This window comes from Aegilops tauschii, chromosome 3 (assembly GCF_002575655.3).
Source record: "Aegilops tauschii subsp. strangulata cultivar AL8/78 chromosome 3, Aet v6.0, whole genome shotgun sequence".
NCBI lineage: Eukaryota > Viridiplantae > Streptophyta > Magnoliopsida > Poales > Poaceae > Aegilops > Aegilops tauschii.
In genome coordinates, this window is record NC_053037.3 from 605,329,219 (window position 1) to 605,401,307 (window position 72,089).

The window sequence follows — 72,089 nt, forward strand, 5'->3', positions numbered from 1 at the left end:
AAGACAAAGATATATGTAGAGTCAATGTAGAGGGATGAGCTCCTACGTGATTACAGCTCCACTTTGATTACATAAGTAGGGAACAACAACTATCTAGAGAAAATATATGACACAATTATACATGAAACAGAAAAAAGGATAACATCCGCACCAATTGTTGTGCTATTTTGTTTTCTCTTTTCAGCATGAAATTCCTTGAGGAATATAAGTAGTGAACGGTGTGCATACCCAGTATACCAAGAGGATGGACATCAAAGTGATCACATCTTTTTTTTAAAGGCACATGCAACCTGTTAAAAAATGAGTGCTGAATTTACTTATCGTAGTTAGGTACAAATGAAGTAAATAGAACAAAAATGTATAAGAATTTACCATATTATTTTCAGATCGAACATATATGTACACTAGCTAGCTAAATAAAAATAGAACAGGTGAGTGAGGAAAACATCATCAAGGAGATTGACCACGAGAAGCTGATCTTATATGCATATACACTAATTAAGATCAGAAAAAAAAGATCAATAAACCGACACAGCGTGCACACTAATAACATCAGGAAAAAATATCAATATTTTCCTTCACAAAAACGTCATAAGAGTCGCAATCTCAAAAGAAAAAACTAACAACGTTATAAGAGACCTTTTCTCACAAGAAACGGGGACCATCAGCACTTTTCCTATAAAAAAAAGACCATCACCACGGTCCTCTCCTATCATCTATTTATTAAAAAAAACATGCTTCCATAACCAGAATACATGGTAGCTCCTCCTCTTTTCTTTCATGAATAAAACCACGATCCAAGTCTCATCCAAGAAAACAGGTAGCAGCTGAGGCCGTTGATGCTGTATATGGGCGTGCAATGTGGGAGCTGCACAGAGTCGCCGGTGGCCAGGTTCCACGAGAGCAGGGAGACCGTGTTGCATATGCATGTTGATATGTATATAGTGCCCAGGGTTGGAGATTGATCAGCGGATGCTAGCTATCTAATATCCGTATCCCTGAGTGTTTGACGATGGAGGCGGTGGCGTGCATCAGCTTGGCAACAACGACGGGATGCAAGTGGGCGGCTTGCCTCCGTGGGCTGTGTGGCAAACTCGACTGTGCAGCCATCCATTCTCCTCAGAAGCTAAGCGATGCAGGTTCCTTTGCCGCGAAAACGCCCTATATTTCCGACGAGATGTATGATCCTGTACTTTTTGGCACAGTATCATTAACACCCACTAGTAGAAAAGGAGGCTTCCATACGCCCCCATTAGTCTTCAAAATAATCGAACCACGACCAAAGGGGTCTTTAGTCGCGGTTCGGGAGGAGACCCGCGCCCAACTATCTGGGCCCAGCGCGCTCGGTCGACAGCTGGCGGACGGGAGGGGCTTTAGTCCCGGTTGGCCTGGCCAACCGGGACTAAAGGTCCTCAGGCTGGCCCGAAGGCCTTTAGTCGCGGTTGGCCAGACCAACCGGGACTAAAGGTCGCGACTAATGGCCCGAAGGCCATTAGTCGCGGTTGGCCAGACCAACCGGGACTAAAGGTCTAACCTTTAGTCCCGGTTGCCTTTAGTCCCGGTTGGTCTGGCCAACCGCGACTAATGGGATTTGAGGCTTCATTTTCAAACTCTACCACCCCCCTGATCGCCTTTTTAGTTTTAGAAAAAACAAAAGAAAATGATGGAAATGTCAAAAAAAAGTTTCCCATGTGATATGTGGTCTAGTTGTTGGGAAAATTAACAAATATGAATTTCGACTTTATTTGCAAAATCTCTCTGGAATTTCTTAAAATGGGCATAACTTTTGCATACGAACACGGATGAAAAAGTTTTTTATATGAAAACTCATCTACTCGAAAAGTTACATCCGAATTTAACCGGGGAAACCCCGTTAAACATTTTCAAAATCCTCAAAAACCTAACAGAAAAAAAGATACGGGGCTTTTAAGATCTGGAGAGGCAAAAAAATTCAAAAAATTTCAAATTGTGGTCAAACTGTGGTCAAACAATGGTCAAACTAATTATTCTAGAATATTAGTGTTACTAAATAATTATTTCAGATTTTTTTAAACTTTGGTCAAATCTGGTCAAACTGTGGTCAAACAGTGGTCAAACAATGGTCCAACTAATTATTCCAGAAATATTAGTGTTACTAAATAATTATTGTTTTTTAAAACAATAGTTTCAAACTCAAACAGTGAAATGTGTCACTTCGTGCTCAAGCTAAATTCCTGAGGGTTAATAGAATTGACATCCTACTATTGTCAGGAAAACAACAAGTGCAGACTTGGAAACGAGGGAGAATAGAACCCGGAAGTTAAGCGTGCTCAGGCTGGAGTAGTGAGAGGATGGGTGACCGTCCGGGAAGTTAGATGATTTGGAATGATGAGGGTGATTAGAGATTAGAGGATAAATTGAGCAGTGATGAGGGGTGGTGATTAGAGATTAGAGGTTAAAATAATTCAGAAATTTGAAAGTAAAAAAATTAAAAAAATTCGCAAAGAAACCAGGTTTAGGGGGGCTAAAACCCTAAACCTGCGGAGGAGGCCTTTAGTCCCGGTTAGCCACGAGAACCGGGACTAAAGGTCCTCCGCCCCGACGGACCCCTGGCGCCCACGTGGACGGGCCTTTAGTCCCGGTTAGCCACGAGAACCGGGACTAAAGCCTTTCGTCGCGGTTCGTAAGAGGCGCGACTAAAGGGGGGGGGTCTTTAGTCGCGCATATTTAGTCCCGGTTGCACAGCCGGGACTAAAGGCCTTTGCGAACCGGGACTAAAGGCCCATTTTCTACCAGTGACCCACGCACAGATAGATTGATAGATTGGTTACCCTGAGAAGCACGGGTACACGAGGATAGCTAGCTAAAGCTAGCGATTCTATTATGAGAGAAGATGCACGCTGACGTACGTACAAGAAATACCCTCATCCATTGTTTCCCATGGCTGCACAACAGACGTGAGGACGTACTGGCCATATGAGCTTCTCATCACGTCGGGGCTGCATCACGCGTTTCCTGGTGCAGGTGCAGCCCACTAATTATTGGATTGAACCCCTACTGTATTCTACAAGCCATTAAATTCGTCACCAAATATCTGATAAATGAGGTTGATTCGTACCATCTGAACAAAAATATTGAAGCCGTCCTTCCATGTCACCCTCACTTATATCTAGGAGCATTCCGCTCGTTCCAAATGGTCCGAAGCAAGAGCACTGCACCACCAATCTTGCTAAACAACATCATCCGCGAGGCAAACCATTGGATCACCGCCAGAGCTATGAAATTAGGGAACATTATTTTATGTGACTATTCCTGCATGCCGTGTAGAAGTGTGCCCTTGTAACAAACTATATTCTCTTCTTATTTAATAGATGATGCAAATCTTTTGCCTCTGTTTCGAAAAAAACTTATATCTAGGAGCAGTAGTTGCCTCTCCTCCACATGCACATCCTCTAAGCCACCACACAGGTAGTTCGCATGTCAGAAAGAAAATATTCCTTCTTTCCCTGACCAGTTCACAAGATTACTTCTGTTTATTTTTTAATTGGTAGCACACTAGGATACCTTGGATGGTTAAAGATGATGGCTTCATACTACCATGTTATTACCCTGCACGTGAAACATCAATAGTGCATTAGAAGTTGAGTCATGGGAATTGCTGATGCTTTACTCCACAGATTGCATGCAGATATGCATTTTCTTACCACGTAAAGTGGCTATTATTTACTCATACTGATTCCATTGATATTTATATACTCCAGATGAGAGTTAACTCCTAGATCTGACCCAATGATTGCTTTGTCCATTATCGAAGTTGCTTATTTTTTAAACCTTTTGGACATTGTATGTTTGCTTGAGTTAGTGTTCATATAGTATATCTATTAAATGAAGCATGCACGTGATTTCTTTCTATTTGAATTTCTATCTCGATTATATGAGTCATGCATATACATCTCCCTATACAACCACTTAATTTCCAGTTCTCTTCCTCTGATTTTTATTTCCCTCTTAAGTGAAGACGTCCATGATTTTGAATTTCAATCATATTTTTGTCCAAAGTCGGTTGTCCTCCAATGAAGCCATTAGCTATTGTCTCTATGATGAAACCATCAACTATTGTTACCAAATAGCAAGTATATTTCTTCAGGAAATTCTTCTTAGTTCAGACATAAATATGCCATGCATGCTTAATTATTTCATCATGTTCTGCATTTAATCGTTGTTTCCATCTACCATTTCATCTTTTTGGTTGTAGTGTATGTTTGAGAAAAAGGGGAGATGCCTATAGTTGGAAGCCTCGGATGGAATCCTAATCACCTTTTTCATGATATATGCTTCCTTTAAATTACTTTATTTACTATGATCTTTCGGATTTGTTATTTATTCACTATTTAATCGATACAAATAACAAAGATTCATGACACATAAGCAACATCCAGTTGACAAGGCTATACTGACTTTTACTTTTGTATGATTTCTCCAAAACTTTCACTTATTATGGAAGATGAGGAGCAGTTTATGTTCGTTCTAAGATTGCAATAACTAATGTTCTGAAACAGATATAGCTTAAAATCTGAGACCAGAGTAGAGAAATAACCAGTTTATGAATTATTAGTAATTTTTGTAATAGCAGAATTATTATTTTATTATTGGTAGCAGGATTTGATTAGTTGATGGAAGCAACAAGAAATTAAATCTAAAATTATCCTTTTGGGGCATGTTCGGTGATGACCAAGGAGTTCCTTTTCTCAAGATATAGTACATTGGTGCAGCAAAAAGTCACTTTGGAGCACGGGTGCATTGGAGCCCTATATTTTGAATAATGCCAAAATGCTATTTTGAAGTTTCAAAAAATTATGAAAATAAATCAACATGTTTATATGGATGTATATTACACATGTGCAAAATTTGATGCTGGTATAAGTGACCATGTGAGTCACACGAAAATGACAAAATCAGGACTCTGGAAAGATGAATAGTGCATGTATTATTCACTATTTGGAAATCATCATTTTGTCATTTTTGTATAGCTCACATGTTTACTTATTTCATCGCCAAACTTTACACATATGTAATATACATCCATATGATCATGTAGAATTCTTTTCGGAATTTTTTTAAAAAATGAATGTGATTATTAAAGTATTTAAAATAAGGTCCTCCAATACGCCCGCGTTCCAAAAATCCACTCTCGCTGGTGCAGGCTATTCTTATAGGTTATTTTTGCATAATGAGTTGCATGCATGCTCCCTTTGCCAAGGTTAGCTCACCACAATGAACAGGGATGTATAGGATCTCAACTACTAATGTGTCATGATACAATTGCACTTATATTCTCTTAGTGCATCTTATTCTTGAGAACCGCTTAAGAAGAATGACAAGCATGATCCAAAAATCAGTTTGGTTTCATGCCTGAGAGATCGACGATGGAAGCCATTTGCTTGGTTCGACAACTTATGGAGAGATACAGGGAGCAAAAGAAGGACTTGCATATGGTGTTCATTGACTTGGAGAAGGCCTACGATAAGATACCGTGGAATGTCATGTGATGGGCCTTGGAGAAACACAAAGTCCCAGCAAAGTACATTACCCGCATCAAGGACATGTACGATAATGTTGTGACAAGTGTTCGAACAAGTGATGTCGACACTGATGACTTCCCGATTAAGATAGGACTACATCAGGGGTCAACTTTGAGCCCTTATCTTTTTGCCATGGTGATGGACGAGGTCACAAGGGATATACAAGGAGATATCCCATGGTGTATGCTCTTTGCGGACGATGTGGTGCTAGTTGACGATAGTCAGACGGGGGTAAATAGGAAGTTAGAGTTATGGAGACAAACCTTGGAATCGAAAGGGTTTAAGCTTAGTAGAACTAAAACTGAGTACATGATGTGCGGTTGCAGTACTACTAGGTGTGAGGAGGTGGAGGTTAGCCTTGGTGGGCAGGTGGTGCCCCGGAAGTACACCTTTCGATATTTGGGGCCAATGCTACAGGAGGATGGGGGTATTGATGAAGATGTGAACTGACGGCGGTTCGACCCGCAATGCTGTATGGCCTGAGTGTTGGCCGACTAAAAGGTGACATGTTCAACAGTTAGCGTAGCACCAATTGAAGAGAAGCTTGTCCAACATCGTCTGAGATGGTTTGGGCATATTCAACACAGGCCTCCAAAAGATCCAGTGCATAGCGAACGGATAAAACGTACGGAGAATGTCAAGAGAGGTCGGGGTAGACCGAAGTTGACATGGGAGGAGTCCGTTAAGAGAGACATGAAGGATTGGGGTATCACCAAAAAACTATCTATGGATAGGGGTGCGTGGAAGCTTGCAATCCATGTGTCGGAGCCATCAGTTGGTCACGAGATCTTAGGGGTTTCACCTCTAGCCTACCCCAACTTGTTTGATACTAAAGGCTTTGTTGTTGTTGTTGTTACTAAGGTTTAATATAACTTTTTTAATCTTTCAATGAAGTAACTTCATTTTTTTTCAAACTATAACTGGCTTAGTATAACGTAGGTTTGTACTTTCCAAGGAGTTCCATGGAAATGATTGGAATATGAGTTCAATATATACTGATATAGAATTTTATTAGTTTGTGTGAGTTTCCTATGTTGATGCACCCATGCTACTTGATTTTGAATACGAGGATTTTTATACCGAGAACTTATGTCATTTCTCTTCTCTATATATATTACTCATCATTGATGCATAAATAAAAAAAATCACATCTGTATGATATTATCTGTAAATTAAATTGCTTTCCCGTGGAAGTGCATGGGTTGATGACTAATCTTGTAGTGATTGAAAGCACATAACTTCAGCTTTGAAGAATAGGAAAAAATGTCGATAATAATTATGTTCCACGCAAAATTATAAAACATTTTTTTACATGAATTGAAATAACTGACAGCAAATTATTCAACAACAAGCTGATAAAAGGATACAGCAATGTCTTGACACTAGACGTCTTGATGGAACATATCGCTGGAACATGGTACTAGTCATCAGATTCAGACTCATCACTGCCGATGCCTAGCGCCAACATGTAATCACCACGCCGATCATCGCCATCGGCCAAGTCCTGTTGCTGCACAAGTGTAAGGCTCCCCTCTGTGACGTCCACCCAGAACAACTCGACAACCATGTCCACGTGTTCGCTAGGGAACACGACAAGGACGTCACGCACGAGCTGCATTCTCATCACCCCGTCGCGGTGGCGGGCCAGTTGCAGGAAGGATCTGATGAACGAGTTGTTACTAAGCCTGTGGCGAGCGTGCTGCCTAGCCACGCACACGAAGTGAGGCTGCGGTCGGAGCGCATATCTGAGCAAATCCCCTTCTAGAGTTGGCAGGAAGAACTGGCCGCGCACGAAGAGCCCGGACTCTGACAGCGCCGGCGAAGGATCCATGATCTGCCACCTGACGTCGCCGGGCTTTGCGTGCATGATTACTTCCCTGAACGACCCCACCGTCACATACAGCACCACGGTGGGATCAGCCTCGCCGTCGTTGTAGACCATTCCTGCCGCGTTCCACTCGATCGCCCAGGGTGGGCTCTCGAGGAAGACGTTGGGCAGGTCAGCGACGGCCCCGGTCACCGGGTTGAACAGCCGCATATCCCACCCTAAGGCTAAGAGCACCAGGAGGCCCTCGGCGCTGGCGACGACGTCCCCGTACTCCCGAGGGATGTTGAGCTCGATGGAGGCGCTGGTGAGATGGTTTACGAACCTGGCCTTGTGATCGGTGCGCTCATCCCCTTTCGTCATCTCCCATTGCCATGGGTAGAAGCGCGGGTCCATGCCCACTAGCTTCGGGTCGGCAGTGGCGGCCCTCCACGGCTTGCACACACCTCAAAGCGCCATGTAGTCCTTTACGTCGGAGGCCAATACCATCTCCGCCACCTTGGGTAGCAGCAGGTCGGCGAAGACGATTTCCCTGTCTAGGCTGTCCAGCTCATCCGTTGAGGTGCATACGCTGCAAATCAAGAGATTGGAGTACATTAATCTAACAAATCAGGAGAATACCCCACTAGAGTTTAGAGATTCATTTCCTGGATGCATGCTTTTGAAACTTGGAAATCAAGAGATTAGAGATTCATTCCGTCGATGCATATGCTTTTGATCTAGCAACAAGAAAAAAATATAAAATAGATCTAATCCGTAAAAGATATAGCTATATGCATGCGTAATTTCATATAGTGTACCCACCGTTTTTGGCCGGAATCCTCGGGGCAGGCGATGAACGACCGGCCAATCTCCGGCGCGGCTGCAGGAGCGTTGGTGGCGGCGGCTGCAACAGGGAGCTGGGGTTCCATTTTGCGGCTAGGGTTGTTGGGAGGGCAGGCTAGCTTGCGGAGGCCGGGATGGGTTGGCTTTAAATGGCGGCCGGGCAGCTACAAGTGAAAGGGAACGCTGTGTGGATTGAACGAAAATGGAAGGTAGTAGGCAGACATGAGGTCACAGCTAGGCTAGGCGACGAGATTAATTATACGACCAGCTGGTGTATTTTTCGTCATAAATTAATATGCTTCGATCCTGTACCCTTGGATGCCAATCAAACGGCGCCCATTTGGAGACCATTAGCTGTTCAGGTGATTATATCAGAGGAAGAAAGGAGTTGCACGTGCGTACATGCAGTGCAATTCAAACGTACAAATGAACGCAAAATGGATGTAGTTTAGCATACATCGTGTGCATGCAAAAAAACTATAAAAAAAATATGACAACTTGTGGTCTGCACAAAAAACATATATGTGAATGACACATTAAACTATAAACTTATAATCTCGTATATTTTGCATAGTTAAAAAGTGCTCATATTTTAAATGAAATTTTGCAGGGCATAAGATACAACATAACCTATTTTAATAGATACAAAAAATAAACCCATCTCAACGAATTTGTTCATTACGTCTGAACTTCTTTTATTCTTGGCGGTTTCTGTTGTAGAATTTTAGAACCACATATATGCAATGCAATTCACACATACACATATGCCCTGGAAGTTTTTGTATGCCAAGACACTATATTATTTTTGATAAAACACAAAAGCTTTTGTCTCGATGCATTGATAAAATGAGAGAACAAATATTTTTACATGCCTAGTGACGGGCCACACCCCAATGTACAATACTACACTTCTAAGTAGCAACCATTGGGAGGAGTGCCGTCACAGTACACGTCTAAGTATAACCATTGTTTCTTGTCAAAAATAATATAGTGTCTTAACATACAAAAACTTTGAGGGCATATGTGTATGTGTGAATTGCACTGCATATATGTGGTTCTAGAATTCTACAGCAGGAATAAAGAGTAAATTCATTGACTTTGCGTGTTTACGTGAAGGGAACAATCCACGAGTGCATGGTGCGTCCCTGCTCTCTCGCTAGCAATAGCATGCAGGCTGGCTCTTATATGGATAGAATTTAGCTTTTATGCACGTAAATATGGAGGAAAGAACAAATAATGATTTGCTGATAGAAAATGTGTATTACAATAGTCCATCCGACGAAAACAAAAATAAATTGAAAAATTACATTTAGTGGTAAGAGCAAGAAACTAAAAGGCATCCTATATGTATCTACTACAATAGTTCTCTACTTGCGCTTAACAACGCCGACATAAGGAAGCTCTACCGAACCCAAGTAGATTTTGCCATTTGCTCTCTCCATAATCTCGGTGGGCCTCACCTTCTTTGGCCCTCTCATCTCCTCGACTATCTTCCCATCGTTACCGACCCTGACAGCGAGACGATGACTATCACGACCAAAGGGTAACTCATTCTTCTCGCGGTGTAACGCCACCCAATAGCCTCCTTTGGTGTCGGGCCTCACGTTATCTGGATAGCCGGGCAGGTCGGCAAAAGGCTCCGATGTGCCTGCGTTGACCCCTTTGATCCAATGCCTCAGCAGCTTGCATGGTCCGGTAGATGCGACCACGAGGTGAGTGCGGTCGGCGCTGAGCGCGACGCCGTTGGGGTACGTCATGCCCGCCTGGAGCACCGTGACATCGGATGTCCGTGGGTCGTACCTCATGAGGCGGCCCGTCGAGTCCCCAGTGCGAGTGACCATCTCATGCTGCGACCTTTGATAGTTCATCGAGCTGTCGGTGAAGTAGACCTGACCCGTAACTTGATCGACGTCAACACCGTTGGTGAAGCGCAGAGGAAAACCGTCAACCTGGTTGACCAACACGGTGGCCTCCCCGCCGCCCGGCGCAACCCGCATCAGCCCCTTGTATGCGTCGGCCACGTAGAGGTCACCCGATTTCTGGTTGAACCGTAGGCCGAGCGGACGGCCGCAGCGGCAATCCCTGGCAGTCTCAGTCTCCGGGCTGAACTTGGACGGCGTGCACGTCCTGCTATCGTAGCCGGGTCCATATGCATAGGTAGTCCATCCTAGCTTTTCGCCGTTCCACTTGAGGATCCGGCCGTCAGAGATGCCGCTGTAGGGGCCCTGGCCTTGACCGTCGAAGGCGACGCTCTCCGGCCCGTGGACCGTCCCACGCGGCAGCGGCAGCTGTTGGCTTCGTGAGGCATCGAAGCTAGTGGCGGCTAAGGCCCCGGGCATGAGGAGAAGGACGAGGATGATCAGCGTGACGGTGGTCTTGAGGAGGCGGCTCATGCTGCACCCCATGTTGTTGTCGATCTGCTGGTTGTCTCCTTGGCTCTTGGACTCTTGGTTAATAAGCACCTGCGCTGGATGGCTTGGTTTGATGGAGAGATCCAAGCTGGAGGCTGCTCTTATATAGCAGCAGCATTGATCCATCGAGAACTAGCAGTAGTCCGAGTCGGCGTGTGGTACAGCCGGAGGCCGAGTGGGTTTCGATCCTACGTTTTTTTTTTAGGAAAACCGTTTCTGCTACGTAACGGACGGAATCAAACCAAACGAGGAAGAGCAAAAAAAAGGGTGGCCGGTGTACGTGCGTGATCGTACAAGCCAGCTTCACGTGTATTGTGTACGGGAGCAGAAGAATCGATCCACCTGCTAGCCTGCTTGCTTCGGAGCTCGTACAGCTTGTTCCTTCGGAAAGCACTCCATCGTCATCGTCTCGCCGTCGCCGGAAGTACTCGTCGTCGGCACTCGGCCAACAACCGTTCCGACCAAAACCCCTCTCTTTCCTTGTTTTCACCAACGTACCTTAGGACATGTACAATGGTGCTATCTTAAGAATGCCACGTAGGATAAAAGATAAGGTGAAGGAGAGAGAACTCATAAGAAAAGGCTAGTCTTTTCTTATTTAAGAGAAGACAAGAGATGATCTCTTAGCACAATATGTCTCACCATGTTTTTAGAAATAACTAGTTATTGAGGATAAGGCTAAGAGATGACCCATTGTAGACAAATATTTCTATCATCTCTAAATTACATGCAAAACTTAAGATAAGACCATTTTATCAACCATTGTACATGCCATCTTATCAACCAACTAGTACTACGAATGGTACACGTACACAGGACAGGAGCACGTACGCCATCCATACTCCATAAATTAAAAGAATCTAAAAATATTACTCCATTAAGGAGCAATACCGCCGTCTTCCCCGCCTAAGGTTTTGGATTTCGGAAAATATACCGCCCCAGAATGAAATTGACGCAATTCGGCTTTAATGGAAATTCCGGACGAAGAGCACCATCCATATTTTGTGTTCTTGAACGAAAATGAGCCGATTTTGAACAAAAATAAACGAAATTACCCTCGCAAGAAAAATATATCATAAAGGGTTTCTTATTTTTTTTGGCACGGATGCACAGAAGTAGGCGGACTACACTGAGCTCGGCCGGCCAAACCTTAGATCATGGCCTGGGTGTTCCGGCGTGACGGCGCCCACTAAACCAGAGGCCGCCACCGCAGCGGTGATCCCAACAAGTGTGTATCATTGCAGGACAAAATTTAAAGAAGAGCTCAAGTGGATCATCTACAGAGCGAAAAGGCATGAATACAGTGGCTTTCATGACTAGGTGAAAGATTTTCGTTAAGCCAGACTGTAATTGTTGTAATCTAGTAAACTAGATATATTATTTATTTATTTGTATTTATATGTTTTTATTTCTTTCTTTTCTTTCCTGAAGACTTTCTATTACTTTTTAAAAATTAATAAAAATACGCAGCAGAGTCCTGCTGTTTCCCTAAAATAAGGGAACTTAACCCTTCCCCAGAACTGATACAAATAATCAGAGTTAGCATAGTACTTCCCATCAGGAGTCCATTTCCAGCTTAGAACATCCTCCCTTTCAGATAGCAAAATTACTTGAGTGTGGTGCCAAAGGCTGATAAATTTAGGAAGAACATCAACGTCCGGGTTGTGCTTTATCGAAGAAATCCATTTACTGTTGGTGAGGCCCTCATTAACAATGATCTTCCTCTTCTTGCTGTGTTTATAAAGATTTGGGAAGACAAATGCAGGAGCCTCCCCATTCAATCAGTGGTCATGCCAAAAGGAAACTGATTTGCCATAACCCAAGATGAAACAAGTACTAGCAACAAACAGAGCCTTGACTTCCTTATCGACAGGAATCGGAAGATCATGCCATAGCTTGTCAGTTCCTCTATGATTGAGCCACAACCACCTCGCTTTTAGAGCAATACCTTGTTTGTGAACACAAGGGATACCGAGCCCACCAAACTGCACTGGCGAGCAAACCTGCGACCATCGCACCAAGCACTTACCGCCAGTGATAGCATGAACTCCTGCCCAAAGGAAAGCACACTGCAGTTTGTCAATCTGCTTGATAACCCACTATGGTTGCTCCATGGCAAGAAGCAAAAATATGAGCATGGCCGATAATACGAAGCGAACAAGAACCAACCCCCAGAGGAGGAGATCCAACAAGCCTTCCATGCAACAATTTTCTTGATGAGCTTATCCAGGAACTACCACACGGCGTACGTGGAGAGCACTTCCAAGCAAAAAAAAAAACTTATCCAGGAGCTCTTGGACATCAGTCAATTTCAGACGCTTATCCAAGAGGGGCATCCCCGAATAAGGACAAGGGAAGCTAGCAATCTGACAACCAATAGCAACTTGCAGAGAGGTGAGATCAATACCATCACATCTGATTGGAAGAATTTTACTTTTGGCCATATTGGTGCATAGGCCTGTAGCTTTACCAAAGAGATCCATGATCTGCGAAACAGCATTGATGTCCAGCAATAAAGGTTTGATGAAGATGATAACATCGTCTGCGTAAATGCAGGCCCTATGCTTGATGGTCATCTTGCTGAGGGGCGAGAGGACGTTGAGCTGCTGAGCGAGGTCCATCAGGCGACCAAGACAATCAACGACCAAGACAATCAACGACCAAGACAAAGATATATGTAGAGTCAATGTAGAGGGATGAGCTCCTACGTGATTACAGCTCCACTTTGATTACATAAGTAGGGAACAACAACTATCTAGAGAAAATATATGACACAATTATACATGAAACAGAAAAAAGGATAACATCCGCACCAATTGTTGTGCTATTTTGTTTTCTCTTTTCAGCATGAAATTCCTTGAGGAATATAAGTAGTGAACGGTGTGCATACCCAGTATACCAAGAGGATGGACATCAAAGTGATCACATCTTTTTTTTCAAGGCACATGCAACCTGTTAAAAAATGAGTGCTGAATTTACTTATCGTAGTTAGGTACAAATGAAGTAAATAGAACAAAAATGTATAAGAATTTACCATATTATTTTCAGATCGAACTTATATGTACACTAGCTAGCTAAATAAAAATAGAACAGGTGAGTGAGGAAAACATCATCAAGGAGATTGACCACGAGAAGCTGATCTTATACGCATATACACTAATTAAGATCAGAAAAAAAAGATCAATAAACCGACACAGCGTGCACACTAATAACATCAGGAAAAAATATCAATATTTTCCTTCACAAAAACGTCATAAGAGTCGCAATCTCAAAAGAAAAAACTAACAACGTTATAAGAGACCTTTTCTCACAAGAAACGGGGACCATCAGCACTTTTCCAATAAAAAAAGACCATCACCACGGTCCTCTCCTATCATCTATTTATTAAAAAAAACATGCTTCCATAACCAGAATACATGGTAGCTCCTCCTCTTTTCTTTCATGAATAAAACCACGATCCAAGTCTCATCCAAGAAAACAGGTAGCAGCTGAGGCCGTTGATGCTGTATATGGGCGTGCAATGTGGGAGCTGCACAGAGTCGCCGGTGGCCAGGTTCCACGAGAGCAGGGAGACCGTGTTGCATATGCATGTTGATATGTATATAGTGCCCAGGGTTGGAGATTGATCAGCGGATGCTAGCTATCTAATATCCGTATCCCTGAGTGTTTGACGATGGAGGCGGTGGCGTGCATCAGCTTGGCAACAACGACGGGATGCAAGTGGGCGGCTTGCCTCCGTGGGCTGTGTGGCAAACTCGACTGTGCAGCCATCCATTCTCCTCAGATGCTAAGCGATGCAGGTTCCTTTGCCGCGAAAACGCCCTATATTTCCGACGAGATGTATGATCCTGTACTTTTTGGCACAGTATCATTAACACCCACTAGTAGAAAAAGAGGCTTCCATACGCCCCCATTAGTCTTCAAAATAATCGAACCGCGACCAAAGGGGTCTTTAGTCGCGGTTCGGGAGGAGACACGCGACCAACTATCTGGGCCCAGCGCGCTCGGTCGACAGCTGGCGGATGGGAGGGGCTTTAGTCCCGGTTGGCCTGGCCAACCGGGACTAAAGGTCCTCAGGCTGGCCCGAAGGCCTTTAGTCGCGGTTGGCCAGACCAACCGGGACTAAAGGTCGCGACTAATGGCCTTCGGGATTTGAGGCTTCATTTTCAAACTCTACCACCCCCCGGATCGCCTTTTCAGTTTTAGAAAAAACAAAAGAAAATGATGGAAATGTCAAAAAAAAAGTTTCCCATGTTATATGTGGTCTAGTTGTTGGGAAAATTAACAAATATGAATTTCGACTTTATTTGCAAAATCTCTCTGGAATTTCTTAAAATGGGCATAACTTTTGCATACGAACTCGGATGAAAAAGTTTTTTATATGAAAAATCATCTACTCGAAAAGTTACATCCGAATTTAACCGGGGGAAAATTGTTAAACATTTTCAAAATCCTCAAAAACCTAACAGAAAAAAAGATACGGGGCTTTTAAGATCTGGAGAGGCAAAAAAATTCAAAAAATTTCAAATTGTGGTCAAACTGTGGTCAAACAATGGTCAAACTAATTATTCTAGAATATTAGTGTTACTAAATAATTATTTCAGATTTTTTTAAACTTTGGTCAAATCTGGTCAAACTGTGGTCAAACAGTGGTCAAACAATGGTCCAACTAATTATTCCAGAAATATTAGTGTTACTAAATAATTATTGTTTTTTAAAACAATAGTTTCAAACTCAAACAGTGAAATGTGTCACTTCGTGCTCAAGCTAAATTCCTGAGGGTTAATAGAATTGACATCCTACTATTGTCAGGAAAACAACAAGTGCAGACTTGGAAACGAGGGAGAATAGAACCCGGAAGTTAAGCGTGCTCAGGCTGGAGTAGTGAGAGGATGGGTGACCGTCCGGGAAGTTAGATGATTTGGAATGATGAGGGGTGATTAGAGATTAGAGGATAAATTGAGCAGTGATGAGGGGTGGTGATTAGAGATTAGAGGTTAAAATAATTCAGAAATTTGAAAATAAATAAAAATTAAAAAAATTCGCAAAGAAACCAGGTATAGGGGGGCTAAAACCCTAAACCTGCGGAGGAGGCCTTTAGTCCCGGTTAGCCACGAGAACCGGGACTAAAGGTCCTCCGCCCCGACGGACCCCTAGCGCCCACGTGGACGGGCCTTTAGTCCCGGTTAGCCACGAGAACCGGGACTAAAGCCTTTAGTCGCGGTTCGTAAGAGGCGCGACTAAGGGGGGGGGGTCTTTAGTCGCGCATATTTAGTCCCGGTTGCACAGCCGGACTAAAGGCCTTTGCGAACCGGGACTAAAGGCCCATTTTCTACCAGTGACCCACGCACAGATAGATTGATAGATTGGTTACCCTGAGAAGCACGGGTACACGAGGATAGCTAGCTAAAGCTAGCGATTCTATTATGAGAGAAGATGCACGCTGACGTACGTACAAGCAATACCCTCATCCATTGTTTCCCATGGCTGCACAACAGACGTGAGGACGTACTGGCCATATGAGCTTCTCATCACGTCGGGGCTGCATCACGCGTTTCCTGGTGCAGGTGCAGCCCACTAATTATTGGATTGAACCCCTACTGTATTCTACAAGCCATTAAATTCGTCACCAAATATCTGATAAATGAGGTTGATCCGTACCATCTGAACAAAAATATTGAAGCCGTCCTTCCATGTCACCCTCACTTATATCTAGGAGCATTCTGCTCGTTCCAAATGGTCCGAAGCAAGAGCACTGCACCACCAATCTTGCTAAACAACATCATCCGCGAGGCAAACCATTGGATCACCGCCAGAGCTATGAAATTAGGGAACATTATTTTGTGTGACTATTCCTGCATGCCGTGTAGAAGTGTGCCCTTGTAACAAACTATATTCTCTTCTTATTTAATAGATGATGCAAATCTTTTGCCTCTGTTTCGAAAAAAAAACTTATATCTAGGAGCAGTAGTTGCCTCTCCTCCACATGCACATCCTCTAAGCCACCACACAGGTAGTTCGCATGTCAGAAAAAAAATATTCCTTCTTTCCCTGACCAGTTCACAAGATTACTTCTGTTTATTTTTTAATTGGTAGCACACTAGGATACCTTGGATGGATGCAAGATGATGGCTTCATACTACCATGTTATTACCCTGCACGTGAAACATCAATAGTGCATTAGAAGTTGAGTCATGGGAATTGCTGATGCTTTACTCCACAGATTGCATGCAGATATGCATTTTCTTACCACGTAAAGTGGCTATTATTTACTCATACTGATTCCATTGATATTTATATACTCTAGATGAGAGTTAACTCCTAGATCTGACCCAATGATTGCTTTGTCCATTATCGAAGTTGCTTATTTTTTAAACCTTTTGGACATTGTATGTTTGCTTGAGTTAGTGTTCATATAGTATATCTATTAAATGAAGCATGCACGTGATTTCTTTCTATTTGAATTTCTATCTCGATTATATGAGTCATGCATATACATCTCCCTATACAACCACTTAATTTCCAGTTCTCTTCCTCTGATTTTTGTTTCCCTCTTAAGTGAAGACGTCCATGATTTTGAATTTCAATCATATTTTTGTCCAAAGTCGGTTGTCCTCCAATGAAGCCATTAGCTATTGTCTCTATGATGAAACCATCAACTATTGTTACCAAATAGCAAGTATATTTCTTCAGGAAATTGTTCTTAGTTCAGACACAAATATGCCATGCAAGCTTAATTATTTCATCATGTTCTGCATTTAATCGTTGTTTCCATCTACCATTTCATCTTTTTGGTTGTAGTTTATGTTTGAGAAAAAGGGGAGATGCCTATAGTTGGAAGCCTCGGATGGAATCCTAATCACCTTTTTCATGATATATGCTTCCTTTAAATTACTTTATTTACTATGATCTTTCGGATTTGTTATTTATTCACTATTTAATCGATACAAATAACAAAGATTCATGACACATAAGCAACATCCAGTTGACAAGGCTATACTGACATTTACTTTTGTATGATTTCTCCAAAAGTTTCACTTATTATGGATGATGAGGAGCAGTTTATGTTCGTTCTAAGATTGCAATAACTAATGTTCTGAAACAGATATAGCTTAAAATCTGAGACGAGAGTAGAGAAATAACCAGTTTATGAATTGTTAGTAATTTTGTAATAGCAGAATTATTATTTTATTATTGGTAGCAGGATTTGATTAGTTGATGGAAGCAACAAGAAATTAAATCTAAAATTATCCTTTTGGGGCATGTTCGGTGATGACCAAGGAGTTCCTTTTCTCAAGATATAGTACATTGGTGCAGCAAAAAGTCACTTTGGAGCACGGGTGCATTGGAGCCCTATATTTTGAATAATGCCAAAATGCTATTTTGAAGTTTCAAAAAATTATGAAAATAAATCAACATGTTTATATGGATGTATATTACACATGTGCAAAATTTGATGCTGGTATAAGTGACCATGTGAGTCACACGAAAATGACAAAATCAGGACTCTGGAAAGATGAATAGTGCATGTATTATTCACTATTTGGAAATCATCATTTTGTCATTTTTGTATAGCTCACATGTTTACTTATTTCATCGCCAAACTTTACACATATGTAATATACATCCATATGATCATGTAGAATTCTTTTCGGAATTTTTTTAAAAAATGAATGTGATTATTAAAGTATTTAAAATAAGGTCCTCCAATACGCCCGCGTTCCAAAAATCCACTCTCGCTGGTGCAGGCTATTCTTATAGGTTATTTTTGCATAATGAGTTGCATGCATGCTCCCTTTGCCAAGGTTAGCTCACCACAATGAACAGGGATGTATAGGATCTCAACTACTAATGTGTCATGATACAATTGCACTTATATTCTCTTAGTGCATCTTATTCTTGAGAACCGCTTAAGAAGAATGACAAGCATGATCCAAAAATCAGTTTGGTTTCATGCCTGGGAGATCGACGATGGAAGCCATTTGCTTGGTTCGACAACTTATGGAGAGATACAGGGAGCAAAAGAAGGACTTGCATATGGTGTTCATTGACTTGGAGAAGGCCTACGATAAGATACCGTGGAATGTCATGTGATGGGCCTTGGAGAAACACAAAGTCCCAGCAAAGTACATTACCCGCATCAAGGACATGTACGATAATGTTGTGACAAGTGTTCGAACAAGTGATGTCGACACTGATGACTTCCCGATTAAGATAGGACTACATCAGGGGTCAACTTTGAGCCCTTATCTTTTTGCCATGGTGATGGACGAGGTCACAAGGGATATACAAGGAGATATCCCATGGTGTATGCTCTTTGCGGACGATGTGGTGCTAGTTGACGATAGTCAGACGGGGGTAAATAGGAAGTTAGAGTTATGGAGACAAACCTTGGAATCGAAAGGGTTTAAGCTTAGTAGAACTAAAACTGAGTACATGATGTGCGGTTGCAGTACTACTAGGTGTGAGGAGGTGGAGGTTAGCCTCGGTGGGCAGGTGGTGCCCCGGAAGTACACCTTTCGATATTTGGGGCCAATGCTACAGGAGGATGGGGGTATTGATGAAGATGTGAACTGACGGCGGTTCGACCCGCAATGCTGTATGGCCTGAGTGTTGGCCGACTAAAAGGTGACATGTTCAACAGTTAGCATAGCACCAATTGAAGAGAAGCTTGTCCAACATCGTCTGAGATGGTTTGGGCATATTCAACACAGGCCTCCAAAAGATCCAGTGCATAGCGGACGGATAAAACGTACGGAGAATGTCAAGAGAGGTCGGGGTAGACCGAAGTTGACATGGGAGGAGTCCGTTAAGAGAGACATGAAGGATTGGGGTATCACCAAAAAACTATCTATGGATAGGGGTGCGTGGAAGCTTGCAATCCATGTGTCGGAGCCATCAGTTGGTCACGAGATCTTAGGGGTTTCACCTCTAGCCTACCCCAACTTGTTTGATACTAAAGGCTTTGTTGTTGTTGTTGTTACTAAGGTTTAATATAACTTTTTTAATCTTTCAATGAAGTAACTTCATTTTTTTTCAAACTATAACTGGCTTAGTATAACGTAGGTTTGTACTTTCCAAGGAGTTCCATGGAAATGATTGGAACATGAGTTCAATATATACTGATATAGAATTTTATTAGTTTGTGTGAGTTTCCTATGTTGATGCACCCATGCTACTTGATTTTGAATACGAGGATTTTTATACCGAGAACTTATGTCATTTCTCTTCTCTATATATATTACTCATCATTGATGCATAAATAAAAAAATCACATCTGTATGATATTATCTGTAACTTAAATTGCTTTCCCGTGGAAGTGCACGGGTTGATGACTAATCTTGTAGTGATTGAAAGCACATAACTTCAGCTTTGAAGAATAGGAAAAAATGTCAATAATAATTATGTTCCACGCAAAATTATAAAACATTTTTTTACATGAATTGAAATAACTGACAGCAAATTATTCAACAACAAGCTGATAAAAGGATACAGCAATGTCTTGACACTAGACGTCTTGATGGAACATATCGCTGGAACATGGTACTAGTCATCAGATTCAGACTCATCACTGCCGATGCCTAGCGCCAACATGTAATCACCACGCCGATCATCGCCATCGGCCAAGTCCTGTTGCTGCACAAGTGTAAGGCTCCCCTCTGTGACGTCCACCCAGAACAACTCGACAACCATGTCCACATGTTCGCTAGGGAACACGACAAGGACGTCACGCACGAGCTGCATTCTCATCACCCCGTCGCGGTGGCGGGCCAGTTGCAGGAAGGATCTGATGAACGAGTTGTTACTAAGCCTGTGGCGAGCGTGCTGCCTAGCCACGCACACGAAGTGAGGCTGCGGTCGGAGCGCATATCTGAGCAAATCCCCTTCTAGAGTTGGCAGGAAGAACTGGCCGCGCACGAAGAGCCCGGACTCTGACAGCGCCGGCGAAGGATCCATGATCTGCCACCTGACGTCGCCGGGCTTTGCGTGCATGATTACTTCCCTGAACGACCCCACCGTCACATACAGCACCACGGTGGGATCAGCCTCGCCGTCGTTGTAGACCATTCCTGACGCGTTCCACTCGATCGCCCAGGGTGGGCTCTCGAGGAAGACGTTGGGCAGGTCAGCGACGGCCCCGGTCACCGGGTTGAACAGCCGCATATCCCACCCTAAGGCTAAGAGCACCAGGAGGCCCTCGGCGCTGGCGACGACGTCCCCGTACTCCCGAGGGATGTTGAGCTCGATGGAGGCGCTGGTGAGATGGTTTACGAACCTGGCCTTGTGATCGGTGCGCTCATCCCCTTTCGTCATCTCCCATTGCCATGGGTAGAAGCGCGGGTCCATGCCCACTAGCTTCGGGTCGGCAGTGGCGGCCCTCCACGGCTTGCACACACCTCAAAGCGCCATGTAGTCCTTTACGTCGGAGGCCAATACCATCTCCGCCACCTTGGGTAGCAGCAGGTCGGCGAAGACGATTTCCCTGTCTAGGCTGTCCAGCTCATCCGTTGAGGTGCATACGCTGCAAATCAAGAGATTGGAGTACATTAATCTAACAAATCAGGAGAATACCCCACTAGAGTTTAGAGATTCATTTCCTGGATGCATGCTTTTGAAACTTGGAAATCAAGAGATTAGAGATTCATTCCGTCGATGCATATGCTTTTGATCTAGCAACAAGAAAAAAATATAAAATAGATCTAATCCGTAAAAGATATAGCTATATGCATGCGTAATTTCATATAGTGTACCCACCGTTTTTGGCCGGAATCCTCGGGGCAGGCGATGAACGACCGGCCAATCTCCGGCGCGGCTGCAGGAGCGTTGGTGGCGGCGGCTGCAACAGGGAGCTGGGGTTCCATTTTGCGGCTAGGGTTGTTGGGAGGGCAGGCTAGCTTGCGGAGGCCGGGATGGGTTGGCTTTAAATGGCGGCCGGGCAGCTACAAGTGAAAGGGAACGCTGTGTGGATTGAACGAAAATGGAAGGTAGTAGGCAGACATGAGGTCACAGCTAGGCTAGGCGACGAGATTAATTATACGACCAGCTGGTGTATTTTTCGTCATAAATTAATATGCTTCGATCCTGTACCCTTGGATGCCAATCAAACGGCGCCCATTTGGAGACCATTAGCTGTTCAGGTGATTATATCAGAGGAAGAAAGGAGTTGCACGTGCGTACATGCAGTGCAATTCAAACGTACAAATGAACGCAAAATGGATGTAGTTTAGCATACATCGTGTGCATGCAAAAAAACTATAAAAAAAATATGACAACTTGTGGTCTGCACAAAAAACATATATGTGAATGACACATTAAACTATAAACTTATAATCTCGTATATTTTGCATAGTTAAAAAGTGCTCATATTTTAAATGAAATTTTGCAGGGCATAAGATACAACATAACCTATTTTAATAGATACAAAAAATAAACCCATCTCAACGAATTTGTTCATTACGTCTGAACTTCTTTTATTCTTGGCGGTTTCTGTTGTAGAATTTTAGAACCACATATATGCAATGCAATTCACACATACACATATGCCCTGGAAGTTTTTGTATGCCAAGACACTATATTATTTTTGATAAAACACAAAAGCTTTTGTCTCGATGCATTGATAAAATGAGAGAACAAATATTTTTACATGCCTAGTGACGGGCCACACCCCAATGTACAATACTACACTTCTAAGTAGCAACCATTGGGAGGAGTGCCGTCACAGTACACGTCTAAGTATAACCATTGTTTCTTGTCAAAAATAATATAGTGTCTTAACATACAAAAACTTTGAGGGCATATGTGTATGTGTGAATTGCACTGCATATATGTGGTTCTAGAATTCTACAGCAGGAATAAAGAGCAAATTCATTGACTTTGCGTGTTTACGTGAAGGGAACAATCCACGAGTGCATGGTGCGTCCCTGCTCTCTCGCTAGCAATAGCATGCAGGCTGGCTCTTATATGGATAGAATTTAGCTTTTATGCACGTAAATATGGAGGAAAGAACAAATAATGATTTGCTGATAGAAAATGTGTATTACAATAGTCCATCCGACGAAAACAAAAATAAATTGAAAAATTACATTTAGTGGTAAGAGCAAGAAACTAAAAGGCATCCTATATGTATCTACTACAATAGTTCTCTACTTGCGCTTAACAACGCCGACATAAGGAAGCTCTACCGAACCCAAGTAGATTTTGCCATTTGCTCTCTCCATAATCTCGGTGGGCCTCACCTTCTTTGGCCCTCTCATCTCCTCGACTATCTTCCCATCGTTACCGACCCTGACAGCGAGACGATGACTATCACGACCAAAGGGTAACTCATTCTTCTCGCGGTGTAACGCCACCCAATAGCCTCCTTTGGTGTCGGGCCTCACGTTATCTGGATAGCCGGGCAGGTCGGCAAAAGGCTCCGATGTGCCTGCGTTGACCCCTTTGATCCAATGCCTCAGCAGCTTGCATGGTCCGGTAGATGCGACCATGAGGTGAGTGCGGTCGGCGCTGAGCGCGACGCCGTTGGGGTACGTCATGCCCGCCTGGAGCACCGTGACATCGGATGTCCGTGGGTCGTACCTCATGAGGCGGCCCGTCGAGTCCCCAGTGCGAGTGACCATCTCATGCTGCGACCTTTGATAGTTCATCGAGCTGTCGGTGAAGTAGACCTGACCCGTAACTTGATCGACGTCAACACCGTTGGTGAAGCGCAGAGGAAAACCGTCAACCTGGTTGACCAACACGGTGGCCTCCCCGCCGCCCGGCGCAACCCGCATCAGCCCCTTGTATGCGTCGGCCACGTAGAGGTCACCCGATTTCTGGTTGAACCGTAGGCCGAGCGGACGGCCGCAGCGGCAATCCCTGGCAGTCTCAGTCTCCGGGCTGAACTTGGACGGCGTGCACGTCCTGCTATCGTAGCCGGGTCCATATGCATAGGTAGTCCATCCTAGCTTTTCGCCGTTCCACTTGAGGATCCGGCCGTCAGAGATGCCGCTGTAGGGGCCCTGGCCTTGACCGTCGAAGGCGACGCTCTCCGGCCCGTGGACCGTCCCACGCGGCAGCGGCAGCTGTTGGCTTCGTGAGGCATCGAAGCTAGTGGCGGCTAAGGCCCCGGGCATGAGGAGAAGGACGAGGATGATCAGCGTGACGGTGGTCTTGAGGAGGCGGCTCATGCTGCACCCCATGTTGTTGTCGATCTGCTGGTTGTCTCCTTGGCTCTTGGACTCTTGGTTAATAAGCACCTGCGCTGGATGGCTTGGTTTGATGGAGAGATCCAAGCTGGAGGCTGCTCTTATATAGCAGCAGCATTGATCCATCGAGAACTAGCAGTAGTCCGAGTCGGCGTGTGGTACAGCCGGAGGCCGAGTGGGTTTCGATCCTACGTTTTTTTTTTAGGAAAACCGTTTCTGCTACGTAACGGACGGAATCAAACCAAACGAGGAAGAGCAAAAAAAAGGGTGGCCGGTGTACGTGCGTGATCGTACAAGCCAGCTTCACGTGTATTGTGTACGGGAGCAGAAGAATCGATCCACCTGCTAGCCTGCTTGCTTCGGAGCTCGTACAGCTTGTTCCTTCGGAAAGCACTCCATCGTCATCGTCTCGCCGTCGCCGGAAGTACTCGTCGTCGGCACTCGGCCAACAACCGTTCCGACCAAAACCCCTCTCTTTCCTTGTTTTCACCAACGTACCTTAGGACATGTACAATGGTGCTATCTTAAGAATGCCACGTAGGATAAAAGATAAGGTGAAGGAGAGAGAACTCATAAGAAAAGGCTAGTCTTTTCTTATTTAAGAGAAGACAAGAGATGATCTCTTAGCACAATATGTCTCACCATGTTTTTAGAAATAACTAGTTATTGAGGATAAGGCTAAGAGATGACCCATTGTAGACAAATATTTCTATCATCTCTAAATTACATGCAAAACTTAAGATAAGACCATTTTATCAACCATTGTACATGCCATCTTATCAACCAACTAGTACTACGAATGGTACACGTACACAGGACAGGAGCACGTACGCCATCCATACTCCATAAATTAAAAGAATCTAAAAATATTACTCCATTAAGGAGCAATACCGCCGTCTTCCCCGCCTAAGGTTTTGGATTTCGGAAAATATACCGCCCCAGAATGAAATTGACGCAATTCGGCTTTAATGGAAATTCCGGACGAAGAGCACCATCCATATTTTGTGTTCTTGAACGAAAATGAGCCGATTTTGAACAAAAATAAACGAAATTACCCTCGCAAGAAAAATATATCATAAAGGGTTTCTTATTTTTTTTGGCACGGATGCACAGAAGTAGGCGGACTACACTGAGCTCGGCCGGCCAAACCTTAGATCATGGCCTGGGTGTTCCGGCGTGACGGCGCCCACTAAACCAGAGGCCGCCACCGCAGCGGTGATCCCAACAAGTGTGTATCATTGCAGGACAAAATTTAAAGAAGAGCTCAAGTGGATCATCTACAGAGCGAAAAGGCATGAATACAGTGGCTTTCATGACTAGGTGAAAGATTTTCGTTAAGCCAGACTGTAATTGTTGTAATCTAGTAAACTAGATATATTATTTATTTATTTGTATTTATATGTTTTTATTTCTTTCTTTTCTTTCCTGAAGACTTTCTATTACTTTTTAAAAATTAATAAAAATACGCAGCAGAGTCCTGCTGTTTCCCTAAAATAAGGGAACTTAACCCTTCCCCAGAACTGATACAAATAATCAGAGTTAGCATAGTACTTCCCATCAGGAGTCCATTTCCAGCTTAGAACATCCTCCCTTTCAGATAGCAAAATTACTTGAGTGTGGTGCCAAAGGCTGATAAATTTAGGAAGAACATCAACGTCCGGGTTGTGCTTTATCGAAGAAATCCATTTACTGTTGGTGAGGCCCTCATTAACAATGATCTTCCTCTTCTTGCTGTGTTTATAAAGATTTGGGAAGACAAATGCAGGAGCCTCCCCATTCAATCAGTGGTCATGCCAAAAGGAAACTGATTTGCCATAACCCAAGATGAAACAAGTACTAGCAACAAACAGAGCCTTGACTTCCTTATCGACAGGAATCGGAAGATCATGCCATAGCTTGTCAGTTCCTCTATGATTGAGCCACAACCACCTCGCTTTTAGAGCAATACCTTGTTTGTGAACACAAGGGATACCGAGCCCACCAAACTGCACTGGCGAGCAAACCTGCGACCATCGCACCAAGCACTTACCGCCAGTGATAGCATGAACTCCTGCCCAAAGGAAAGCACACTGCAGTTTGTCAATCTGCTTGATAACCCACTATGGTTGCTCCATGGCAAGAAGCAAAAATATGAGCATGGCCGATAATACGAAGCGAACAAGAACCAACCCCCAGAGGAGGAGATCCAACAAGCCTTCCATGCAACAATTTTCTTGATGAGCTTATCCAGGAACTACCACACGGCGTACGTGGAGAGCACTTCCAAGCAAAAAAAAAAACTTATCCAGGAGCTCTTGGACATCAGTCAATTTCAGACGCTTATCCAAGAGGGGCATCCCCGAATAAGGACAAGGGAAGCTAGCAATCTGACAACCAATAGCAACTTGCAGAGAGGTGAGATCAATACCATCACATCTGATTGGAAGAATTTTACTTTTGGCCATATTGGTGCATAGGCCTGTAGCTTTACCAAAGAGATCCATGATCTGCGAAACAGCATTGATGTCCAGCAATAAAGGTTTGATGAAGATGATAACATCGTCTGCGTAAATGCAGGCCCTATGCTTGATGGTCATCTTGCTGAGGGGCGAGAGGACGTTGAGCTGCTGAGCGAGGTCCATCAGGCGACCAAGACAATCAACGACCAAGACAATCAACGACCAAGACAAAGATATATGTAGAGTCAATGTAGAGGGATGAGCTCCTACGTGATTACAGCTCCACTTTGATTACATAAGTAGGGAACAACAACTATCTAGAGAAAATATATGACACAATTATACATGAAACAGAAAAAAGGATAACATCCGCACCAATTGTTGTGCTATTTTGTTTTCTCTTTTCAGCATGAAATTCCTTGAGGAATATAAGTAGTGAACGGTGTGCATACCCAGTATACCAAGAGGATGGACATCAAAGTGATCACATCTTTTTTTTCAAGGCACATGCAACCTGTTAAAAAATGAGTGCTGAATTTACTTATCGTAGTTAGGTACAAATGAAGTAAATAGAACAAAAATGTATAAGAATTTACCATATTATTTTCAGATCGAACTTATATGTACACTAGCTAGCTAAATAAAAATAGAACAGGTGAGTGAGGAAAACATCATCAAGGAGATTGACCACGAGAAGCTGATCTTATACGCATATACACTAATTAAGATCAGAAAAAAAAGATCAATAAACCGACACAGCGTGCACACTAATAACATCAGGAAAAAATATCAATATTTTCCTTCACAAAAACGTCATAAGAGTCGCAATCTCAAAAGAAAAAACTAACAACGTTATAAGAGACCTTTTCTCACAAGAAACGGGGACCATCAGCACTTTTCCAATAAAAAAAGACCATCACCACGGTCCTCTCCTATCATCTATTTATTAAAAAAAACATGCTTCCATAACCAGAATACATGGTAGCTCCTCCTCTTTTCTTTCATGAATAAAACCACGATCCAAGTCTCATCCAAGAAAACAGGTAGCAGCTGAGGCCGTTGATGCTGTATATGGGCGTGCAATGTGGGAGCTGCACAGAGTCGCCGGTGGCCAGGTTCCACGAGAGCAGGGAGACCGTGTTGCATATGCATGTTGATATGTATATAGTGCCCAGGGTTGGAGATTGATCAGCGGATGCTAGCTATCTAATATCCGTATCCCTGAGTGTTTGACGATGGAGGCGGTGGCGTGCATCAGCTTGGCAACAACGACGGGATGCAAGTGGGCGGCTTGCCTCCGTGGGCTGTGTGGCAAACTCGACTGTGCAGCCATCCATTCTCCTCAGATGCTAAGCGATGCAGGTTCCTTTGCCGCGAAAACGCCCTATATTTCCGACGAGATGTATGATCCTGTACTTTTTGGCACAGTATCATTAACACCCACTAGTAGAAAAAGAGGCTTCCATACGCCCCCATTAGTCTTCAAAATAATCGAACCGCGACCAAAGGGGTCTTTAGTCGCGGTTCGGGAGGAGACACGCGACCAACTATCTGGGCCCAGCGCGCTCGGTCGACAGCTGGCGGATGGGAGGGGCTTTAGTCCCGGTTGGCCTGGCCAACCGGGACTAAAGGTCCTCAGGCTGGCCCGAAGGCCTTTAGTCGCGGTTGGCCAGACCAACCGGGACTAAAGGTCGCGACTAATGGCCTTCGGGATTTGAGGCTTCATTTTCAAACTCTACCACCCCCCGGATCGCCTTTTCAGTTTTAGAAAAAACAAAAGAAAATGATGGAAATGTCAAAAAAAAAGTTTCCCATGTTATATGTGGTCTAGTTGTTGGGAAAATTAACAAATATGAATTTCGACTTTATTTGCAAAATCTCTCTGGAATTTCTTAAAATGGGCATAACTTTTGCATACGAACTCGGATGAAAAAGTTTTTTATATGAAAAATCATCTACTCGAAAAGTTACATCCGAATTTAACCGGGGGAAAATTGTTAAACATTTTCAAAATCCTCAAAAACCTAACAGAAAAAAAGATACGGGGCTTTTAAGATCTGGAGAGGCAAAAAAATTCAAAAAATTTCAAATTGTGGTCAAACTGTGGTCAAACAATGGTCAAACTAATTATTCTAGAATATTAGTGTTACTAAATAATTATTTCAGATTTTTTTAAACTTTGGTCAAATCTGGTCAAACTGTGGTCAAACAGTGGTCAAACAATGGTCCAACTAATTATTCCAGAAATATTAGTGTTACTAAATAATTATTGTTTTTTAAAACAATAGTTTCAAACTCAAACAGTGAAATGTGTCACTTCGTGCTCAAGCTAAATTCCTGAGGGTTAATAGAATTGACATCCTACTATTGTCAGGAAAACAACAAGTGCAGACTTGGAAACGAGGGAGAATAGAACCCGGAAGTTAAGCGTGCTCAGGCTGGAGTAGTGAGAGGATGGGTGACCGTCCGGGAAGTTAGATGATTTGGAATGATGAGGGGTGATTAGAGATTAGAGGATAAATTGAGCAGTGATGAGGGGTGGTGATTAGAGATTAGAGGTTAAAATAATTCAGAAATTTGAAAATAAATAAAAATTAAAAAAATTCGCAAAGAAACCAGGTATAGGGGGGCTAAAACCCTAAACCTGCGGAGGAGGCCTTTAGTCCCGGTTAGCCACGAGAACCGGGACTAAAGGTCCTCCGCCCCGACGGACCCCTAGCGCCCACGTGGACGGGCCTTTAGTCCCGGTTAGCCACGAGAACCGGGACTAAAGCCTTTAGTCGCGGTTCGTAAGAGGCGCGACTAAGGGGGGGGGGGTCTTTAGTCGCGCATATTTAGTCCCGGTTGCACAGCCGGACTAAAGGCCTTTGCGAACCGGGACTAAAGGCCCATTTTCTACCAGTGACCCACGCACAGATAGATTGATAGATTGGTTACCCTGAGAAGCACGGGTACACGAGGATAGCTAGCTAAAAGCTAGCGATTCTATTATGAGAGAAGATGCACGCTGACGTACGTACAAGCAATACCCTCATCCATTGTTTCCCATGGCTGCACAACAGACGTGAGGACGTACTGGCCATATGAGCTTCTCATCACGTCGGGGCTGCATCACGCGTTTCCTGGTGCAGGTGCAGCCCACTAATTATTGGATTGAACCCCTACTGTATTCTACAAGCCATTAAATTCGTCACCAAATATCTGATAAATGAGGTTGATCCGTACCATCTGAACAAAAATATTGAAGCCGTCCTTCCATGTCACCCTCACTTATATCTAGGAGCATTCTGCTCGTTCCAAATGGTCCGAAGCAAGAGCACTGCACCACCAATCTTGCTAAACAACATCATCCGCGAGGCAAACCATTGGATCACCGCCAGAGCTATGAAATTAGGGAACATTATTTTGTGTGACTATTCCTGCATGCCGTGTAGAAGTGTGCCCTTGTAACAAACTATATTCTCTTCTTATTTAATAGATGATGCAAATCTTTTGCCTCTGTTTCGAAAAAAAAACTTATATCTAGGAGCAGTAGTTGCCTCTCCTCCACATGCACATCCTCTAAGCCACCACACAGGTAGTTCGCATGTCAGAAAAAAAATATTCCTTCTTTCCCTGACCAGTTCACAAGATTACTTCTGTTTATTTTTTAATTGGTAGCACACTAGGATACCTTGGATGGATGCAAGATGATGGCTTCATACTACCATGTTATTACCCTGCACGTGAAACATCAATAGTGCATTAGAAGTTGAGTCATGGGAATTGCTGATGCTTTACTCCACAGATTGCATGCAGATATGCATTTTCTTACCACGTAAAGTGGCTATTATTTACTCATACTGATTCCATTGATATTTATATACTCTAGATGAGAGTTAACTCCTAGATCTGACCCAATGATTGCTTTGTCCATTATCGAAGTTGCTTATTTTTTAAACCTTTTGGACATTGTATGTTTGCTTGAGTTAGTGTTCATATAGTATATCTATTAAATGAAGCATGCACGTGATTTCTTTCTATTTGAATTTCTATCTCGATTATATGAGTCATGCATATACATCTCCCTATACAACCACTTAATTTCCAGTTCTCTTCCTCTGATTTTTGTTTCCCTCTTAAGTGAAGACGTCCATGATTTTGAATTTCAATCATATTTTTGTCCAAAGTCGGTTGTCCTCCAATGAAGCCATTAGCTATTGTCTCTATGATGAAACCATCAACTATTGTTACCAAATAGCAAGTATATTTCTTCAGGAAATTGTTCTTAGTTCAGACACAAATATGCCATGCAAGCTTAATTATTTCATCATGTTCTGCATTTAATCGTTGTTTCCATCTACCATTTCATCTTTTTGGTTGTAGTTTATGTTTGAGAAAAAGGGGAGATGCCTATAGTTGGAAGCCTCGGATGGAATCCTAATCACCTTTTTCATGATATATGCTTCCTTTAAATTACTTTATTTACTATGATCTTTCGGATTTGTTATTTATTCACTATTTAATCGATACAAATAACAAAGATTCATGACACATAAGCAACATCCAGTTGACAAGGCTATACTGACATTTACTTTTGTATGATTTCTCCAAAAGTTTCACTTATTATGGATGATGAGGAGCAGTTTATGTTCGTTCTAAGATTGCAATAACTAATGTTCTGAAACAGATATAGCTTAAAATCTGAGACGAGAGTAGAGAAATAACCAGTTTATGAATTGTTAGTAATTTTGTAATAGCAGAATTATTATTTTATTATTGGTAGCAGGATTTGATTAGTTGATGGAAGCAACAAGAAATTAAATCTAAAATTATCCTTTTGGGGCATGTTCGGTGATGACCAAGGAGTTCCTTTTCTCAAGATATAGTACATTGGTGCAGCAAAAAGTCACTTTGGAGCACGGGTGCATTGGAGCCCTATATTTTGAATAATGCCAAAATGCTATTTTGAAGTTTCAAAAAATTATGAAAATAAATCAACATGTTTATATGGATGTATATTACACATGTGCAAAATTTGATGCTGGTATAAGTGACCATGTGAGTCACACGAAAATGACAAAATCAGGACTCTGGAAAGATGAATAGTGCATGTATTATTCACTATTTGGAAATCATCATTTTGTCATTTTTGTATAGCTCACATGTTTACTTATTTCATCGCCAAACTTTACACATATGTAATATACATCCATATGATCATGTAGAATTCTTTTCGGAATTTTTTTAAAAAATGAATGTGATTATTAAAGTATTTAAAATAAGGTCCTCCAATACGCCCGCGTTCCAAAAATCCACTCTCGCTGGTGCAGGCTATTCTTATAGGTTATTTTTGCATAATGAGTTGCATGCATGCTCCCTTTGCCAAGGTTAGCTCACCACAATGAACAGGGATGTATAGGATCTCAACTACTAATGTGTCATGATACAATTGCACTTATATTCTCTTAGTGCATCTTATTCTTGAGAACCGCTTAAGAAGAATGACAAGCATGATCCAAAAATCAGTTTGGTTTCATGCCTGGGAGATCGACGATGGAAGCCATTTGCTTGGTTCGACAACTTATGGAGAGATACAGGGAGCAAAAGAAGGACTTGCATATGGTGTTCATTGACTTGGAGAAGGCCTACGATAAGATACCGTGGAATGTCATGTGATGGGCCTTGGAGAAACACAAAGTCCCAGCAAAGTACATTACCCGCATCAAGGACATGTACGATAATGTTGTGACAAGTGTTCGAACAAGTGATGTCGACACTGATGACTTCCCGATTAAGATAGGACTACATCAGGGGTCAACTTTGAGCCCTTATCTTTTTGCCATGGTGATGGACGAGGTCACAAGGGATATACAAGGAGATATCCCATGGTGTATGCTCTTTGCGGACGATGTGGTGCTAGTTGACGATAGTCAGACGGGGGTAAATAGGAAGTTAGAGTTATGGAGACAAACCTTGGAATCGAAAGGGTTTAAGCTTAGTAGAACTAAAACTGAGTACATGATGTGCGGTTGCAGTACTACTAGGTGTGAGGAGGTGGAGGTTAGCCTCGGTGGGCAGGTGGTGCCCCGGAAGTACACCTTTCGATATTTGGGGCCAATGCTACAGGAGGATGGGGGTATTGATGAAGATGTGAACTGACGGCGGTTCGACCCGCAATGCTGTATGGCCTGAGTGTTGGCCGACTAAAAGGTGACATGTTCAACAGTTAGCGTAGCACCAATTGAAGAGAAGCTTGTCCAACATCGTCTGAGATGGTTTGGGCATATTCAACACAGGCCTCCAAAAGATCCAGTGCATAGCGGACGGATAAAACGTACGGAGAATGTCAAGAGAGGTCGGGGTAGACCGAAGTTGACATGGGAGGAGTCCGTTAAGAGAGACATGAAGGATTGGGGTATCACCAAAAAACTATCTATGGATAGGGGTGCGTGGAAGCTTGCAATCCATGTGTCGGAGCCATCAGTTGGTCACGAGATCTTAGGGGTTTCACCTCTAGCCTACCCCAACTTGTTTGATACTAAAGGCTTTGTTGTTGTTGTTGTTACTAAGGTTTAATATAACTTTTTTAATCTTTCAATGAAGTAACTTCATTTTTTTTCAAACTATAACTGGCTTAGTATAACGTAGGTTTGTACTTTCCAAGGAGTTCCATGGAAATGATTGGAACATGAGTTCAATATATACTGATATAGAATTTTATTAGTTTGTGTGAGTTTCCTATGTTGATGCACCCATGCTACTTGATTTTGAATACGAGGATTTTTATACCGAGAACTTATGTCATTTCTCTTCTCTATATATATTACTCATCATTGATGCATAAATAAAAAAATCACATCTGTATGATATTATCTGTAACTTAAATTGCTTTCCCGTGGAAGTGCACGGGTTGATGACTAATCTTGTAGTGATTGAAAGCACATAACTTCAGCTTTGAAGAATAGGAAAAAATGTCAATAATAATTATGTTCCACGCAAAATTATAAAACATTTTTTTACATGAATTGAAATAACTGACAGCAAATTATTCAACAACAAGCTGATAAAAGGATACAGCAATGTCTTGACACTAGACGTCTTGATGGAACATATCGCTGGAACATGGTACTAGTCATCAGATTCAGACTCATCACTGCCGATGCCTAGCGCCAACATGTAATCACCACGCCGATCATCGCCATCGGCCAAGTCCTGTTGCTGCACAAGTGTAAGGCTCCCCTCTGTGACGTCCACCCAGAACAACTCGACAACCATGTCCACATGTTCGCTAGGGAACACGACAAGGACGTCACGCACGAGCTGCATTCTCATCACCCCGTCGCGGTGGCGGGCCAGTTGCAGGAAGGATCTGATGAACGAGTTGTTACTAAGCCTGTGGCGAGCGTGCTGCCTAGCCGCGCACACGAAGTGAGGCTGCGGTCGGAGCGCATATCTGAGCAAATCCCCTTCTAGAGTTGGCAGGAAGAACTGGCCGCGCACGAAGAGCCCGGACTCTGACAGCGCCGGCGAAGGATCCATGATCTGCCACCTGACGTCGCCGGGCTTTGCGTGCATGATTACTTCCCTGAACGACCCCACCGTCACATACAGCACCACGGTGGGATCAGCCTCGCCGTCGTTGTAGACCATTCCTGACGCGTTCCACTCGATCGCCCAGGGTGGGCTCTCGAGGAAGACGTTGGGCAGGTCAGCGACGGCCCCGGTCACCGGGTTGAACAGCCGCATATCCCACCCTAAGGCTAAGAGCACCAGGAGGCCCTCGGCGCTGGCGACGACGTCCCCGTACTCCCGAGGGATGTTGAGCTCGATGGAGGCGCTGGTGAGATGGTTTACGAACCTGGCCTTGTGATCGGTGCGCTCATCCCCTTTCGTCATCTCCCATTGCCATGGGTAGAAGCGCGGGTCCATGCCCACTAGCTTCGGGTCGGCAGTGGCGGCCCTCCACGGCTTGCACACACCTCAAAGCGCCATGTAGTCCTTTACGTCGGAGGCCAATACCATCTCCGCCACCTTGGGTAGCAGCAGGTCGGCGAAGACGATTTCCCGGTCTAGGCTGTCCAGCTCATCCATTGAGGTGCATACGCTGCAAATCAAGAGATTGGAGTACATTAATCTAACAAATCAGGAGAATACCCCACTAGAGTTTAGAGATTCATTTCCTGGATGCATGCTTTTGAAACTTGGAAATCAAGAGATTAGAGATTCATTCCGTCGATGCATATGCTTTTGATCTAGCAACAAGAAAAAAATATAAAATAGATCTAATCCGTAAAAGATATAGCTATATGCATGCGTAATTTCATATAGTGTACCCACCGTTTTTGGCCGGAATCCTCGGGGCAGGCGATGAACGACCGGCCAATCTCCGGCGCGGCTGCAGGAGCGTTGGTGGCGGCGGCTGCAACAGGGAGCTGGGGTTCCATTTTGCGGCTAGGGTTGTTGGGAGGGCAGGCTAGCTTGCGGAGGCCGGGATGGGTTGGCTTTAAATGGCGGCCGGGCAGCTACAAGTGAAAGGGAACGCTGTGTGGATTGAACGAAAATGGAAGGTAGTAGGCAGACATGAGGTCACAGCTAGGCTAGGCGACGAGATTAATTATACGACCAGCTGGTGTATTTTTCGTCATAAATTAATATGCTTCGATCCTGTACCCTTGGATGCCAATCAAACGGCGCCCATTTGGAGACCATTAGCTGTTCAGGTGATTATATCAGAGGAAGAAAGGAGTTGCACGTGCGTACATGCAGTGCAATTCAAACGTACAAATGAACACAAAATGGATGTAGTTTAGCATACATCGTGTGCATGCAAAAAAAACTATAAAAAAAATATGACAACTTGTGGTCTGCACAAAAAACATATATGTGAATGACACATTAAACTATAAACTTATAATCTCGTATATTTTGCATAGTTAAAAAGTGCTCATATTTTAAATGAAATTTTGCAGGGCATAAGATACAACATAACCTATTTTAATAGATACAAAAAATAAACCCATCTCAACGAATTTGTTCATTACGTCTGAACTTCTTTTATTCTTGGCGGTTTCTGTTGTAGAATTTTAGAACCACATATATGCAATGCAATTCACACATACACATATGCCCTGGAAGTTTTTGTATGCCAAGACACTATATTATTTTTGATAAAACACAAAAGCTTTTGTCTCGATGCATTGATAAAATGAGAGAACAAATATTTTTACATGCCTAGTGACGGGCCACACCCCAATGTACAATACTACACTTCTAAGTAGCAACCATTGGGAGGAGTGCCGTCACAGTACACGTCTAAGTATAACCATTGTTTCTTGTCAAAAATAATATAGTGTCTTAACATACAAAAACTTTGAGGGCATATGTGTATGTGTGAATTGCACTGCATATATGTGGTTCTAGAATTCTACAGCAGGAATAAAGAGCAAATTCATTGACTTTGCGTGTTTACGTGAAGGGAACAATCCACGAGTGCATGGTGCGTCCCTGCTCTCTCGCTAGCAATAGCATGCAGGCTGGCTCTTATATGGATAGAATTTAGCTTTTATGCACGTAAATATGGAGGAAAGAACAAATAATGATTTGCTGATAGAAAATGTGTATTACAATAGTCCATCCGACGAAAACAAAAATAAATTGAAAAATTACATTTAGTGGTAAGAGCAAGAAACTAAAAGGCATCCTATATGCATCTACTACAATAGTTCTCTACTTGCGCTTAACAACGCCGACATAAGGAAGCTCTACCGAACCCAAGTAGATTTTGCCATTTGCTCTCTCCATAATCTCGGTGGGCCTCACCTTCTTTGGCCCTCTCATCTCCTCGACTATCTTCCCATCGTTACCGACCCTGACAGCGAGACGATGACTATCACGACCAAAGGGTAACTCATTCTTCTCGCGGTGTAACGCCACCCAATAGCCTCCTTTGGTGTCGGGCCTCACGTTATCTGGATAGCCGGGCAGGTCGGCAAAAGGCTCCGATGTGCCTGCGTTGACCCCTTTGATCCAATGCCTCAGCAGCTTGCATGGTCCGGTAGATGCGACCACGAGGTGAGTGCGGTCGGCGCTGAGCGCGACGCCGTTGGGGTACGTCATGCCCGCCTGGAGCACCGTGACATCGGATGTCCATGGGTCGTACCTCATGAGGCGGCCCGTCGAGTCCCCAGTGCGAGTGACCATCTCATGCTGCGACCTTTGATAGTTCATCGAGCTGTCGGTGAAGTAGACCTGACCCGTAACTTGATCGACGTCAACACCGTTGGTGAAGCGCAGAGGAAAACCGTCAACCTGGTTGACCAACACGGTGGCCTCCCCGCCGCCCGGCGCAACCCGCATCAGCCCCTTGTATGCGTCGGCCACGTAGAGGTCACCCGATTTCTGGTTGAACCGTAGGCCGAGCGGACGGCCGCAGCGGCAATCCCTGGCAGTCTCAGTCTCCGGGCTGAACTTGGACGGCGTGCACGTCCTGCTATCGTAGCCGGGTCCATATGCATAGGTAGTCCATCCTAGCTTTTCGCCGTTCCACTTGAGGATACGGCCGTCAGAGACGCCGCTGTAGGGGCCCTGGCCTTGACCGTCGAAGGCGACGCTCTCCGGCCCGTGGACCGTCCCACGCGGCAGCGGCAGCTGTTGGCTTCGTGAGGCATCGAAGCTAGTGGCGGCTAAGGCCCCGGGCATGAGGAGAAGGACGAGGATGATCAGCGTGACGGTGGTCTTGAGGAGGCGGCTCATGCTGCACCCCATGTTGTTGTCGATCTGCTGGTTGTCTCCTTGGCTCTTGGACTCTTGGTTAATAAGCACCTGCGCTGGATGGCTTGGTTTGATGGAGAGATCCAAGCTGGAGGCTGCTCTTATATAGCAGCAGCATTGACCCATTGTAGACAAATATTTCTATCATCTCTAAATTACATGCAAGACTTAAGATAAGACCATTTTATCAACCATTGTACATGCCATCTTATCAACCAACTAGTACTACGAATGGTACACGTACACAGGACAGGAGCACGTACGCCATCCATACTCCATAAATTAAAAGAATCTAAAAATATTACTCCATTAAGGAGCAATACCGCCGTCTTCCCCGCCTAAGGTTTTGGATTTCGGAAAATATACCGCCCCAGAATGAAATTGACGCAATTCGGCTTTAACGGAAATTCCGGACGAAGAGCACCATCCATATTTTGTGTTCTTGAACGAAAATGAGCCGATTTTGAACAAAAATAAACGAAAGTACCCCCGCAAGAAAAATATATCATAAAGGGTTTCTTTTTTTTTTTTGGCACGGATGCACAGGAGTAGGCGGACTACACTGAGCTCGGCCGGCCAAACCTTAGATCAGGGCCTGGGTGTTCCGGCGTGACGGCGCCCACTAAACCAGAGGCCGCCACCGCAGCGGTGATCCCAACAAGTGTGTATCATTGCAGGACAAAATTTAAAGAAGAGCTCAAGTGGATCATCTACAGAGCGAAAAGGCATGAATACAGTGGCTTTCATGACTAGGTGAAAGATTTTCGTTAAGCCAGACTGTAATTGTTGTAATCTAGTAAACTAGATATATTATTTATTTATTTGTATTTGTATGTTTTTATTTCTTTCTTTTCTTTCCTGAAGACTTTCTATTACTTTTTAAAAATAATAAAAATACGCAGCAGAGTCCTGCTGTTTCCCTAAAATAAGGGAACTTAACCCTTCCCCAGAACTGATACAAATAATCAGAGTTAGCATAGTACTTCCCATCAGGAGTCCATTTCCAGCTTAGAACATCCTCCCTTTCAGATAGCAAAATTACTTGAGTGTGGTGCCAAAGGCTGATAAATTTAGGAAGAACATCAACGTCCGGGTTGTGCTTTATCAAAGAAATCAATTTACTGTTGGTGAGGCCCTCATTAACAATGATCTTCCTCTTCTTGCTGTGTTTATAAAGATTTGGGAAGACAAATGCAGGAGCCTCCCCATTCAATCAGTGGTCATGCCAAAAGGAAACTGATTTGCCATAACCCAAGATGAAACAAGTACTAGCAAACAAACAGAGCCTTGACTTCCTTATCGACAGGAATCGGAAGATCATGCCATAGCTTGTCAGTTCCTCTATGATTGAGCCACAACCACCTCGCTTTTAGAGCAATACCTTGTTTGTGAACACAAGGGATACCGAGCCCACCAAACTGCACTGGCGAGCAAACCTGCGACCATCGCACCAAGCACTTACCGCCAGTGATAGCATGAACTCCTGCCCAAAGGTAAGCACACTGCAGTTTGTCAATCTGCTTGATAACCCACTATGGTTGCTCCATGGCAAGAAGCAAAAATATGAGCATGGCCGATAATACGAAGCGAACAAGAACCAACCCCCAGAGGAGGAGATCCAATAAGCCTTCCATGCAACAATTTTCTTGATGAGCTTATCCAGGAACTACCACACGGCGTACGTGGAGAGCACTTCCAAGCAAAAAAAAACTTATCCAGGAGCTCTTGGACATCAGTCAATTTCAGACGCTTATCCAAGAGGGGCATCCCCGAATAAGGACAAGGGAAGCTAGCAATCTGACAACCAATAGCAACTTGCAGAGAGGTGAGATCAATACCATCACATCTGATTGGAAGAATTTTACTTTTGGCCATATTGGTGCATAGGCCTGTAGCTTTACCAAAGAGATCCATGATCTGCGAAACAGCATTGATGTCCAGCAATAAAGGTTTGATGAAGATGATAACATCGTCTGCGTAAATGCATGCCCTATGCTTGATGGTCATCTTGCTGAGGGGCGAGAGGACGTTGAGCTGCTGAGCGAGGTCCATCAGGCGACCAAGACAATCAACGACCAAGACAAAGATATATGTAGAGTCAATGTAGAGGGATGAGCTCCTACGTGATTACAGCTCCACTTTGATTACATAAGTAGGGAACAACAACTATCTAGAGAAAATATATGACACAATTATACATGAAACAGAAAAAAGGATAACATCCGCACCAATTGTTGTGCTATTTTGTTTTCTCTTTTCAGCATGAAATTCCTTGAGGAATATAAGTAGTGAACGGTGTGCATACCCAGTATACCAAGAGGATGGACATCAAAGTGATCACATCTTTTTTTTAAAGGCACATGCAACCTGTTAAAAAATGAGTGCTGAATTTACTTATCGTAGTTAGGTACAAATGAAGTAAATAGAACAAAAATGTATAAGAATTTACCATATTATTTTCAGATCGAACTTATATGTACACTAGCTAGCTAAATAAAAATAGAACAGGTGAGTGAGGAAAACATCATCAAGGAGATTGACCACGAGAAGCTGATCTTATATGCATATACACTAATTAAGATCAGAAAAGAAAGATCAATAAACCGACACAGCGTGCACACTAATAACATCAGGAAAAAATATCAATATTTTCCTTCACAAAAACGTCATAAGAGTCGCAATCTCAAAAGAAAAAACTAACAACGTTATAAGAGACCTTTTCTCACAAGAAACGGGGACCATCAGCACTTCTCCTATAAAAAAAAGACCATCACCACGGTCCTCTCCTATCATCTATTTATTAAAAAAAAACATGCTTCCATAACCAGAATACATGGTAGCTCCTCCTCTTTTCTTTCATGAATAAAACCACGATCCAAGTCTCATCCAAGAAAACAGGTAGCAGCTGAGGCCGTTGATGCTGTATATGGGCGTGCAATGTGGGAGCTGCACAGAGTCGCCGGTGGCCAGGTTCCACGAGAGCAGGGAGACCGTGTTGCATATGCATGTTGATATGTATATAGTGCCCAGGGTTGGAGATTGATCAGCGGATGCTAGCTATCTAATATCCGTATCCCTGAGTGTTTGACGATGGAGGCGGTGGCGTGCATCAGCTTGGCAACAACGACGGGATGCAAGTGGGCGGCTTGCCTCCGTGGGCTGTGTGGCAAACTCGACTGTGCAGCCATCCATTCTCCTCAGAAGCTAAGCGATGCAGGTTCCTTTGCCGCGAAAACGCCCTATATTTCCGACGAGATGTATGATCCTGTACTTTTTGGCACAGTATCATTAACACCCACTAGTAGAAAAAGAGGCTTCCATACGCCCCCATTAGTCTTCAAAATAATCGAACCGCGACCAAAGGGGTCTTTAGTCGCGGTTCGGGAGGAGACCCGCGACCAACTATCTGGGCCCAGCGCGCTCGGTCGACAGCTGGCGGACGGGAGGGGCTTTAGTCCCGGTTGGCCTGGCCAACCGGGACTAAAGGTCCTCAGGCTGGCCCGAAGGCCTTTAGTCGCGGTTGGCCAGACCAACCGGGACTAAAGGTCGCGACTAATGGCCTTCGGGATTTGAGGCTTCATTTTCAAACTCTACCACCCCCCTGCATCGCCTTTTCAGTTTTAGAAAAAACAAAAGAAAATGATGGAAATGTCAAAAAAAAAGTTTCCCATGTTATATGTGGTCTAGTTGTTGGGAAAATTAACAAATATGAATTTCGACTTTATTTGCAAAATCTCTCTAGAATTTCTTAAAATGGGCATAACTTTTGCATACGAACTCGGATGAAAAAGTTTTTTATATGAAAAATCATCTACTCGAAAAGTTACATCCGAATTTAATCGGGGGAACCCCGTTAAACATTTTCAAAATCCTCAAAAACCTAACAGAAAAAAAGATACGGGGCTTTTAAGATCTGGAGAGGCAAAAAAATTCAAAAAATTTCAAATTGTGGTCAAACTGTGGTCAAACAATGGTCAAACTAATTATTCTAGAATATTAGTGTTACTAAATAATTATTTCAGATTTTTTTAAACTTTGGTCAAATCTGGTCAAACTGTGGTCAAACAATGGTCAAACTAATTGTTCCAGAAATATTAGTGTTACTAAATAATTATTGTTTTTTAAAACAATAGTTTCAAACTCAAACAGTGAAATGTGTCACTTCGTGCTCAAGCTAAATTCCTGAGGGTTAATAGAATTGGCATCCTACTATTGTCAGGAAAACAACAAGTGCAGACTTGGAAACGAGGGAGAATAGAACCCGGAAGTTAAGCGTGCTCAGGCTGGAGTAGTGAGAGGATGGGTGACCGTCCGGGAAAGTTAGATGATTTGGAATGATGAGGGGTGATTAGAGATTAGAGGATAAATTGAGCAGTGATGAGGGGTGGTGATTAGAGATTAGAGGTTAAAATAATTCAGAAATTTGAAAATAAAAAAAATTAAAAAAATTCGCAAAGAAACCAGGTTTAGGGGGGCTAAAACCCTAAACCTGCGGAGGAGGCCTTTAGTCCCGGTTAGCCACGAGAACCGGGACTAAAGGTCCTCCGCCCCGACGGACCCCTGGCGCCCACGTGGACGGGCCTTTAGTCCCGGTTAGCCACGAGAACCGGGACTAAAGCCTTTAGTCGCGGTTCGTAAGAGGCGCGACTAAGGGGGGGGGGGTCTTTAGTCGCGCATATTTAGTCCCGGTTGCACAGCCGGACTAAAGGCCTTTGCGAACCGGGACTAAAGGCCCATTTTCTACCAGTGACCCACGCACAGATAGATTGATAGATTGGTTACCCTGAGAAGCACGGGTACACGAGGATAGCTAGCTAAAAGCTAGCGATTCTATTATGAGAGAAGATGCACGCTGACGTACGTACAAGCAATACCCTCATCCATTGTTTCCCATGGCTGCACAACAGACGTGAGGACGTACTGGCCATATGAGCTTCTCATCACGTCGGGGCTGCATCACGCGTTTCCTGGTGCAGGTGCAGCCCACTAATTATTGGATTGAACCCCTACTGTATTCTACAAGCCATTAAATTCGTCACCAAATATCTGATAAATGAGGTTGATCCGTACCATCTGAACAAAAATATTGAAGCCGTCCTTCCATGTCACCCTCACTTATATCTAGGAGCATTCTGCTCGTTCCAAATGGTCCGAAGCAAGAGCACTGCACCACCAATCTTGCTAAACAACATCATCCGCGAGGCAAACCATTGGATCACCGCCAGAGCTATGAAATTAGGGAACATTATTTTGTGTGACTATTCCTGCATGCCGTGTAGAAGTGTGCCCTTGTAACAAACTATATTCTCTTCTTATTTAATAGATGATGCAAATCTTTTGCCTCTGTTTCGAAAAAAAACTTATATCTAGGAGCAGTAGTTGCCTCTCCTCCACATGCACATCCTCTAAGCCACCACACAGGTAGTTCGCATGTCAGAAAAAAAAATATTCCTTCTTTCCCTGACCAGTTCACAAGATTACTTCTGTTTATTTTTTAATTGGTAGCACACTAGGATACCTTGGATGGATGAAAGATGATGGCTTCATACTACCATGTTATTACCCTGCACGGGAATTGCTGATGCTTTACTCCACAGATTGCATGCAGATATGCATTTTCTTACCACGTAAAGTGGCTATTATTTACTCATACTGATTCCATTGATATTTATATACTCTAGATGAGAGTTAACTCCTAGATCTGACCCAATGATTGCTTTGTCCATTATCGAAGTTGCTTATTTTTTAAACCTTTTGGACATTGTATGTTTGCTTGAGTTAGTGTTCATATAGTATATCTATTAAATGAAGCATGCACGTGATTTCTTTCTATTTGAATTTCTATCTCGATTATATGAGTCATGCATATACATCTCCCTATACAACCACTTAATTTCCAGTTCTCTTCCTCTGATTTTTGTTTCCCTCTTAAGTGAAGACGTCCATGATTTTGAATTTCAATCATATTTTTGTCCAAAGTCGGTTGTCCTCCAATGAAGCCATTAGCTATTGTCTCTATGATGAAACCATCAACTATTGTTACCAAATAGCAAGTATATTTCTTCAGGAATTCCATCTACCATTTCATCTTTTTGGTTGTAGTGTATGTTTGAGAAAAAGGGGAGATGCCTATAGTTGGAAGCCATCAGCTACACATAAACAGACGGCAAAGAAAAGGCTGACGGCAAAGAAGCTCTTTGCCATCTGCCAGGTCTTTGCCGTCTGCCAGCGGACGGCAAAGAATCTTTGCCGTCCGCTGGCGGACGGCAAAGAGTGTGGTGGCCCCCACCCCCCGCTCGTTTGAAAAAATCCTAACGGCCCACCTCTTTGCCGTCCGCTAGCGGACGGCAAAGAGGCAGAAAGGCGGACGGCAAAGGCTGGCGGACAGCAAAGAGGGCACTTGCCTAACGGCAGGTACCCCCGCCCGTTACTCACTTCGTCCTCGCCTCGCCCTTCTCCTCCCACCCCGCCGCCACCGCCGCCGCCCGCCGCGCGCCGCCGCCCCGTCGCCCCCGCCGCCCCGGCTCCCCGCCGCCCCACCGCCCCGTCGCCCCCCCCCCCCCCGCCCCGGCCCCCCGCCGCCGCCCCGCGCCGCACCGCCGCCACGGCCCCCCGCCGTCCCGGCCCCCCCGCCGCCTCCTCCACTGCCCCGCCCCGGCCCCCCCGCCCCCCATCCCCCCCCGCCGCCCGGCCCCCCGCCGGCCGGGCCCCCGCCGCCCCGCCTCCTCCACCACCCCGCCCCGGCCCCCCGCCGGCCGGGCCCCCGCCGCCCCGCCCCGGCCCTCCGTCGCCGGCCCCGCCCCGGCCGTACCCCACAGTGAGCCCCTCCTCCCTTTTTTCTGTTTTTTTGTTTTTTTTTTTTCTGTTTTTTTGTTTTTTTTCTGTTTAAGTTTAGGTTTAATTAGTTTAAATAGTTTAGTTTTAATTAGTTTAGGTTTTTAGTTTAGGTTAGTTTAGGTTTAGGTTAAGTAGAAGGGGGAAGAAGAAGAAGAAGAAGAAGAAGAAGACGAAGAGGAGGAGGAGGAGGAGGAGGAGGAGAAGGAGAAGGAGAAGGAGAAGGAGAAGAAGAAGAAGAAGAAGAAGAAGAAGAAGAAGAAGAAGAAGAAGAAGAAGAAGAAGAAGAAGAAGAAGAAGAAGAAGAAGAAGAAGAAGAAGAAGAAGAAGAAGAAGAAGAAGAAGAAGAAGAAGAAGAAGAGGAGGAGGAGGAGGAGGAGGAGGAGCAAAAAGAAGAAGAAGAAGAAGAAGAAGAAGAAGAAGAAGAAGAGGAAGAAAAAGAAGAAGAAGAAGAAGAAGAAGAAGAAGAAGAAGAAGAAGAGGAGGAGGAGGAGGAGGAGGAGGAGGAGGAGGAGAAGGAGAAGAAGAAGAAGAAGAAGAAGAAGAAGAAGAAGAAGAAGAGGAGGAGGAGGAGGAGGAGGAGGAGGAGGAGGAGAAAGAAGAAGAAGAAGAAGAAGAAGAAGAAGAAGAAGAAGAAGAAGAAGAAGAAGAGGAGGAGGAGGAGACACCCCGAAGCCCCGACCCCGAAACAGCACCCCGACCCCGACACGGCACCCCGACACCGACACGGCACCCCGACACCTACACGACACCCCGACCCCCGACACGACACCCCCGACACCCCGACCCCGAGAACCCGACCCCGACCCCGACCCCGACCCCCGACACCCCGACCCCGAGCCTGACCCGACACCCCGACCCCGACACCGACACGGCACCCCGACCCCGACCCGGCACCCCGACCCCCGACACCGACACGACACCCCGACCCCCGACACGACACCCCCGACACCCCGACCCCGAGACCCCGACCCCGACCCCGACCCCGACACCCCGACCCCGAGCCTGACCCGACACCCCGACCCCGACCCCGACCCCGACACCCCGACCCCGAGCCTGACCCGACACCCCGACCCCGACACCGACACGGCACCCCGACCCCGACCCGGCACCCCGACCCGACACCCCGACCCCGAGACCCCGACCCCGACACGGCACCCCGAGACCGACACGACACCCCGACCCCGACACGGCACCCCGAGACCGACACGACACCCCGACCCCCGACACGACACCCCCGACACCCCGACACCCCGACCCCGAGACCCCGACCCCGACCTCGACCCCGACCCCGACACCCCGACCCCGAGCCTGACCCGACACCCCGACCCCGACACCGACACGGCACCCCGACCCCGACCCGGCACCCCGACCCGACACCCCGACCCCGAGACCCCGACCCTGAAAAGGTGTTCTTTGGCCTTCCAGAAGCCGACGGGGTCATATATTTGTGAATTATTAGTTAGGTCATATATCTTTTGATTTTGTTATGAAAAACATCATATATAATTGTGTTGATCGGGTAGTTTTAAATGTGCAGTTGTTTCATCGCTGCGAGGTTTGGTGTTCGACGACCTCGCCGTGCGTTTGACGAGCTCTGCCCCTTCGTTCGTGGGTGAGCACAAATGACATGTCCTCCTCCCCCATTAATTATTTGATCTATTCCGATGAAACTTGATAGCTAGATATATATGTGTCTTGAATCATCAGTATGCGTAACCAATATGTGTCTCCCGTTCGAAAGCGTCATAGTTATAAATATGCATGCATTTGCATATTTATAACCTTGATTCTTTCGAATTGTCCAACGCTATCCATGGACAGCCCGAGTATGTTTAGATTGGGTTCGTTTTCCCATATGCTTTGGTCCGGATCCGACGCATAAATTTCGTCAGTGCCTCCCCTGTTGTTCTCCGGGTACACATCCTCTCTGTTTATTGCAGAGACGTGTATCAGGAGAACAGCGGGGAGGTGCTGCTGAAATTTTGCGTAGGATCCGGGGCATAGCATGGGAAAATGAACCCAATCTAAACATACTCGGGTGGGATTAGGACCTATCATTACCTATTAGAGTGTAGGTTGCATGGACGTAATAAAATTGACAAAGTAGATCAACTGATGAATACATACATGGTGAATTATATATATATATTTGTTGTGTGTCTAGTAGCTCTGAAAGTCAAGATGAGTGATCATGCATGGATGTACACCGGTCACACTGGTCAAAACAAATGGAGCACTGAATGGTTCACAAAAACCAAGGGGTTTGTGCGAGCCGCATTTGCAAATGGCCAGAGGAAAACCTGGTGCCCCTGTTTACGGTGTGGCAATTGGGAAAAGAGGACAGAGGCTGAAATGGGCAAACACCTGCAGAAGAGTGGTTTTACGCCCGTTTATACGGTGTGGACATTTCATGGTGAGTTTGCCCAACGTGACCGAGCTGAGGTGGATCGTCGTCGCACCGACGAGCATGGTACCGGTATGGAAAACATGGTGCAAGACTTTGATGATGCTCGGGATTCGGACGAGGAGATGGAGGAATCTGCAAAGGCCTTCAATGAAATGTTGGAGTCTTCAAAACGTCCGCTCCATGAGCACACTGAGCTTTGTCAGTTGGATGCCATCTCACAAGTAATGGCTCTGAAGGCTTAGTTCAACTTGGGCAGAGAATGCTACGATGCAATGATGACAGTATTTGGACGCTTTCCACCCAAAGGCCATGTAATGCCTGCAAACCTGTACCAGTCGGACAAAATCCTCCGTGCACTGAAGATGCCCTATGATAAGATACATGCCTGTGAGAAAGGATGTGTCTTGTTTAGGCTTGACTATGCGGACTTGAATTGTTGTCCCATTTGCAAGTCTTCCAGGTATGTTGTGGTAGACAACGGTATGGGTGAGAAGACACAGACCAAAATCCCCGTTAGTGTTCTTCGGTATATGCCAATCGTACCAAGACTTCAACGTCTTTTCATGGTCGAAGAGACGGCCAGACAGATGACATGGCACAAAACGGGCAAAAGAACCGAACTAGATGCAGATGGGAATCTGATGATTGTACACACATCGGATGGTGTTGCGTGGAAAAAGTTTGATGAATTACATGGTGACAAAGCGGCAGATCCGAGGCATCCTCGAGTCGGCATCAGCACGGATGGGTTCAGTGTGTTTGGTATGACGGCAGCCCAATACAGTTGTTGGCCCGTATTTTTCTTTCCACTCAATCTCCCCCCCGGACAGATTATGCAAAGAAAGAACATTTTCCTGACGTTGATAATTCCAGGGCCCAACTATCCGGGGAAAAATATGAATGTGTACATGCAACCGCTTAAGGACGAATTGCAAGAAGCCTGGGATAATGGGTTCAAGACATACGATGCCTATAGCAAACGGAACTTCATAATGCGTGTCTGGTACATGTACTCGACGCATGACTTGCCGGCGTATGCGCTATTCGTTGGCTGGTGTGTGCATGGAAGGTTCCCGTGCCCCACATGCAAGGGAGCTCTTGAGTTTCGTTGGCTTCAGGCCGGTCGCAAGTTTTCTTGCTTCGACATGCATAGAGAGTTCCTGAATCCTCGCCATAAGTTCAGGAAAGACAAGAAGAACTTCATCAGAGGTAGAGTTGTCAAAAACTCTGCACCACATGCATTGACAGGCCAACAGACCCTGGATCAGTTAAACGCTCTCGAGCCAGATCCCGAGCATCCAGGGTACTTCAAGGGGTATAATTCTAAGCACGCCTGGACTCACAAAACATGCTTATGGGATCTGCCTTACTTCAAAGACCTCCTTTGCCCACACAACATCGACGTGATGCACACTGAGAAGAATATCGCCGAGGCACTTTTTGGTACATTGTTCGGCATAGATGGGAAGTCAAAGGATAATACTAAGGCTAGAGTCGATCTGGAGGCGCTATGTGATAGGCCGTTACAAAACATGAAAGAACCGAAAGGAAAGCAGAACTGGACGAAGCCAAAGGCATGGTTCAATCTTGGAAGGCCGGCTATGAGGGAAATTATCTTGTGGGTGAAAATGCAGTTGATGTTCCCCGATGGGTATGCAGCGAATCTACAGAGGGGAGCCAGTCTTGATAAATTGAAGATATTTGGTCTCAAGAGTCATGATTGGCACATATGGATTGAGCGGGTAATGCCGGTGATGTTGCGTGGCTTCATCCCTGAGGATGAATGGCTAGTACTGGCAGAACTCAGCTATTTCTTCCGTGTTCTTTGTGCGAAAGAACTATCGCCTAGCGTGCTAGAAGAAATGGAAGAGTTGGCGCCGGAGTTGATCTGCAAGTTAGAGAAGATCTTTCCACCGGGCTTCTTTAATCCAATGCAACATTTGATTTTGCATCTCCCGACCGAGGCAAGATTGGGGGGGGCCGTGCAAAATCGTTGGTGCTACCCAACTGAGAGGATGCAGAAGACGCTTCGACAAAAATGTAAAAATAAACGTAAAATTGAAGCATCGATGGCTGAGGCATTCATCACTGAGGAGGCGGCAAACTTCGTGACAGCACACTACGAAGCCAAAAATCGTCATTTGCATAATCCGAAGCCTCGGTACAATGCTGACGACCCTAAAAAGGGTGGATCCAACCTCAGCCTATTCAAAGGGAATCTCGCACCAGCCAGTGTTTCAAATCCAGTATCTTTGGATAACGAACAATGGCGGACCATTTCGTTGTATATCTTCAACAACCTGATAGAAGTGCGGCCGTACATCGAGTAAGTTCTCGGTACATAGTTTCGCAACTTCTATTTCCTTTGAACTGCTCTTATTCCTGGATATTTCATACAGTCGATACGTCGCCTTATTCTCGTATGGAGCGGTGATCCAAAAGGATTCTGTCGAAGAGTATGAGCTTCTCGCAAAGCAAGGTGGCGGCTATCCCGGTTTCATCTCTTGGTTCAAACAAACGGTAATTTCTATTAGACTTGTAGGCTAATTTGTAGGCGGCTATCCCGGTTTCATTCGCTAATTTGTGCGTAATGCAACAATCCTTTCATATTAAACTTGTAGGCTAATTCAGAGTCTATGGACGCCGAATTGAGACAAGTCGCTAATGGTTTTGACTATAAGGTCCGTTCATTTGACAAATACGACATCAACGGGTATCGCTTTCGTACCTATGGCAAAGAGCTATCTATGGCCGACCGAAAGTCTACAAATTGTTGTGTATCTGCTATCGGCGAAGGAGGTACCGAGTATTATGGGAGAGTTGAAGCAATTTATGAACTTCTATTCTATGGTGAAAACCCACCGAATGTCGTAGTCTTCAAATGTTATTGGTTTCAGCCGAAGGAGACTAGAAGAACTCATGAACATATAGGGCTAGTTGAAATCAACCAAAGCACCCATTTAGATGTTCCTGATGTCTATATTACGGCTCAACAGGCGACCCAAGTATTCTATCTACCGTGGGCCTGCCAAACTAATCCAAATCTGAAAGGTTGGGATGTCATTTATGAAGTGCCGCCACGTGCTAGACTATCTCCCCCAAAGGAAGAGGATTATGAACCTCACATTAACCCAGACACATATGAAGGAGAATTCTTCCAAGAGACACGTCTTTCCAAAAAGCGTTTCAAGAACCACTATACTTCCCCCCAAAACATTGAAGTAGACAGTGACAGTGAATCCGACATCACCCCAGAGGAGGAACAAGAATAGCTCATAAATGACATATACTTCTTGTTCTAGTCTTCTTCTTGTTCTAGTCACCTATTTCTAACTTTCTTATTTACCATTTTGCAGATTTCATTCACTTGATGGAAGCTAGCTTGCTATGATGGAGTGCTTGCTTTTCCTTTGATGAAACTTTGCATTGTATCTAGCTTGCTATCTTCATGACACTTTGCATTGTAATATATATATATGGATGGAACAATGTGTATGGATGGAACTTCCTTATGTATGAACAATGTGTATGGATGAAACTGATGTGATATGTGATATGAAACTTATGTGCTAGATATGTGTTGGATATGTGCTGGATATGAAACTTATATATGTGATATGTGCTGCAAATTGTGGGATTTAATAAAAAACAGAAAAAACAGACAATATGCAGGCTCTTTGCCGTCTGCCACCGATGGCAAAGAGCCTTTGCCGTCTGCCGCGGACGGCAAAGAAGCCACGTGGCAGCCAACTGTGCTTCCTGGGAGCTGACCCATTTGGTCAGTTTGCCTACAGTGGCAGACGGCAAAGACTTTGCCGTCCGTGGCAGACGGCAAAGAGCCTGTACTTTGCCATCAGTGGCAGACGGCAAAGAACCTGCCATCTAGTGACGTGTAGATGACATCATAAGGCGGACGGCAAAGACCAAAGGCTCTTTGCCGTCTGCGGCGGACGGCAAAGGTCTGCCGTTAGCCACTTAACGGACTGACAGCGCAAATATTGTCGTCCGCCCTCTTTGCCGTCCGCCGCAGACGGCAAAGAGCCTTTGCCGTCCGCCGCCAGGAAGCAGACGGCAAAGCAGCTGTTTACCGTAGCCTTCTTTGCCGGAGCCTTTTGCCGTCCGCGGCTGACGGCAAAGGTCTTTGCCGTCCGCCTTTCGAGCCTTTGCCGTCCGCCATGGCGGACGGCAAAGTAGCTGTTTCCTGTAGTGCCTCCACATGCACATCCTCTAAGCCACGACACAGGTAGTTCGCATGTCAGAAAGAAAATATTCCTTCTTTCCCTGACCAGTTCACAAGATTACTTCTGTTTATTTTTTAATTGGTAGCACACTAGGATACCTTGGATGGATGAAAGATGATGGCTTCATACTACCATGTTATTACCCTGCACGTGAAACATCAATAGTGCATTAGAAGTTGAGTCATGGGAATTGCTGATGCTTTACTCCACAGTTTGCATGCAGATATGCATTTTCTTACCACGTAAAGTGGCTATTATTTACTCATACTGATTCCATTGATATTTATATACTCCAGATGAGAGTTAACTCCTAGATCTGACTCAATGATTGCTTTGTCCATTATCGAAGTTGCTTATTTTTTAAACCTTTTGGACATTGTATGTTTGCTTGAGTTAGTGTTCATATAGTATATCTATTAAATGAAGCATGCACGTGATTTCTTTCTATTTGAATTTCTATCTCGATTATATGAGTCATGCATATACATCTCCCTATACAACCACTTAATTTCCAGTTCTCTTCCTCTGATTTTTGTTTCCCTCTTAAGTGAAGACGTCCATGATTTTGAATTTCAATCATATTTTTGTCCAAAGTCGGTTGTCCTCCAATGAAGCCATTAGCTATTGTCTCTATGATGAAACCATCAACTATTGTTACCAAATAGCAAGTATATTTCTTCAGGAAATTGTTCTTAGTTCAGACACAAATATGCCATGCAAGCTTAATTATTTCATCATGTTCTGCATTTAATCGTTGTTTCCATCTACCATTTCATCTTTTTGGTTGTAGTGTATGTTTGAGAAAAAGGGGAGATGCCTATAGTTGGAAGCCTCGGATGGAATCCTAATCACCTTTTTCATGATATATGCTTCCTTTAAATTACTTTATTTACTATGATCTTTCGGATTTGTTATTTATTCACTATTTAATCGATACAAATAACAAAGATTCATGACACATAAGCAACATCCAGTTGACAAGGCTATACTGACATTTACTTTTGTATGATTTCTCCAAAACTTTCACTTATTATGGATGATGAGGAGCAGTTTATGTTCGTTCTAAGATTGCAATAACTAATGTTCTGAAACAGATATAGCTTAAAATCTGAGACGAGAATAGAGAAATAACCAGTTTATGAATTGTTAGTAATTTTTGTAATAGCAGAATTATTATTTTATTATTGGTAGCAGGATTTGATTAGTTGATGGAAGCAACAAGAAATTAAATCTAAAATTATCCTTTTGGGGCATGTTCGGTGATGACCAAGGAGTTCCTTTTCTCAAGATATAGTACATTGGTGCAGCAAAAAGTCACTTTGGAGCACAGGTGCATTGGAGCCCTATATTTTGAATAATGCCAAAATGCTATTTTGAAGTTTCAAAAAATTATGAAAATAAATCAACATGTTTATATGGATGTATATTACACATGTGCAAAATTTGATGCTGATATAAGTGACCATGTGAGTCACACGAAAATGACAAAATCAGGACTCTGAAAAGATGAATAGTGCATGTATTATTCACTATTTGGAAATCATCATTTTGTCATTTTTGTATAGCTCACATGTTTACTTATTTCATCGCCAAACTTTACACATATGTAATATACATCCATATGATCATGTAGAATTCTTTTCGGAATTTTTTTAAAAATGAATGTGATTATTAAAGTATTTAAAATAAGGTCCTCCAATACGCCCGCGTTCCAAAAATCCACTCTCGCTGGTGCAGGCTATTCTTATAGGTTATTTTTGCATAATGAGTTGCATGCATGCTCCCTTTGCCAAGGTTAGCTCACCACAATGAACAGGGATGTATAGGATCTCAACTACTAATGTGTCATGATACAATTGCACTTATATTCTCTTAGTGCATCTTATTCTTGAGAACCGCTTAAGAAGAATGACAAGCATGATCCAAAAATCAGTTTGGTTTCATGCCTGGGAGATCGACGATGGAAGCCATTTGCTTGGTTCGACAACTTATGAAGAGATACAGGGAGCAAAAGAAGGACTTGCATATGGTGTTCATTGACTTGGAGAAGGCCTACGATAAGATACCGTGGAATGTCATGTGATGGGCCTTGGAGAAACACAAAGTCCCAGCAAAGTACATTACCCGCATCAAGGACATGTACGATAATGTTGTGACAAGTGTTCGAACAAGTGATGTCGACACTGATGACTTCCCGATTAAGATAGGACTACATCAGGGGTCAACTTTGAGCCCTTATCTTTTTGCCATGGTGATGGACGAGGTCACAAGGGATATACAAGGAGATATCCCATGGTGTATGCTCTTTGCGGACGATGTGGTGCTAGTTGACGATAGTCAGACGGGGGTAAATAGGAAGTTAGAGTTATGGAGAAAAACCTTGGAATCGAAAGGGTTTAAGCTTAGTAGAACTAAAACTGAGTACATGATGTGCGGTTGCAGTACTACTAGGTGTGAGGAGGTGGAGGTTAGCCTTGGTGGGCAGGTGGTGCCCCGGAAGTACACCTTTCGATATTTGGGGCCAATGCTACAGGAGGATGGGGGTATTGATGAAGATGTGAACTGACGGCGGTTCGACCCGCAATGCTGTATGGCCTGAGTGTTGGCCGACTAAAAGGTGACATGTTCAACAGTTAGCGTAGCACCAATTGAAGAGAAGCTTGTCCAACATCGTCTGAGATGGTTTGGGCATATTCAACACAGGCCTCCAAAAGATCCAGTGCATAGCGGACGGATAAAACGTACGGAGAATGTCAAGAGAGGTCGGGGTAGACCGAAGTTGACATGGGAGGAGTCCGTTAAGAGAGACATGAAGGATTGGGGTATCACCAAAAAACTATCTATGGATAGGGGTGCGTGGAAGCTTGCAATCCATGTGTCGGAGCCATCAGTTGGTCACGAGATCTTAGGGGTTTCACCTCTAGCCTACCCCAACTTGTTTGATACTAAAGGCTTTGTTGTTGTTGTTACTAAGGTTTAATATAACTTTTTAAATCTTTCAATGAAGTAACTTCATTTTTTTTCAAACTATAACTGGCTTAGTATAACGTAGGTTTGTACTTTCCAAGGAGTTCCATGGAAATGATTGGAACATGAGTTCAATATATACTGATATAGAATTTTATTAGTTTGTGTGAGTTTCCTATGTTGATGCACCCATGCTACTTGATTTTGAATACGAGGATTTTTATACCGAGAACTTATGTCATTTCTCTTCTCTATATATATTACTCATCATTGATACATAAATAAAAAAAATCACATCTGTATGATATTATATGTAACTTAAATTGCTTTCCCGTGGAAGTGCACGGGTTGATGACTAATCTTGTAGTGATTGAAAGCACATAACTTCAGCTTTGAAGAATAGGAAAAAATGTCAATAATAATTATGTTCCACGCAAAATTATAAAACATTTTTTTACATGAATTGAAATAACTGACAGCAAATTATTCAACAACAAGCTGATAAAAGGATACAGCAATTTCTTGACACTAGACGTCTTGATGGAACATATCGCTGGAACATGGTACTAGTCATCAGATTCAGACTCATCACTGCCGATGCCTAGCGCCAACATGTAATCACCACGCCGATCATCGCCATCGGCCAAGTCCTATTGCTGCACAAGTGTAAGGCTCCCCTCTGTGACGTCCACCCAGAACAACTCGACAACCATGTCCACGTGTTCGCTAGGGAACACGACAAGGACGTCACGCACGAGCTGCATTCTCATCACCCCGTCGCGGTGGCGGGCCTGTTGCAGGAAGGATCTGATGAACGAGTTGTTACTAAGCCTGTGGCGAGCGTGCTGCCTAGCCACGCACACGAAGTGAGGCTGCGGTCGGAGTGCATATCTGAGCAAATCCCCTTCTAGAGTTGGCAGGAAGAACTGGCCGCGCACGAAGAGCCCGGACTCTGACAGCGCCGGCGAAGGATCCATGATCTGCCACCTGACGTCGCCGGCCTTTGCGTGCATGATTACTTCCCTGAACGACCCCACCGTCACATACAGCACCACGGTGGGATCAGCCTCGCCGTCGTTGTAGACCATTCCTGCCGCGTTCCACTCGATCGCCCAGGGTGGGCTCTCGAGGAAGACGTTGGGCAGGTCAGCGACGGCCCCGGTCACCGGGTTGAACAGCCGCATATCCCACCCTAAGGCTAAGAGCACCAGGAGGCCCTCGGCGCTGGCGACGACGTCCCCGTACTCCCGAGGGATGTTGAGCTCGATGGAGGCGCTGGTGAGATGGTTTACGAACCTGGCCTTGTGATCGGTGCGCTCATCCCCTTTCGTCATCTCCCATTGCCATGGGTAGAAGCGCGGGTCCATGCCCACTAGCTTCGGGTCGGCAGTGGCGGCCCTCCACGGCTTGCACACACCTCAAAGCGCCATGTAGTCCTTTACGTCGGAGGCCAATACCATCTCCGCCACCTTGGGTAGCAGCAGGTCGGCGAAGACGATTTCCCGGTCTAGGCTGTCCAGCTCATCCATTGAGGTGCATACGCTGCAAATCAAGAGATTGGAGTACATTAATCTAACAAATCAGGAGAATACCCCACTAGAGTTTAGAGATTCATTTCCTGGATGCATGCTTTTGAAACTTGGAAATCAAGAGATTAGAGATTCATTCCGTCGATGCATATGCTTTTGATCTAGCAACAAGAAAAAAATATAAAATAGATCTAATCCGTAAAAGATATAGCTATATGCATGCGTAATTTCATATAGTGTACCCACCGTTTTTGGCCGGAATCCTCGGAGCAGGCGATGAACGACCGGCCAATCTCCGGCGCGGCTGCAGGAGCGTTGGTGGCGGCGGCTGCAACAGGGAGCTGGGGTTCCATTTTGCGGCTAGGGTTGTTGGGAGGGCAGGCTAGCTTGCGGAGGCCGGGATGGGTTGGCTTTAAATGGCGGCCGGGCAGCTACAAGTGAAAGGGAACGCTGTGTGGATTGAACGAAAATGGAAGGTAGTAGACAGACATGAGGTCACAGCTAGGCTAGGCGACGAGATTAATTATACGACCAGCTGGTGTATTTTTCGTCATAAATTAATATGCTTCGATCCTGTACCCTTGGATGCCAATCAAACGGCGCCCATTTGGAGACCATTAGCTGTTCAGGTGATTATATCAGAGGAAGAAAGGAGTTGCACGTGCGTACATGCAGTGCAATTCAAACGTACAAATGAACACAAAATGGATGTAGTTTAGCATACATCGTGTGCATGCAAAAAAAACTATAAAAAAATATGACAACTTGTGGTCTGCACAAAAAACATATATGTGAATGACACATTAAACTATAAACTTATAATCTCGTATATTTTGCATAGTTAAAAAGTGCTCATATTTTAAATGAAATTTTGCAGGGCATAAGATACAACATAACCTATTTTAATAGATACAAAAAATAAACCCATCTCAACGAATTTGTTCATTACGTCTGAACTTCTTTTATTCTTGGCGGTTTCTGTTGTAGAATTTTAGAACCACATATATGCAATGCAATTCACACATACACATATGCCCTGAAAGTTTTTGTATGCCAGGACACTATATTATTTTTGATAAAACACAAAAGCTTTTGTCTCGATGCATTGATAAAATGAGAGAACAAATATTTTTACATGCCTAGTGACGGGCCACACCCCAATGTACAATACTACACTTCTACGTAGCAACCATTGGGAGGAGTGCCGTCACAGTACACGTCTAAGTATAACCATTGTTTCTTGTCAAAAATAATATAGTGTCTTGACATACAAAAACTTTGAGGGCATATGTGTATGTGTGAATTGCACTGCATATATGTGGTTCTAGAATTCTACAGCAGGAATAAAGAGCAAATTCATTGACTTTGCGTGTTTACGTGAAGGGAACAATCCACGAGTGCATGGTGCGTCCCTGCTCTCTCGCTAGCAATAGCATGCAGGCTGGCTCTTATATGGATAGAATTTAGCTTTTATGCACGTAAATATGGAGGAAAGAACAAATAATGATTTGCTGATAGAAAATGTGTATTACAATAGTCCATCCGACGAAAACAAAAATAAATTGAAAAATTACATTTAGTGGTAAGAGCAAGAAACTAAAAGGCATCCTATATGCATCTACTACAATAGTTCTCTACTTGCGCTTAACAACGCCGACATAAGGAAGCTCTACCGAACCCAAGTAGATTTTGCCATTTGCTCTCTCCATAATCTCGGTGGGCCTCACCTTCTTTGGCCCTCTCATCTCCTCGACTATCTTCCCATCGTTACCGACCCTGACAGCGAGACGATGACTATCACGACCAAAGGGTAACTCATTCTTCTCGCGGTGTAACGCCACCCAATAGCCTCCTTTGGTGTCGGGCCTCACGTTATCTGGATAGCCGGGCAGGTCGGCAAAAGGCTCCGATGTGCCTGCGTTGACCCCTTTGATCCAATGCCTCAGCAGCTTGCATGGTCCGGTAGATGCGACCACGAGGTGAGTGCGGTCGGCGCTGAGCGCGACGCCGTTGGGGTACGTCATGCCCGCCTGGAGCACCGTGACATCGGATGTCCATGGGTCGTACCTCATGAGGCGGCCCGTCGAGTCCCCAGTGCGAGTGACCATCTCATGCTGCGACCTTTGATAGTTCATCGAGCTGTCGGTGAAGTAGACCTGACCCGTAACTTGATCGACGTCAACACCGTTGGTGAAGCGCAGAGGAAAACCGTCAACCTGGTTGACCAACACGGTGGCCTCCCCGCCGCCCGGCGCAACCCGCATCAGCCCCTTGTATGCGTCGGCCACGTAGAGGTCACCCGATTTCTGGTTGAACCGTAGGCCGAGCGGACGGCCGCAGCGGCAATCCCTGGCAGTCTCAGTCTCCGGGCTGAACTTGGACGGCGTGCACGTCCTGCTATCGTAGCCGGGTCCATATGCATAGGTAGTCCATCCTAGCTTTTCGCCGTTCCACTTGAGGATACGGCCGTCAGAGACGCCGCTGTAGGGGCCCTGGCCTTGACCGTCGAAGGCGACGCTCTCCGGCCCGTGGACCGTCCCACGCGGCAGCGGCAGCTGTTGGCTTCGTGAGGCATCGAAGCTAGTGGCGGCTAAGGCCCCGGGCATGAGGAGAAGGACGAGGATGATCAGCGTGACGGTGGTCTTGAGGAGGCGGCTCATGCTGCACCCCATGTTGTTGTCGATCTGCTGGTTGTCTCCTTGGCTCTTGGACTCTTGGTTAATAAGCACCTGCGCTGGATGGCTTGGTTTGATGGAGAGATCCAAGCTGGAGGCTGCTCTTATATAGCAGCAGCATTGACCCATTGTAGACAAATATTTCTATCATCTCTAAATTACATGCAAGACTTAAGATAAGACCATTTTATCAACCATTGTACATGCCATCTTATCAACCAACTAGTACTACGAATGGTACACGTACACAGGACAGGAGCACGTACGCCATCCATACTCCATAAATTAAAAGAATCTAAAAATATTACTCCATTAAGGAGCAATACCGCCGTCTTCCCCGCCTAAGGTTTTGGATTTCGGAAAATATACCGCCCCAGAATGAAATTGACGCAATTCGGCTTTAACGGAAATTCCGGACGAAGAGCACCATCCATATTTTGTGTTCTTGAACGAAAATGAGCCGATTTTGAACAAAAATAAACGAAATTACCCCCGCAAGAAAAAATATCATAAAGGATTTCTTTTTTTTTGGCACGGATGCACAGGAGTAGGCGGACTACACTGAGCTCGGCCGGCCAAACCTTAGATCAGGGCCTGGGTGTTCCGGCGTGACGGCGCCCACTAAACCAGAGGCCGCCACCGCAGCGGTGATCCTAACAAGTGTGTATCATTGCAGGACAAAATTTAAAGAAGAGCTCAAGTGGATCATCTACAGAGCGAAAAGGCATGAATACAGTGGCTTTCATGACTAGGTGAAAGATTTTCGTTAAGCCAGACTGTAATTGTTGTAATCTAGTAAACTAGATATATTATTTATTTATTTGTATTTGTATGTTTTTATTTCTTTCTTTTCTTTCCTGAAGACTTTCTATTATTTTTAAAAATTAATAAAAATACGCAGCAGAGTCCTGCTGTTTCCCTAAAATAAGGGAACTTAACCCTTCCCCAGAACTGATACAAATAATCAGAGTTAGCATAGTACTTCCCATCAGGAGTCCATTTCCAGCTTAGAACATCCTCCCTTTCAGATAGCAAAATTACTTGAGTGTGGTGCCAAAGGCTGATAAATTTAGGAAGAACGTCAACGTCCGGGTTGTGCTTTATCGAAGAAATCCATTTACTGTTGGTGAGGCCCTCATTAACAATGATCTTCCTCTTCTTGCTGTGTTTATAAAGATTTGGGAAGACAAATGCAGGAGCCTCCCCATTCAATCAGTGGTCATGCCAAAAGGAAACTGATTTGCCATAACCCAAGATGAAACAAGTACAAGCAACAAACAGAGCCTTGACTTCCTTATCGACAGGAATCGGAAGATCATGCCATAGCTTGTCAGTTCCTCTATGATTGAGCCACAACCACCTCGCTTTTAGAGCAATACCTTGTTTGTGAACACAAGGGATACCGAGCCCACTAAACTGCACTGGCGAGCAAACCTGCGACCATCGCACCAAGCACTTACCGCCAGTGATAGCATCAACTCCTGCCCAAAGGAAAGCACACTGCAGTTTGTCAATCTGCTTGATAACCCACTATGGTTGCTCCATGGCAAGAAGCAAAAATATGAGCATGGCCGATAATACGAAGCGAACAAGAACCAACCCCCAGAGGAGGAGATCCAACAAGCCTTCCATGCAACAATTTTCTTGATGAGCTTATCCAGGAACTACCACACGGTGTACGTGGAGAGCACTTCCAAGCAAAAAAAAACTTATCCAGGAGCTCTTGGACATCAGTCAATTTCAGACGCTTATCCAAGAGGGGCATCCCCGAATAAGGACAAGGGAAGCTAGCAATCTGACAACCAATAGCAACTTGCAGAGAGGTGAGATCAATACCACCACATCTGATTGGAAGAATTTTACTTTTGGCCATATTGGTGCATAGGCCTGTAGCTTTACCAAAGAGATCCATGATCTGCGAAACAGCATTGATGTCCAGCAATAAAGGTTTGATGAAGATGATAACATCGTCTGCGTAAATGCAGGCCCTATGCTTGATGGTCATCTTGCTGAGGGGCGAGAGGACGTTGAGCTGCTGAGCGAGGTCCATCAGGCGACCAAGACAATCAACGACCAAGACAATCAACGACCAAGACAAAGATATATGTAGAGTCAATGTAGAGGGATGAGCTCCTACGTGATTACAGCTCCACTTTGATTACATAAGTAGGGAACAACAACTATCTAGAGAAAATATATGACACAATTATACATGAAACAGAAAAAGGATAACATCCGCACCAATTGTTGTGCTATTTTGTTTTCTCTTTTCAGCATGAAATTCCTTGAGGAATATAAGTAGTGAACGGTGTGCATACCCAGTATACCAAGAGGATGGACATCAAAGTGATCACATCTTTTTTTTAAAGGCACATGCAACCTGTTAAAAAATGAGTGCTGAATTTACTTATCGTAGTTAGGTACAAATGAAGTAAATAGAACAAAAATGTATAAGAATTTACCATATTATTTTCAGATCGAACTTATATGTACACTAGCTAGCTAAATAAAAATAGAACAGGTGAGTGAGGAAAACATCATCAAGGAGATTGACCACGAGAAGCTGATCTTATATGCATATACACTAATTAAGATCAAAAAAAAAGATCAACAAACCGACACAGCGTGCACACTAATAACATCAGGAAAAAATATCAATATTTTCCTTCACAAAAACGTCATAAGAGTCGCAATCTCAAAAGAAAAAACTAACATCGTTATAAGAGACCTTTTCTCACAAGAAACGGGGACCATCAGCACTTTTCCTAAAAAAAGACCATCACCACGGTCCTCTCCTATCATCTATTTATTAAAAAAAACATGCTTCCATAACCAGAATACATGGTAGCTCCTCCTCTTTTCTTTCATGAATAAAACCACGATCCAAGTCTCATCCAAGAAAACAGGTAGCAGCTGAGGCCGTTGATGCTGTATATGGGCGTGCAATGTGGGAGCTGCACAGAGTCGCCGGTGGCCAGGTTCCACGAGAGCAGGGAGACCGTGTTGCATATGCATGTTGATATGTATATAGTGCCCAGGGTTGGAGATTGATCAGCGGATGATAGCTATCTAATATCCATATCCCTGAGTGTTTGACGATGGAGGCGCTGGCGTGCATCAGCTTGGTAAAAAACGACGGGATGCAAGTGGGCGGCTTGCCTCCGTGGGCTGTGGCGAACTCGACTGTGCAGCCATCCATTCTCCTCAGAAGCTAAGCGATGGAGGTTCCTTTGCGGCGAAAACGCACAGGTAGATTGGTTACCCTGAGGAGCACGGGTACACGAGGATAGCTAGCTAAAGCTAGCGATTCTATTATGAAAGAAGATGCACGCTGACGTACGTACACGCAATACCCTCATCCATTGTTTCCCATGGCTGCACAACAGACATGAGGACGTACTGGCCATATGAGCTTCTCATCACATCGGGGCTGCATCACGCGTTTCCGGGTGCAGGTGTAGCCAACTAATTATTGGATTGAAACCCTACTGTATTCTACAAGCCATTAAATTCGTCACCAAATATCCGATAAATGAGGTTGATCCGTACCATCTGAACAAAAATATTGAAGCCGTCCTTCCATGTCACCCTCACTTATATCTAGGAGCATTCCGCTCGTTCCAAATGGTCCGGAACAAGAGCGCTGCACCACCAATCTTGCTAAACAACATCATCCGCGAGGCAAACCATTGGATCACCGCCAGAGCTAAGAAATTAGGGAACATTATTTTGTGTGAGTATTCCTCCATGCCGTGTAGAAGTGTGCCCTTGCAACAAACTATATTCTCTTCTTATTTAATAAATGAGGCAAATCGTTTGCCTCTGTTTTGAAAAAAAAAACTTATATCTAGGAGCAGTAGTCGCCTCTCCTCCACATGCACATCCTCTAAGCCACCACACAGGTAGCTCGCATGTCAGAAAGAAAATATTCCTTCTTTCCCTGACCAGTTCACAAGATTACTTCTGTTTATTTTTTAATTGGTAGCACACTAGGATACCTTGGATGGATGAAAGATGATGGCTTCATACTACCATGTCATTACCCTGCACGTGAAACATCAATAGTGCATTAGAAGTTGAGTCATGGGAATTGCTGATGCTTTACTCCACAGATTGCATGCAGATATGCATTTTCTTACCACGTAAAGTGGCTATTATTTACTCATACTGATTCCATTGATATTTATATACTCCAGATGAGAGTTAACTCCTAGATCTGACCCAATGATTGCTTTGTCTCTTATCGAAGTTGCTTATTTTTTAAACCTTTTGGACATTGTATGTTTGCTTGAGTTAGTGTTCATATAGTATATCTATTAAATGAAGCATGCATGTGATTTGTTTTTATTTGAATTTCTATCTTGATTATATGAGTCATGCATATACATCTCCCTATACAACCACTTAATTTCCAGTTCTCTTCCTCTGATTTTTGTTTCCCTCTTAAGTGAAGACGTCCATGATTTTGAATTTCAATCATATTTTTGCCAAAGTCGGTTGTCCTCCAATGAAGCCATTAGCTATTGTCTCTATGATGAAACCATCAGCTATTGTTACCAAAAAGCAAGAATATTTCTTCAGGAAATTGTTCTTAGTTCAGACACAAATATGCCATGCAAGCTTAATTATTTCATCATGTTCTGCATTTAATCGTTGTTTCCTTCTACCATTTCATCTTTTTGGTTGTAGTGTATGTTTGAGAAAAAGGGGAGATGCCTATAGTTGGAAGCCTCGGATGGAATCCTAATCACCTTTTTCATGATATATGCTTCCTTTAAATTACTTTATTTACTATGATCTTTCGGATTTGTTATTTATTCACTATTTAATCGGTACAAATAACAAAGATTCATGACACATAAGCAACATCCATTTGACAAGGCTATACTGACATTTACTTTTGTATGATTTCTCCAAAACTTTCACTTATTATGGACGATGAGGAGCAGTTTATGTTCGTTCTAAGATTGCAATAACCAATGTTCTGAAACAGATATAGCTTAAAATCTGAGACCAGAGTAGAGAAATAACCAGTTTATGAATTGTTAGTAATTTTTGTAATAGCTGAATTATTATTTTATTATTGGTAGCAGGATTTGATTAGTTGATGGACGCAGCAAGAAATTAAATCTAAAATTATCCTTAGGGGGCATGTTCGGTGACGACCAAGGAGTTCCTTTTCTCAAGATATAGTACGCTGGTGCAGCAAAAAGTCACTTTGGAGGATGGGTGCATTGGAGCCCTATATTTTGAATAGTGCCAAAATGCTATTTTGGAGTTTCAAAAAATTATGAAAATAAATCAACATGTTTATATGGATGTATATTACACATGTGCAAAATTTGATGCTGAAATAAGTGACCATGTGAGTCACACGAAAATGACAAAATTAGGATTTTGGAAAGATGAATAGTGCATGTATTATTCACTATTTGGAAATCATCATTTTGTCATTTTTGTATAGCTCACATGTTTACTTATTTCATCACCAAACTTTACACATATGTAATATACATCCATATGATCATGTAGAATTCCTTTCGGAATTTTTTGAAAAAAAAAGTGATTATTAAATTATTTAAAATAAGGTCCTCCAATACGCCCGCGTTCCAAATCTCCACTCTCGCTGTTGCAGGCTATTCTTATAGGTTATTTTTGCATAATGAGTTGCATGCATGCTCCCTTTGCCAAGGTTAGCTCACCACAATGAACAGGGCTGTATATGATCTGAACTACTAAAGTGTCATGATATAGTTGCACTTATATTCTCTTAGTGCATCTTATTCTTGAGAACCGCTTAAGAAGAATGACAAGCATGACCAAAAAATCAGTTTGGTTTCATGCCTGGGAGGTCGACGATGGAAGCCATTTTCTTAGTTCGACAACTTATGGAGAGATACAGGGAGCAAAAGAAGGACTTGCATATGGTGTTCATTGACTTGGAGAAGGCCTATGATAAGATACCGTGGAATGTCATGTGATGGGCCTTGGAGAAACACAAAGTCCCAGCAAAGTACATTACCCTCATCAAGGACATGTACGATAATGTTGTGACAAGTGTTCGAACAAGTGATGTCGACACTTATGAGTTCCCGATTAAGAAAGGACTGCATCAGGGGTCAACTTTGAACCCTTATCTTTTTGCCTTGGTGATGGACGAGGTCACAAGGGATATACAAGGAGATGTCCCATGGTGTATGCTCTTTGCGGACGATGTGGTGCTAGTTGACGATAGTCGGATGGGGGTAAATAGGAAGTTAGAGTTATGGAGACAAACCTTAGAATCGAAAGGGTTTAAGCTTAGTAGAACTAAAACTGAGTACATGATGTGTGGTTTCAGTACTACTAGGTGTGAGGAGGTGGAGGTTAGCCTTGGTGGGCAGGTGGTGCCTCGGAAGTACACCTTTCGATATTTGGGGTCAATGCTGCAGGAGGATGGGGGTATTGATGAAGATGTGAACCATCGAATCAAAGCCGGATGGATGAAGTGGCGCCAAGCTTCTGGTATTCTCAGTGACAAGAGAGTGCCACAAAAGCTAAAAGGACAATTCTACAGGACGGCGGTTCGACCCGCAATGCTGTATGGCGTTGAGTGTTGGCCGACTAAAAGGTGACATGTTCAACAGTTAGGTGTGGCGGAGATGGGTATGTTGAGATGGATGTGTGGCCACACGAGGAAGGATCGAGTCCGGAATGATGATATATGAGATAGAGTTGGGGTAGCCCCAATTAAAGAGAAGCTTGTCCAACACCGTCGAACATGGTTTGGGCATATTCAGCCCAGGCCTCCAGAAGCTCCAGTGCATAGTGGACAGATAAAACGTACGGAGAATGTCAAGAGAGGTCGGGGTAGACCGAAGTTGACATGGGAGGAGTCCGTTAAGAGAGGCCTGAAGGATTGGAGTATCACAAAAAAACTAGCTATGGACGGGGCTGCGTGGAAACTTGCAATCCATGTGCCGGAGCCATGAGTTGGTCACGAGATCTTAGGGGTTTCACCTCTAGCCTACCCCAACTTGTTTGAGACTAAAGGCTTTGTTGTTGTTGTTACTAAGGTTTAATATAACTTTTTAAATCTTTCAATAAAGTAAGTTCAATTTTTTTTCAAACTATAACTGGCTTAGTATAACGTAGGTTTGTACTTTCCAAGGAGTTTCATGGAAATGATAGGAAAATGAGTTCAACATATACTGATATAGAATTTTATTAGTTTGTGCAACTTTCCTATGTTGATGCACCCATGCTACTTGATTTTGAATACGAGGATTTTTATACCGAGAACTTATGTCATTTCTCTTCTCTATATATACAACTCATCATTGATGCATAAATGAAAAAAAAATCACATCTGTATGATATTATCAGTAACTTAAATTGCTTTCCCGTGGAGGCGCACGGGTTGATGACTAATCTTGTAGTGATTGAAAGCACATAACTTCAGGTTTCAAGAATAGGAAAAATGTCAATAATAATTATGTTCCACGCAAAATTATAAAACATTTTTTTACATGAATTGAAATAACTGACAGCAAATTATTCAACAACAAGCTGATAAAAGGATACAGCAATGTCTTGACACTTGACGTCTTGGTGGAACATATAGCTGGAACAAGGTAGGTACTAGTTATCAGATTCAGACTCATCACTGCCGCTGCCTAGCGGCAACATGTAATCACCACGCCGATCATCGCCATCGGCCAAGTCCTGTTGCTGCACAAGTGTAAGGCTTCCCTCTATGACGTCCACCCAGAACACCTCAACAACCATGTCCACGTGTTCGCTAGGGAACACGACAAGGATGTCACGCGCGAGCTGCATTGTCATCACCCCGGCGCGGTGGCAGGCCAGTTGCAGGAAGGGTCTGATGAACGAGTTGTTACTAAGCCTGTGGCGAGCGTGCTGCCTAGCCACGCACACGAAGTGAGGCTGCGGTCGGAGCGCATATCTGAGCAAGTCCCCTTCTAGAGTTGGCAGGAAGAACTGGCCGCGCATGGAGAGTCTGGACTCTGACAGCGCCGGCGAAGGATCCACGATCTGCCACCTGACGTCGCCGGGCTTTGCGTGCATGATCACTTCCCTGAACGACCCCACCATCACATACAGCACCACGGTAGGATCAGCCTCGCCGTCGTTGTAGACCATTCCTGCCGCGTTCCACTCGATCGCCCAGCGTGGGTTCTCGGGGAAGACATTGGGCAGGTCGGTGACGGCCCCGGTCACCGGGTTGAACAGCCGCAGCTCCCGCCCAACAACTAAGAGCACCAGGAGGCCCTCGGCGGTGGCGACGACGTCCCCATACTCCCGAGGGATGTGCAGCTTGATGGAGGCGTCGGTGAGATTGTTTACGAACCTGGCCTTGTCGTCGGTGCGCTCATCCCCTTTCGCCATCTCCCAGTGCCACGGGAAGAAGCGCGGGTCCATGCCCACAAGCTTCGGGTCGGCGGTGGCGGCCCTCCACGGCTTGCACACACCTCTCAGCACCATGTAGTCCTTTACATTGGAGGCCAATACCAGCTCCGACACCTTGGGTAGCAGGTCGGCGAAGACGATCTCCCAGTCCCGTTCCGCCCCCATACAGGTGAGTACGCTGTAAATCAAGAGATTATTAGAGTTAATTAATCTAGGAAATCAAGAGAATACTAGAGTTCCATTTCATCGATGGATCTGAATTAATCTAGTAACAAGAAAATGTATAAACTAGATCTAATAATCCATAAGAGATATCTATGTGCATGCGTATATGTATACCCACCGTTTATGGCCGCCATCCTCGGTGCAGGCGATGAACGGCCGGCTAATCTCGGGCGCGGCTGCAGGGGCGTTGGTGGCGGTGGGTGCAACACGGAGCTGGGGTTCCATTTTGCGGCTAGGGTTCTTGGGAGGGTAGGCTGGCTTGCAGAGGCCGGGATGGGTTGGCTTTAAATGGCGGCCGGGCACCTACAAGTGGAAGGGAACGCTGTGAAATGGAAAGGTGGTAAGACGGACAGGAGGCCATAGCTAGGCGAAGATTAATTATACGACCAGGGGTGCCAATCAAACGGCGCTCATTTGGAGACGTTCATACATGCAGTGCAATTCAAACGAACAAATTGTGTGTATGCACAAAAATTCATCCAAAAATATGACAATTTGTGGTCCGCACAAAAGAAAATGTGAACAGCACATGAAACTATTTACTTATAATCTGGTCTATTTTGCATAGTTAAAAAGAGCTCTTATTTTACATGAAATTTTGTAGGGCACAAGCTACAACATAACCTATGCCAACACAACCTATTTTTGGAAGATACAAAATATAAACCTGTGGCGATTATATGATTCTAGGCTGTTCTTGCTGTATAATTTTAGAAGCACATATACGCGGTGCCATTCACAAATATGCCCTGAAAGTTTTTGTATGCTAAGACACTATACTAGTTTTGACCAAACACAAGAGCTTATGTCTCAATGCATTGATAAAATGAGAGAACAAGTATTTTTAGAAACCTAGTGATGGGCCAACACCCCCAAAGTACAATGCTACACTTCTAAGGCCCCGTTCGGAAGTGTTCCAGCTTCCAAAAATCGCTGGCTCCAGCTTCTCATTGAGCGATCCAGCTTCTCGAAAGAGGAGCGATCCGTTCGGCTCACTCGATGTGGCTCCTATCGCAGGCATGGGCTGGTAGCCAGGATACCATGCTAAGGCCTGCTCAGCCACGTAGTGGGCCATCTGACGTGGATCTTGCTGCAGGCTCGTCCAGGAATAGTTCGTGCGACTACCGGCGGCGACCAATGGGCAACGGAGGGAGTGGCGGCAGATGGGGGAGATGAAGGCGCGGTGACTTGGGCAGCTGCTGCGAGCGCCGACGGAAGGAGACCTGCGGGACGAGAAAGAGATGCGAGGGGCGGCGGCGGCGCGGCGGCCGGCCGGCGACAGGGTGGCGGCTATCTAGGGTTGCGAGAGCGGAGGAGCTGTATGTTCGTTTCTGTACGAGCTGCTCCTCGTTGGGCCACCAGTCTGGGTTTGACCGAGCGAAACGGTTCGATCTGTTGGCAGGTCCTAAATCGAATCGTACTACAAACGGGGTTCCCCCTATTAAATTCGGATGTAACTTTTCGAGTAGATGATTTTTCATATAAAAAACTTTTTCATCCGAGTTCGTATGCAAAAGTTATGCCCATTTTAAGAAATTCCAAAGAGATTTTGCAAATAAAGTCGAAATTCATATTTGTTAATTTTCCCAACAACTAGACCACATATCACATGAGAAACTTATTTTATTCTATTTTATTGACATTTCCATCATTTTCTTTTGTTTTTTCTAAAACTGAAAGGGCGGTGGGGGGGGTGGGGTTAGAGTTTGATGGGCCCTTTAGTACCGGTTCGTGCCATGAACCGGTACTAATGCCTCAAAGCCCATTAGTACCGGTTGGTGGAACCAACCGGGACTAAAGGACCACCAACCGGTACTAATGGGCATCGCACCCTTTAGTCCTGATTCGTGGCACCAACCGGGACTAAAGGGCCCAGGTGAATCGGGACTAATGCCTTAGCCGCACGAACCAGGACCAATGCTCACATTATGACTGAACCGGGACTAATGTGAATATTGCCCTGTGACGAAAGCCCTGTTTTGTACTAGTGACATAATGTTCTGTCTTGCTGCCACAAGTTGTCTTGTAAAATGCCCTGTGCAGAATTAATTTTGTTTTGGTAAGATTGATTTTGTCCTTTACAGGTTTCTTCCTTGTTGTATCCTTGCCTTTCCCATTGATTAATCTTATTCTTCTGCACACAGGGGGCTGACTTGGTGAAGACGACCTTTGCCAAAGATATCTTCCGGAGGGCATTTATGTCGATGGTCAATGGGAAGTCTGGTGGTTTCCCTTCCATTTCCAGCATTTGTACTGGGTTGCTGCTGAATGCTGTTGTTCCGGTGTTGTGTATCACCTCCAGTGAGTGTTTTTTTGCTCTGCGGCTCTGGTGGTCGATGGCACCCAAGATGAAACACCCGGTTGTGCGCGGAGGACGGCAGGTACGCTCTGTGGGTTCATCTTCGTTTTTTTCCGTGGATCAATGGCGCAAGCTGAAGAGCTGTCAATCATCAGATCTAGAAACAGGCAAGAAGGTAGTCCCTATCTTCCAAATCCATTGTTTTACCTTAGGATACATGTCCCTCTCGGGCTCTTCTTCTTCTCGTTCACCTATATAAAGGTCCATCTTGTGCACAAAGAACACAAGCGATGGCTCAAGGTGAGGAGGGTGCAGACGCTGTGGTTGTGGCGGAACGGATCATGGCTGATTCGGAAGGACTGGCCGTCGTGGTGGAGGTGGAGAGCCCAACCAAAGACCCGTCAGATGGCGAGGAGGTCGTCGAGAGTCGCCGTGCAAACGCCAACGAGTTGTCCGCAAAGTCCGAAGCCATCCGCGCCAAGCGATTCAAACCCACCGCACTGATCGACGTTAAGCAATCAACCTGTGTGGGATGCATACATCCATGGATGTGCACCAGGTGCGGCGTCCGCGGTGATCGTTCAATTTTTCTTTGCATGGGGTGCAGCCTGGCGGTGGCAAAAGAGATTATACATGCGCACCCTCGCCATCGCTCATCTCGTGTGCATTGTGCCCACCAATTTATTACCTGTGGTGTTACCTGACCAAAGAAGTAGAGTTTAACATGATACAAATCCTACTGAGCAGATAATATTTTACCAAAACAGAACATCATCTACTATATGCTCCAAAACAGGACCTCTATGTGATCTACGTCTACATGATCTATAACAAAAAAAATAGATGAACCACAAACACAAGAAGTACAACGATAAAACGGTACTGCCGACGAGATAAAACAGTACTGCCGAGTATGTGATCTGTTTCGTGATCTACAACTAGGATTTTTTTTACAAAAATAGTAGATGAACAAATTCTCCCGAGCAGATAGTAATTTTTCAAATATAGTAGATGAACAAATTCTATCGAGTAGGTAATAATTTTACAAGACCTACACCTACATGATATACAATAAAAAAAAAGCAGATGAACTACAAACACAAGAAGTAGAATTATAAAACTGTAGGTGATCTAATTCGTGATCTACAACTAGGAAAAATAGATAAACTAAATGATGGTTTACAGTAGATGAACTGGCGACAAATTGCAAAAACAAAGCCCAAGTATTGTACGACGGGTATGAAGATTCAGCCATCCATCCAGAAGATGTGACAGAGGGAGTACATGATCTAGATACATGACAGAGGGAGTACATGATCTACATACATGAGGGCTTACCTGTTCTGCTGCCACCAATGGCAGCACCGGATGAACTCTCTTCACTCCCTCCTATTCGTATGCCACCAGCGCCGCTTCTGAAGTTGAAGCCCATGCACTCGCTGCCGCCAAACGAGATCCCCCCGCCACCATTGAGACTGAACCCCACGAAAGAAGATGATCGTGCGCTGCCGCCACTGCCCGTCCCGCCACCGCCGACAGAGGTACCCCAATTCGAGGAACCAGCCTCATTAGGTGCCGGAGGGCGAGATGGTCGTGACAGTCCGACACGTCGTCGAGGCAAGACAGATGGAGGAGGAACACGCTCGGAGCCAGCCGTGCCGATGGAGAAAGAGGGCAGCGATGCGCGTCCGGCAAGACCAAGAGGTGGAAGTCCTCCAGGCCGCGGCGATCAGGGTTGGAAGGCCACTCGCGAAAGGCCACGGAGGCTGGCGATCTTCTTGACCTTGCTGCGGTGGCGCCATTGGATGGAGGAGGAAAGAAGATGAGCGGCGTCTGTTCGTGTGACTCCATCACTCCATCGGCTTAGGTATAAAAAGAGCAGAATTGGCGCGTCTAATTTCGTTTTGGATTTGGGAGCAGGGATCATCGGCGGGAGAGATTTGGAGGCGAAATTTTCTCCTTTTCTATGGAAACTGTGCGGAAAGAAAAGGAAGGAGAGCGGGAAGAAAAGGAAGGAGTGCGGGAAGAAAAAGGAAAGCAATATCAACCCGCTGGAATCGGTCTCCACCAATGCATGCGTGAGGGCTGCTCGTTTAGGGGCATGGGTTACTGCGCATTGATTTTTCAAGAAATTAGGCGCTGTGCTATTAACTACGCTGCTATTTTTAAGTCACATGCAAAGGAAACTAGAGCCAATATTGGAATACCTTGGTCCCAGAGATTTTTAATGTACGTTTTCTAAACCATGACGGAGGGAGTACAGTAGCTAAGCACTTAGAGCATGGTTAATAGTACAGCCAGCTGATGGCTATATGACATTGCCACGTTATCTATAGCCAACCTTGTAGCCTCCAAGTATCATAGTAAGATACAAAGATTGCTACTTCATTAATATATGGCCCACCTCTCACTCTCACATATAGTGCCTAGGAGCACGTGCTGCAGCTAGCTCCTATTCTGTAGTCGGCTCCTCTTCTCTTCCCTCCACGTCAGCAGAAAAATAACATTTTAATCCTTAGAGCATGCTTACATAAGCTTATTATACTTGCTCTTACGCATTGAAAAGACTAGTTGCCAAGATTTTTAATGTACTTAGCACCCTTATACAAGTAGAAATACAAGACATATCCTACAGGCCCGTTACACACTCGGAAAGAGAGGAGAGTCGCAATGCGAGGCACAACGTCCTCGGACGAAGAAGGAATAGGCCGGCGCACGCCACCTAATTATTGGTGCCCGTACGACGTAGACACTCCCGGCCGAACGGGCAATGGTACTCCGGCGCGCGGCCGCTTTAATTTCTCAAAAACAGTTGTCCTGCCACGCCTGCGGCACGCAATAGCTCTGGAGCACGCTGTAGCACGCCAGCTCGCGGACGCAGACGAGCCGGTTGCAGCATGGACGGCTGATCCAGTGCCTCTTCTTGGCGAAGAGCGCCACGATGAACTCCCCCGCGCACCACTTGGGCACCCTCATCACCGTTTCGTAGCAGTTCTCGGCGGGCAGGGCGGCGACGGGAGACGCCAGAAAAGCCAAGACCAGTGGAAGGAGGGGGAGGAGGAGCACGCAGAGGCAGAGCTGCCGCCGGAGCGCCATTGACGGGATTCTCTCACCTCTCTCTCTCTCTCTATCTCTCTTGCTCGGTTGCTTCACGAACGCACACAAGGCACAATGCCTTGATAAAAAGGCTCTTATGCCACACCGTAAGACTTGCTCCTCTCACTAACAGACTAACTCCATGACCTATTCCTCTGCGCGCGCAGATGCATGCAAGCATAACAACTTCACTGGATAACAACAAGTGACCTGGCCAGCGCATCCTGTAATAACCGCATGCAGAGAGAGAGAGAGAGAGAGAGAGAGAGAGAGAGAGAGAGAGAGAGAGAGAGAGAGAGTTGGTGGAGAGACAAGAGCGCAACGGGTACAGCAATAAAATCGGACTCACATCTTTGATCACATCCAGGGCCGGCCCTGAGCAGGTGCGTCCGGTGCGTTGGCCCT

At 44.6% G+C, this 72,089-nt stretch overlaps 2 protein-coding genes and 2 pseudogenes across 2 annotated transcripts; all 4 read right to left on the reverse strand.

Moving 5' to 3' along the window:
• Window positions 1-9,578: 9,578 nt before the first annotated feature.
• LOC141021091 (protein STRICTOSIDINE SYNTHASE-LIKE 10-like) lies at window positions 9,579-10,616 on the reverse strand (annotated as a pseudogene).
• A 12,149-nt stretch (window positions 10,617-22,765) lies between these two features.
• Window positions 22,766-23,803, reverse strand: LOC141021092 (protein STRICTOSIDINE SYNTHASE-LIKE 10-like; annotated as a pseudogene).
• A 12,152-nt stretch (window positions 23,804-35,955) lies between these two features.
• Window positions 35,956-37,125, reverse strand: LOC141020818 (protein STRICTOSIDINE SYNTHASE-LIKE 10-like). Its single transcript, XM_073495762.1, has 2 exons — window positions 36,490-37,125; window positions 35,956-36,351 (listed from the first exon to the last, which is right to left on the reverse strand). The coding sequence occupies exons 1-2, from the start codon at window positions 37,123-37,125 to the stop codon at window positions 35,956-35,958; spliced, it is 1,032 nt and encodes a 343-aa protein (XP_073351863.1).
• Window positions 37,126-56,614: 19,489 nt separating this feature from the next.
• On the reverse strand, window positions 56,615-57,784 carry LOC123497462 (protein STRICTOSIDINE SYNTHASE-LIKE 10-like). The gene is made up of 2 exons (XM_073495763.1): window positions 57,149-57,784; window positions 56,615-57,010 (listed from the first exon to the last, which is right to left on the reverse strand). The coding sequence occupies exons 1-2, from the start codon at window positions 57,782-57,784 to the stop codon at window positions 56,615-56,617; spliced, it is 1,032 nt and encodes a 343-aa protein (XP_073351864.1).
• Between the last annotated feature and the right edge of the window lie 14,305 nt (window positions 57,785-72,089).

Coding starts and splice junctions, on each gene's coding strand:
- LOC123497462 (XM_073495763.1), bottom strand. CDS start 57,784: ATGGGTCAATGCTGCTGCTATATAAGAGCAGCCTCCAGCTTGGATCTC. Junction 57,011..57,148: donor ACGGTGTTGACGTCGATCAA/GTTACGGGTCAG, acceptor ACGGTGCTCCAG/GCGGGCATGACGTACCCCAA.
- LOC141020818 (XM_073495762.1), bottom strand. CDS start 37,125: ATGGGTCAATGCTGCTGCTATATAAGAGCAGCCTCCAGCTTGGATCTC. Junction 36,352..36,489: donor ACGGTGTTGACGTCGATCAA/GTTACGGGTCAG, acceptor ACGGTGCTCCAG/GCGGGCATGACGTACCCCAA.